The sequence below is a fragment of the Trichechus manatus genome, unplaced genomic scaffold (genome assembly GCF_000243295.1).
Source record: "Trichechus manatus latirostris isolate Lorelei unplaced genomic scaffold, TriManLat1.0 scaffold00033, whole genome shotgun sequence".
In the NCBI taxonomy this organism is placed as follows: Eukaryota; Metazoa; Chordata; class Mammalia; order Sirenia; family Trichechidae; genus Trichechus; species Trichechus manatus.
This window is the reverse complement of record NW_004443969.1, coordinates 1,242,204-1,312,355: the sequence shown is the minus strand read 5'-3', so window position 1 is coordinate 1,312,355 and position 70,152 is coordinate 1,242,204. Positions and strand designations below refer to the sequence as shown.

Below are 70,152 nucleotides of genomic sequence, written 5' to 3'. Positions count from 1 at the left end.
GCCTGAATGTCTTCTTGGGTGAAGTGCCTGTTCATATCCTTTGCCCATTTTTTAATTAGGTTATTTGTCTTTATGTTGTTGAGGTTTTGCAGTATCTTGTAGATTTTAGAGATTAGACGCTGATCGGATTTGTCATAGCCAAAAATTTTTTCCCAGTCTGTAGGTTGTCTTTTTACTCTTTTGGTGAAGTCTTCTGATGAGCATGTCTTTGATTTTTAGGAGCTTCCAGTTATCTAGTTTCTCTTCTGGTGTTTATGCTTTGTTACATACGGTTTGTATTGTGTTTATGCCATGTATTAGGGCTCCTAGTGTTGTCCCTATTTTTTCTTCCATGATCTTTATCGTTTTCAATTTTATATTTAGGTCCTTGGTCCATTTGAGTTAGTTTTTGTGCATGGTGTGAGGTATGGGTCTAGTTTCAGTTTTTTGCAGATGGATATCCAGTTATGCAAGCACCATTTGTTAAAGAGATTGTCTTTTCCTCAATTAATGGACTTTGGGCCTTTGTCAAACATCAGCTGCTCATAGGTGGATGAATTTATGTCTGGATTATCAATTCTGTTCCATTGGTCTATGTATCTGTTCTTGTATCAGTACCAGGCTGTTTTAACTACCATGGTGGTATAATAGGTTCTAAAATCAGGAAGTGTGAGGCCTCCCACTTTGTTCTTCTTCTTGAGTAATGCTTTACTTATCCGGGGCCTCTTCCCTTTCTTTATGAAGTTGATGATTTGTTTCTCCATCTCATTAGAAAAGGCCAGTGAAATTTGGATCGGGATTACATTGTATCTGTAGATTGCTTTGGGAAGAAATGACATTTTCACAATGGTGAGTCTTCCTATCCATGAGCAAGGTATGTTTTTCCACTAATACAGGTCTCTTTTGGTTTCTTGCAGTAGTGTCTTGTAGTTTTCATTGTATATATCTTTTACATCTCTGGTTAGATTTATTCCTTAGTATTTTATCTTCTTGGGGGCAATTGTAAATGGTATTGATTTGGTGATTTCCTCTTCGAGGTTCTCTTTGTTTGTGTAAAGGAATCCAACTGATATTTGTATGTTTAACTTGTATCCTGAAAATTTGCTGAAATCTTCTTTTAGTTCCAGTAGTTTTCTTGTGGATTCTTTAGGGTTTTCTATGTATAAGATCATATCATCTGCAAATAGAGATAATTTGACTTCTTACCTACCGATTTATTTCTTTTTCTAGCCTAATTGCTCTGCCTAGGACCTCCAGCACCATGCTGAGTAAGAGTGGTGATAGAGGGCATCCTTGTCTGGTTCCTGTTCTCAAGGGGAATGCTTTCAAAGTCTCTCCATTTAGGACGATGTTGGCTGTTGGCTTTGTATGTTATATTGAGGAATTAATTATATTGAGGAATTTCCCTTCTATTCCTATTTTGTTGAGAGTTTTCATCATGAATAGGTGTTGGACTTTGTCAAATGCCTTTTCTGCATTGATTGATAAGATCATGTGGTTCTTGTCTCTTGTTTTACTTACGTAATACATTACATTGATTGTTTTTCTAATGTTGACCCATCCCTGCATGTCTGGTATAAATCCCACTTGATTTGTTTTCTTGATATGTTGCTAAATTCTATTGGCTAGAATTTTGATGATGATTTCTTCGTCAATGTTCATTAAGGATATTCGTCTGTAATTTTCTTTTTTTGTGGTGTCTTTACCTGGTTTTGGTATCAGAATTATGCTGGCTTCATAGAATGAGTTTGGGAGTATTCCGTCTTTTTTCTATGCTCTGAAATACCTTTAGTAGTAGTGGTGTTAACTCTTCTCTGAAAGTTTGGTAGAATTCTCCATTGAAGCCATCCGGGCCAGAGCTTCTTTTTGTTAGGAGTTTTTTAATTATCTTTTCAATCTCTTCTTTTGTTATGGGCTTATTTAGTTGTTCTACCTCTGTTTGTGTTAATTTAGCTAGGTAGTGAGTTTCTAGAAATTTGTCCATTTCCTCTAGGTTTTCAAATTTGTTAGAGTACAAGTTTTCATAGTATTCTGTTATGATTCTTTTAATTTCAGTTGGTTCTGTTGTGGTATCATCCATCTCATTTCTTATACGGGTTAACTGCTTCTCTCCTATTTTTCTTTTGTCAATTTGGCCAATGATTTATCAATTTTGTTGATCTTTCAAAGAACCAGCTTTTGGTCTTATTACCTCTTTCAATTGTTTTTCTATTCTCTATTTCATTTAATTCTTCTCTAATTCTTATTATTTCCTTTCTTCTGGCATCCGAGGTCTTCTTTTGCTGCTCTCTTTCTACTTGTTTAAGTTGTAAGGTTAATGCTTTGATTATGGCCCTTTCTTCTTTTTGGATGTGTGCATTTATTGCTATAAACTGACCTCTGAGTGCTGCTTTTGCTGTGTCCCAAAGGTTCTGGTAGGATGTGTTTTCATTGTCATTTGATTCTATGAATTTCTTTATTCTATCCTTAATTTTTTATATAACCCAGTAGTTTTTGAGCAAGGTGTTGTTCAGTTTCCAGCTGTTTGATTTTTTTTCCTTGCAAAAAAGGCCTTTACGTTCAAAAAGATGCTTTGTAATATTTTGATGCTTTGGATTTTGTTAAGGCTTGCTTTGCGGTGTAATATGTGGTCTATTCTGGAGAATGTTCCATGTGCACTGGAGAAGAAAGTACCCTTGGCTGCTGTTGGGTGGAGTGTTTGGTATATGTCTATGAGATCAAGTTGGTTGATTGTAACATTTAGATCTTCTGTATCTTTGTTGAGCTTCTTTCTGGATGTTGTGTCCTTCACTGAGAGTGGTGTATTGAAGTCTCAAACTAGTATTGTGGAGCAGACTCTTTTTCAGTGCTGTTAGAGTTTGTTTTATGTTTTAGAGCCCTGTCATTGGGTGCATAAGTATTTATTATAGTTATGTCCTCCTGGTGTATGACCCTTTAATTGTTATATAGTGTCCTTACTTATCTTTTGTGGTGGACTTTACTTTAAAGTCTATTTTGTCAGATATTAATATTGCCACTCCTGCTCTTTTTTGAGTGTTGTTTGCTTACATTTTTTTCCACCCTTTGAGTTTTAGATTGTTTGTGTCTTTAAGTCTAAGGTGTGTCTCTTGTAGGCAGCATATAGAAAGACTGTGTTTTTTAATCCCATCTGCCACTCTTTGTCTCTTTATTGGTGCATTTAGTCCATTTACATTCAGCATAACTATTGATAGGTATGAGTTTAGTGCTGTCATTTTGATGTCTTCTTTTGTGTTATTCACAGTTTTTTGTTCCACTTAATTTTCTGTGCTGAGTCAGTTCTCTTTATGTGTTTTCTTGTCATCTTTTTCATTGTTGTTGATTTTGTATTTGCTGAGTCTTTATATTTTTCTCATTTTTTATTTTGACTTGCAGGATTGTTAGCTTCCTTCGTGGTTACCTGAATGTTTACCCCTATTTTTCAAAGTTTTTACCAGTCTTTTATTTCTTTATATCTCCTTAACTTCCTCTCCATATGAAAAATCTATGTCTACATTTTTTAGTCTCTCTTTTTTGTTTTAATATAGTTATTTTTTACATATTGACATCTGTTTCCCTATTGTTGGTGTTTTAAGTTTGGTTTATTTTTGTGGCTTCCCTATCTGGGTTGGTATCTGGTTGCTCTGTCCTGTGTTTTAGTCTTAGATTGTTATCTGATGTTATTGATTTTCTAACTGGAGGACTCCCTTTAGTATTTCTTGTAATTTTGTTTTGGGTTTTGCAAATTCCCTAAACTTGTGTTTATCTGGAAATGCACTAATTTCACCATCATATTTGAGAAACAGTTTTGCTGGATATATAATTCTTGGCAGGCATTTTTTTTCCCCTTCAAGGTCTTATATATTTTATCTCATTGCCTTCTTTCCTACATGGTTTCTGCTGAGTAGTCTGAGCTTATTCTTATTGATTCTCCTTTGTAGATGACTTTTCTTTTATCCCTAGCCTCTTTAAAATTCTCTTTATCTTTGGTTTTGGCAAGTTTGATTATAATATGTCTTGGGGACTTTCTTTTGGGATCTACCTTATGTAGGGTTCGATGAGCATCTTTGATAGGTATCTTCTCATCTTTCATGATATCAGGAAAGTTTTCTGTAAACAAATCTTCAACATTTCTCTCTGTATTTTCTGTTATCCCCCTTGTTCTGGTATTCCAATCACTCATAGGTTATTCCTCTTGATAGAATCGCACATAATTCTTAAGGTTTCTTCATTTGTTTTAATCCTGTTATCTGATTTTTCCTCAAATAAGTTGGTGTCAAGTACTTTATCTTCAATCTCACTAATTCTGACTTCCATTGTCTCAGTTCTGCTCCTATGACTTTCTATTGAGTTGTCTAATTCTGACCTTTTATTGTTAATCTTCTGGATTTGATTGCTGTCTCTCTATGGATTCTTGCAGCCTGTTAAATTTGTCATTATGCTTTTCTCTAATCTTTTTTTAATTTCCTCTCTTGAGTGTTCCACATTTTGCTTAATTTCCTTCCTAATATCTTGAAGAGTTCTGTATATTAATCTTTTGTATTCTGCTTCTGGTAATTCCAAGTAATTTTCCTCCTCTGGAAAATTTCTTGATTCTTTATTTTGTGAGCTTCCTGAAGCCATCATGGACTGCCTTTTTATGTGATCTGATATTGACTGTTGCCTCTGAGCCATCAATAAGTTATCGTATTTATTTATTTTATGTTTGCTTACTATGTCCTAGCTTCTTGTTTAGTTTTGACTTGCCCAAGTAGGCTGCTCATGTGAGCTAGTTTGATTATTGTCACCTTTGAAGCTCTAATGTCTTGTCACCAAGTGGTTAGATCTGTTACTAGGTACGTGAATTCAGGAGTCCACCCACTCTTCCTGAATGGATTCAGCTCAGGTGCCCAGGTAGATAGCCACCAAGTGTGTGGTGTAGGCTCTCATCTACAGTCATAAACAGACATGGATGATTGCTGTAGGCACAGGCATCTGGCTGCAGCAGGGGGACACACTGTGAGCAAGGCAGGGGCTGACGGCTGCCCCCTAGTGTCCAGGAGGAAGGCGTGTCCCTGTTTCCTAGAGTGCATAGGTGGGTGCGTTTTGCAGCTGGACTATGAGCACCTAATGCTGTTAGCTGTGGTGACTGGGGGCACCTCTTATTCATGGGTCCCTCACAGGTGGCTAGGTGGTGTGGGTAGAGCCACCAGTCCTCAGGCCCCTCATATGGGTAGGTGAAGACCCTGCTTAATGGGCTGAGCAGAGTCAAATGTCATGAACCCCCCACTTCACAGCTGAAACAGTTGAAGTTAAACTTCAGGTATATACCTTGTTGCACTGTGGTAGTGAGGGCCTACACTGTTGAAATGTGCCGACACAAGTCTATGCAGGGGGAAAGGCACTCAAAGTCCATGGATTCCTTATGCCTGTGTCTAGGCAAAGGATCTGTGCCTATCCTGAGTTCCTGGCTTAGGGTATCTGGCAGTTTATTTTTCCCCTTGTTTGTTAATTTGTTCACTCTCTAAGGCTGGGAGAATGGTTCAGGGCCTGTGATGAATCCTACTTCTGGCCCACAAGGCTCGGCAATTGCTGAAGCTGATCCAGGACCCTGTGCAGAGCAGGGAATGGGGAGGTGAATGGGCTAGAGGTTTCCCCCTAAGTGGGGTGTTCTTGATCTTCTCAGTAGGCTGGATGCAAATACTTATCTTTCGGCCCTTGAGGGCTTCTTCTTACTGGTTCTGGGTGGCTGAGCAGACTTTTAGCAGCTGGGTCTCTCCCTGTGCGGAATACACCTCACAAGCACCAATGCTTGCCTGCCTCACTGCTCATCCCTGAGCTGATCAGGCCTGAAGGGCTCTGGCTCTCACCAAGTCAGGTCTGGCACCTCCTCGCGTCTTCGGAACCGTCTCTCCCTTCCCCTGCCACTCAACCTGGTTCCTGAACTTTGTCTTTAATGTTCAGATCTCTTAGATTGTCATATATAATCAAATCACTTGTTTTTTCAGGTCTTTGTTGTAAGAAGGTCCACTGGACGCATCTGACTACTCTGCCATCTTGGCCCACCCTTTAGCTCACTGTGGCACAAGAGGAAAGAATGTAGGTGCCAGAGTTGCCTGGGACAGATTCCAGGCCTGCACTTTCCAGATAGGCCAGGTCTACATTTTTTCCAATCCAGAATCTGAGAAAACAGCTCCAAATTTCCCCCAAATGCATTATCTTTTATCTTCTTGACTTTGTTTTTGGTGTCCTTGGGCCTGATATGTCCTTCCCATCAGTCCATATTATAAATCTTCAAGATGAATTTAAAAGTCATTTCCTCATTGGATATCTTCAGAATCTCTCCAAGTAATTTTTTTTTGCTGCATTCCTATACTATTTTATACCACCCCCCTATTATATCATTGACACCCAATTAGCAGGGATACTGGTATGATATTACACTTTGAACCTAAAACTAGTTAAAAACCAGTTGCTGTGGAGTCAATTTCAATTCATGGTGACCCCATGTCTGTCAGAGTAGAAGTACGTCGATTTTTCAGAAGTAGATTTCCAGGCCTTTCTTCCAAGGTACCTCTGGGTGGACTAGAACCTCTAGTCTTTCAGTTAGCAGTAACCATTTTTACCACCCAGGAACTGCCCCATAGGGCTTCCAAGGAGTGGCTGGGGGATTCAAGCTGACAAGCTTTCAGTTTACAGCCCAGCTCTTAACCATACCTTGAACCTACCTTCCTGAAATGTGTGATTATTTTCAGCAATTTCTCCTACTGTTTTCCCTCCCTGTCTCCCACCCCATGCCCATCTTCTAGTCTGAAGTATAATTTCTGTTTTTGCTTTTATACTTTTGATCTTTAATAAGTGAAAATAAAAAAAAAAATTAGTGACTCGCTGATGTATTTTCTGTGTACCTTTGCCTTCTGCTATCAGTATTTCCCTCTAACACTTATCAAGTACAAAGCTCTGGCACTGCACCAGGTACCATAGGGAGCTGCCTATGTCCTTTCTCTGTGGTTTGCAAAAGAGAAGAAAACAGTATCCTAGCTAGATGTTGGCAACAATAGAAACCTAGGAGGGGGAGGGGCTTTTTCCAAACTGAAGGGAAGTTAGGCAGCAGGAACATTTTGTTTTCTAACTTTCAGGATACAGCTACAAAACTGTGGGAGTTAAGAAAATGAGACAAAATTGCACTCAACTAGGGTTTATGCAAATAACTTTAAAGAGATTCAGTGTATTCAGTTAAAAGCTTTTAGGCTTCAACTGCATTCAAAAGCGTTGGCCTGTGAAGATGGTAGACAAGTCAATGTGTGTTCAGATAAGCTGATTTAGGTGCACACAATCCATTAGCAGAACCTGAATAAACTCACTAGTTAAATGTGCTATTTTCTTCAAACAACTTTGGTATTTGTTTTGTCTCCACTTCCAATTTTGCCCGTAAAAATTATTTCAGGTCATCACCGAGATTGGTATTGTGTCATTTTTGGTAATAGCCACTCACATATTGTGACATTCTTCAAATTCCATTTTTAATGATGTGTTATGGAGTTCACATGCAAGAATTTTAGTGTATGAACAGCTTATGTGTGGAAATTACCATCACCATTTTTGTAAATAACTGTTTTAGTCATCTAGCGCTGCTACAACAGATATACCACAAGTGGATAGTTTTAATGAAGAGAAGTTTATTTCCTTATAGTCAAAGTAAGCTAAAAGTCCAAATTCAGGGCATCAGCTCCAGGGGAAGGCTTTCTCTCTCTCGGCCTTCTCATCATTGTTCCCCCGGACTAGGAGCTTCTCTGCACGGGGACCCCGGTCCAAAGGATGCACTCTGCTCCCGGCTCCCCTTTCTTGATGGCATGAGGTCCCCCTGTCTCACTGCTCACTTCTGTCTTTCATATCTCAAGAGATTGCCTCAGGACACAGTCCAGTCCTGTAGATCAGGTCCTGCCTTACTAACAAACTGCCACCCATCCTCCCTCATTAACATCATAGAGTCAGGTTTACAACATACAGGAAAATCACACAGTACCAGGAATCGTGGCCTAGCCAAATTGATGCACACATCTTTTGGGGGACATAATTCAAACCATGACAATAACCAAAATTAAAATTCTCTGGAGTTTTTCCCCACCCTCTCTGTTTCCAAGGGGAAATGACTTCAAGTGCTATTAGTGATGACATTAACTTCACATGAAATAATCCTTAATGAAAAACACTCACATGTTTATAGAAGCATATCTGGAGCATTTTTCAGTGCTAAATCTTGACTGCTTAAGGTGACATATTTATGCAACCCCTTTAGAATCTTCAGGGATTTGTATTATTAGCTTGTCTCCAATAAGTCTATTTGCAAATAGTATACTGTAACTTTTCTGTGACTCTCTTTTTTTCGTTAAATTCTAAGTAATCTAAGGATTAAGGGGATATTTATCTCAAGCTCCTCTCTTGCAGAGCACCATACTGTATGCAGAGTTTGAGCTCAAAATTTATTACTATTGAAAAAAAAGTAAATAATTATTATCCAGTTTAATAAATTCTATAGTGATAGGTACGCAAAATGGAAGAAATGTAAAAAAAAGGAGTGACTGAGTAGACAGGTAAAATGAGTTAAAAGAGGAAATCTTATTTAGTAGTTGTAAAAATGGCATGGGGGTGCTGTCTGACCTCCTCTAACTTCACAAGGGAGAAGGAGAATCAAGGCCAGCAGCCCAAGGCTGATTCCTATGAGGCAGAGGTCAAACACACCCCCTCTCTCTGCCATCTTTACTAATTCTGACACCAGCTGTCCTTCCCACGGCACTCTCTACTTCTCTGCTGGGTTCAGTAATTCATTGCAATGGCCACACAGAACTCATAGACCATACTCATGATTATGGGGTATATTAGGGGAGTTTAACACTCAGGTTACAATTCAGGCTCAGGAACACTCAAGGGTACAATTCTTCCATCACGACAGTCTCTTCTCAGCTTTGCTCAAAGGCATGCCTCTCTCTGGCCCTAGGCCTATGCCCAAAGGCACTTAGCTTTCTCTCTCTGTGGGGCATGAAGCCCACCGCTCCATTTCCTGATGCTGGGTCTCTTCTGCCAGATCTCTGCCGCCAAGTCTCTGCTGCAACTTCTCTCTCGTTGCCTTTAGAGTTATAGCTGTCTCTCTTAGTCTCCTGCTTCCATTAGTTTCTCAGTGCAGGGATCCTGGGTCCAAAGGACATGCTGGCTCCTGGCTGTTCTTCCTTGATGGCAGTGGGACTCTTCTCCTTCCCACTTCTAGGTGGCTCATTTCAAGCACAGCAGGATGGCAAAACTGATCAATCACTTTGGTGGGCTACAATTAACATATCGGCATAGTCTTGCCCAACCACTTGGGTAGGAGTTATAAGACCATGGGTGGAAAGGCCACACAAAAGTGATCCATCACACCGCAGTAGAATACTGAAAGAAAGAACAGAATTTTTCAGGCTTTAATGAAGAAAGAAGAAAATTCTTAGATGCACAAATAACATCCATAAAGGCTTGAAGATTTAAAATGATTTTGTAAGTTGAGGATCCAAAATTAATGAACAGTTGGGGAGTAATAGATCAGTAGAAATATAGGTTTAGGTCGAATTGTGGAGCATCTTTCAATGGCAAAGAAGTTTGTTATTCTTCTGCAGACAAGGAAAGCCTCATAGAAGAATTCTAATCAGAAGAGTTTCCATAATCAGTGTCTGGCTTGCCTTAAATAGTACCTATAGCTCACTTTATAATAAGACATGGCAAAGAAATTGAAGTTGTTAAGGATATCGTTCTTCTCTGATCAACAATCAATGTTCAAGGAAGCCAGCAGCCAAGAAATCAAACAAAGTATTGCTTCGGGCAAATTTGCTGCAAAAGACCTCTTTAAAGTGCTGAAAAGCAAAGATGTCACTTTGAGGACTAAGGTGCACCTGATCCAAGCTATGGTATTTTCAATCACCTTGTATGCATGAGAAAGCTGGACGATGAAAAAGGAAGACTGAGGAAGAATTGATATATTCAAATTGTGGTGTTGGTGAAGACTATTCAGGGACAGGTTAATCAATAAGCAGGTATGCACTGGGCTTACAGTAAGCAAGGTAGGCACGGGCTTAGTTGTGTTTACTTACTAATCTATAGAGCCCAATGTCACATAGGTTTCACCATATCTTTGATGTGAGTAACTTTTTTACTGTAAGCCCAGTGCATACCTTGCCTGTTGGGTAATCTGTCCCTGAGAATATTAAATATACCATGGACTGCCAGAAGAACAAACAAATCAGTCTTGAAGAAACTACAGCCAGAATGCTCCTTAGAAACGAGGATGTCAAGACTTTGTCTTGTGTATTTTGGACATATCATCAGGAGGGACCCGTCAATGAAAAGGACATAGTGAGAAATTGGAAACAAAAAATGAAATGACCCTTGACCACATAGGGTTTAGTGTGTTTAGTCTTGTCTTCCCAAATACATTGTAAGTTATTCTATATCTTCTACAAAGTTTAGTACAAACTACTCTTGTAGAAGGTACCCCAAATGCTTCTTGAATTTTAATGAATGATGATTTACTGTTTTCCCATTTCTGGAAATAGTTGAATTTTAACTGAGGACATTAGGATCATGATGTCTTTTCAATCAAATAAGTTACTTGTGATAGTGGATGTTTCTGATATTGTGGTTAAACTGGTTGGGATATATTTTGCAGCAGTACAGGCTTCTGAATGTCCTTTAAATGATTATAGTCTCTTCCCTTACCCAGCTGACCTACTTCTAGCAGTCCTCCCAGGCCCAGGTCCACTCTCTCACTTGCCTGTGAGAAGCTGTGCCAATCACATCAGTGGCACTCTCAGGCCCTAGCTTACTCCCTCACACGCATACAGTGACTGTGTGATTATGAAGGTTCTAGACAGTCCTGCATTTGGCTCTGCCTACTAACACTCCCCTCCCCTCTATCACTTCTGTGTATTGGAGGTTGGAAGATACTTATCAAGCACTAAAAATTAGGTTGTTGAAACTGCACCTTTTGATGAACAAATATGCTGTGTTCTTCACCACAGAAATTTGCTCAGAACTAGTTTAAGATAACATTGTCATGAAAATCCAAGGCCGAGTCTTCACGAATCAACATTGTGGTTTACCAAGTCAGGCATAGTAATTGGCCTCCATAATTGTGACCTGATAGATATATGTTCTGGTTAGTTACCTTTGTCAGCAAATACGGAAAAGATTAATACTATGGAATATTTTGAGAAACCAAAAGAAAAGAAGAACTTATTATGTTAAATTTTCTTTTTTCTTTGTCTGTTTTTGGGGGAGGGAATAGAGAGGTAAAAGGAGCACTCGTGGCACAGTGGTTAAGCTCTTGGCTGCTAATCAAAAGGTTGGCAGTTCGAATTCACCCACCACTCCATAAAGATTACATCCTTAGAAACCCTATGAGGCAGTTCTCCTCTGTCCTATAGGGTCACTATGGGTCAGAATCGACTCGACAGCAACAGGTTATAGAGAAGTAAAGGAAGTTCTTCATGGTTAGAATGCTGTCAGCAAATACAGAAAGGTGGGGAAAGTGGAAGAATTATTTGAGGGATTCCACAAAAATAAGTGTAGCTGAAGCAGGATTTTTATAAACTGCTTAAGAAACGTGCTATAAAACAATTCTAAAAATATAGGTCCTCTAAGAGTTCAATGGAGACCTGGGTGCACAGTGGTTAAGAGCTATGGCTGCTAACCAAAAGATCAGCAGTTCAAATCCACCAGCTCCTCCTTGGAAACCCTCTGGGACAGTTCTACTCTGCCCTATATGGTCACTATAAGTTGGAATGGACTTGATGGCAACATTTTTTTTTTTGAGAGTTCTTAAGGAGCACTGGTTAGCTCAGTTGTCAACCAAAAGATTGATGGTTCAAACCTAACCAGTGACTCTGAGGAAGAAAACACCTGGTGATCTGCTTCCATAAAGATTACTGCCCTATGGGGCAATTCTACTCTGTTACATGGGGTCACGGAGTCTGAATCTACTCCAGGACTCCAACAACAACAACAAGAGTTGTTGTTCATGAGTGGCACAAATGGTTAAGTGCTTGACTACTAACTGAAAGGTTGGAGGTGAGAGAGAAACATGCATTAAAATATTGAAATGAAATACAAAAGAATATATACCTCTGTCTACCCAGAGTTGCCTTTGAAGAAGACTTGGTGCTCTACTTCCAAAGTTCACAGCCTTGGATACCCTATGGAGCAGTTCTACTCTGACACACATGGCGTCGCCATGAGTTGGAAATGACTCCACTCAACTAGTTCTTATTCTGGTTAAGAATCCTATAAAATACGCATATATGATTGCATATGTATGTTTCTGTATTTAAATAAACTCTTTTAAATAAACATGCTTGTTAGAGAAAATGTGGAGGGTATAGGAAATTTAGGAATGAAGCACCCATCATCCCACCACCCAAAGACAGTGTTTTTTAAATATTCCACTGTATTCCCTTCCAATATTTCAATGCAAGTTTCATATGTATAATTTTTGTAGGTTTATAGTGTGCTAGTAGTAAAGCAATCAAAACAACAGAGAGCTCATAAAAAAAAATTAAAAAAAAAAGATCAAAAATATACAAGCATCATGCAAGAGTGAGTTAAAATTTTTAATTCTATATATACTACCATGGAAACCCTGGTGGCGTAGTGGTTAATAGCTGCAATCAAAAGGTCGGCAGTTCGAATCTACCAGGCACTCCTTGGAAACCCTATGGACCAGTTCTACTATGTCCTATAGGGTTGCTAAGAGTTAGAATGGACTCAATGGCAGTGGGTTTGGCTTGGTTTTTTTCATATGCTACCATACCTTACCCCACTTTCAACAGCATCTTGCAGATAGAATTTTTGATTGGAGGACAATTGTCTCCTATAAATTTTACCAGTATGTGACAATTACCGAGGTTCCTGGGCTGAGGAGCAGCCCTGCTGAGAAAATATATAGTGCTCAGTAGTCCTCAAAATTTCTCATTTGTTATCCAGGGTGAGAAGGAGAGGTAGCCTTGGAGAGTGTGTAGGGTGTGGTGACTGAGTACAGAAAGGATAGCAGGAGGATTTTGCATACCAATTTGAAGCTTGCAACACAGAGGGGCATCTGTTTAAGCTTTTGTTAAGGATGAACCGTCACTGGAATGTGTTTTGTTGCAAAGCAGCTATACTGTGTCCCTTTACTTTGGGATCTGTTACAATTGCTTCCTTGATTGTCAAATGAAGATAATGATACCTGCTTTCCTAATTCACAGGGCTTTTGTGTAGATTTTTAAAGAGCTGAAAAATTTTAAAGTATTAAACATATTGATCTATTTGTGTCATTTATAGAACAGTCAGTAAACTTTCTGTAAAGGGTCAGAGAGTAAACATTATAGGCTCCAAGGTCCATACTGAGGAGTCCTGGTGGCGTAGTAGTTAAGTGCTCAGCTGCTAACTGAAAGGTCAGTGGTTCCAACCCACCAGCTGCTCCCTGGGAAAAAGATTTGGCAATCTACTCTAGTAAAAATTTACAGCTTTGGAAACCCTATGAGGCAGTTTTACTCTGTCCTATAGGATTGCTACGAATCGGAATAGACTTGACAATGGGTTTGGTTTGGTTTCAGTGGACCGTACTGTTTCTTTACCAACTATTCACTCTACCACTGTGATGTGAGAACAGCCAATACCAATTGCCATTGAGTTGATTAAGACTCATGGTGACTCTATGTGAGTCCAAGTAGAGCTGTGTTCCATAGGGATTTTTAACAGCTGATTTTTGAAAGTAGGTTGCTAGGCCTTTCTTCTGAGGCACCTTTGGGTGGACTTGAACCTTTAACCTTTAGTAGCTGAGATCCTTAACTGTTTGCACTATCCAGGGACCCAAAAACTGACATATCAGTAGGTAAATAAATGAGTATGACTGAGTTCCAACAAAATGTTATTTATGGACATTGAACTTTGAATTTCATTTTCATATTTATTTTACATATCATCATTTGCTTACCATATCTTATCTCCTCAATCATAATTTTAAGCTGCAGAAGGGCAGCCCAGATTTTATGCTTTTGTGTTAGGCAGCTGCTGAATAGATACTGAACAACAGATCGAAAGCACCATGCCGTGTTTTGGCTAAAGAACCATAGAAAAGAGAAGTATCGGCTTGAAGTCTTGATTCTTTGTATATGTAAGAAATTCACACTAAGTCCTTACGGCAGGTCTTCAGATGTCAATATCCACCTCTGCACTTTTTTTCAACACAGAAGCAATCCCTCTTAAGCTCACAGTGATAACCAGTACACTTTGGAGAGCCAAAATGACCAGAAGAAATGACTTAGATCCCTGGGATTGCAAGCGATCAATTTTAAGAAAAATGAATTCATTACAGAGATGGAGCTGTTGAGAAGTTTCAATTCCTTGGTGACCACTGAGGCCAGACACAGGGGCTCAGGGATTGGCAAGTTCATGTTGATCTGCACCTTGAACTTTTAACCTTTCCTCAGATGAAGAGTAACAAACCTCCTCAGAGAATGAAGGAGGGCAGAAAACCCTTATTTAAGGAGAATCTTGAAATTATCTCTTCTCCCAAGAGCTGAGCACTGAGACACTTACTTAACTAAAATATGTGAGCAAATAAAAGTAATGTGTTAATGGTGTCATTGTTTACTGCCTAGACATCCAGTAAATAGGCATGGCCGATGCCTTAACCATTGGGCCTGACATAACAGCTGATCTTCAGCTGTATCTTCTGTCTTGTCAGGAACATAGCAGGCCAAAGGGTTGACTATCAGGCCAGTGGAAGCAGCTGGGACTTTCACAGTCTAGCTTTCTTTTATTCCATATGCAGAGGAAAGAAGATTCATTTTTTTGGTGATATTGTGAACTGCAACTCTCCCTCTAACCCTCCTCCCAGGGATGTTCAGAATCAGAGATGTTCACGAATTTTGTGCCTTAGAAATTCTCAGGAAACCATGCACTGTCATTGCAAATCTCTGCCTATGTGTAGGTGAAGAGGTAGGAAACACTACTCTTGCTCCCATAAACTTATCCTCTTTTAAGGATATTCTTGATAATCTGACCCTAAGGAATTCCAGCTGAAGGGTAGAAGAGATACACAGAAAATTAAGTCAAATATCTAAAATAGCCTGTATGACAAAAAATTTAGAGCATAACTGTTTTATTCCAACTAAAATGCCTATGGCTTTACAAGTATTTGCTTAGAGATCTAAGCCTAAATCTCAAAAGACTCTTTGCCAGATACTTCCCAATTTATTCCTTGCTCTCAGTTTCCTGGATACTAACCCCTGAGATTCTAAGCTATAGCTACACTACACTTAACATGATTTATTCAGGCATGAAATTCTAGTATCATGTTCATGTTGTGTCTACTTTGTTCCAATAGTCATAGCATCCCAATGACCATGATCTTCAGTGATTCTTTTGAATAAAATCTAAACCCTCACTACATATCTGAATGCACTTGAAACAAAGGAGCTATCTCCTGAAAATGTGTCAGCTTCTATTTAATTTACTTATCTCAGAGGATACATATAAAATTCTAGTGACCCCAGCAAAATGGAATTATCTGAACTCCACTTCTCATAGCAGGTTCTTCCAATCCTCTCTTACCCTTATATCCAAGAGGTCCTCAAGACATATCTCTCAAAGTATTATATGTGCAAAATTGATATTCTACTGTCTACTGTATGAGACTCATAACATCTTCATTCTCATTGGTTAGTTATCAGGACTTTAATCTGAGGCCACCTAAGTCAACATGGGTTTTCTAATTGGTCCAGAAAATGCATGCACAGAAAGATGAGACTGTAAACCAGTAAATATCTTCCCTCTCTTCAGGAAATTCCAACGAATGAGTTTAGCCAAATAATTTACTCTTTTGAATAAACCCATCTTGTATTAGAGCAGTAGATTTTCATCTGCTTGCTCATCAAACAGCAGTTAACTTATCAAGACTGGTGTCAAGACCCTCCCTCACTATGTCTATCCATTCTAAAGTATTATATCATAAACTTCATATGCTGACAATCAGTTTCTTACCTGGACAAACTCACTTTAAACCATTTGGACCAGAGTTGCTAGTCCTACAACCATCCTCTCCTAACCTCCCCTTTTGAGATTCTTCTAGAATCTGCCCGGGTTGATTTCTCCCTTTTTGCAGTAGTTGTTGTTAGGTGCTGTCGAGTTGGTTCCGACTCATAGCAACCCTATGTATAACAGAAAGAAATTCTGCCCTGTCCTCCACCATCCTCACAATTGTTACTATGTTTGTGTCCCTTATTGCAGCCACTGTGTGACAATCCATCTATTTGAGGATCTTCGTCTTTTTCACTGACCCTCTACTTTACCAAGCATGATGTCCTTCTCCAGGGACTGGTCCCTCTTGACAACGTTGCCAAAGTACTCGAGATGAAGTCTCTGCATTCTCCCTTCTAAGGAACATTTTGGCTGTACTTATTCTAAGACAGATTTGTTTGTGCTTCTGGCAGTCCACAGTGTATTCAATATTCTTCGCCAACACTGTAATTCAAAGGCATCAATTCTTCTCCAGTCTTCCTTATTCATTGTCCAGTTTTTGCGTGCATATAAGGTGATTGAGGAGTCCTGGTGGCACAGTGGTTAAGTGTTTGGCTGCAAAGCAAAAGGTTGGCAGTTTGAATCCACCAGCCACTCCTTGGAAACCCTATCGGGCAGTTCTACTCTGTCCTATAGGGTCACTATGAGTTGGAATCAACTTGAGGGCAATGGGTTTTTTTTAAGACAATTGAAAATACCATGACTTGGGTCAGGCACACCTTAGTCCTCAAAGTGACTTCTCTGCTTTTTAACACTTTAAAGAGGTGTTTTGTAGCAGATTTGCCCAATGAAATACACTGTTTGATTTCTTGACTGCTGCTTCTACGGGCATTGATTGTGGATCCAAGTAAAATGTAATCGTAGACAACTTCAATCTTTTCTCCATTTATCATGATGTTGCTTATTGGTCAAGTTGTGAGGATTTTTGTGTTCTTTCTGTTGAAGTGTAATCCATATTGAAGTCTGTAGTCTTTGACTTTCATCGGTAAGCGCTTCAAGTCCTCTTCACTTTCAGCAAGCAAGGTTGTGTCATCTGTATATCACAAGTCGTTCATCCAATCCTGATGCTGCATTCTTCTTCATATAGTCCAGCTTCTTGGATTATTTGCTCAGCATACAGATTGAAAAAGTATGGTGAAAGGATACAACCCTGATGCACACCTTTCCTAACTTTAAACTGCATAGTATTCCCTTGTTCTATTCAAATCACTGCCTCTTGATCTATATACAGGTTCCTCATGAGCACAATTCAGTGTTCTGAAATTCCCATTCTTCACAATGTTATCCATCATTTGTTATGATCCACACAGTCAACTGCCTTTGCATAGTCAATAAAACACAGGTGAACGTATTTCTGGTATTCTCCGCTTTCAGCCAAGATCCATCTGCCGGCAGTAATGATATCCCTCATTCCACCTCCTCTTCTGAATTTTGCTTGAATTTCTGGCATTTCCCTGTCAATGTACAGCAGCAACCACTTTTGAATGATCTTCAGCACAATTTCATTGTATGTGATATTCATGGTATTGTTTAATAATTTCTGCATTCTGTTGGATCACTTTTCTTTTGAATGGGCATAAATATGGATCTCCAATCAGTTGGCCAGGTAGCAGTCTTCCAAATTTCTTGGAACAGACAAGTGAACACCTCCTTTCCTGCATTATTGTTGTTGTTAGGTGCCATTGAGTCGGTTCTGACTCACAGTGACCCTATATAGAACAGAACCAAAACACTGCCTTGTCTGCGCCATCCTCAGAATCATTTTTATGCTTGAGCACATTGTTGCAGTCACTGTGTCAGTCTATTTTGTTGAGGGTCTTCCTCTTTTTTGCTGACCCTCTACTTTACCAAGCATGATGTCCTTCTCCAGGAACTGATCCTCCTGATAACATGTCCAAAGTGTGTGAGACATAGTCTCCTCATCTTTGCTTCTAAGGAGTATTCTGGCTGCACCTCTTCCAAGACAGATTTGTTTGTTCTTTTGGCAGTTCATGTATGTTCAATATTTTTCTCCAACACCATAATTGAAAGGCATCATTTCTTCTTCAGTCTTTCTTATTCATTATTCAGCTTTTGCATACATATGAAGTGATTGAAAACACCATGACTGGGGTCAGGAACACCTTAATCTTCAAGGTGACTTTACTTTTTAACACTTTAAAGAGGTCTTTTGCAGCAGATTTGCCCAATGCAATGCATCTTTTGATTTCTTGACTGCTGCTCCCATGGGTGTTGATTGTGAATCCAAGTAAAATGAAATCCTGACAACTTCAATCTTTTCTCCATTTATCATGATGCTGCTTATTGGTCCAGTTGTGAGGATCTTTATTTTCTTTACACAGCACTGTATACTTTTGTTGAAACATCTCAGTCGATATTCTGTCAATTTCTGGAGCCTTGTTTTTCGCCAATGCCTTCAGTGCAGCTTGAAATTCTTCCTTTAGTACCAGAGATTCTTGAACATATGCTACCTCTTGAAATGGTTTAAAGTCCAATTCTTTTTGGTATAATAACTGTGTATTCCTTCCATCTTCTTTTGGTGCTTCCTGTATCATTCAGTATTTTCCCCACTGAATCTTTCAGCATTACAGCTGGAGGCTTGAATTTTTTCTTCATTTCTTTCAGCTTCTGAAATGCTGAACATGTTCTTCCTTTTTGGTTTTCTAACTCCAGGTCTTTGCACATTTTGTTATAATACTTTACTTTGTCTTTTCAAGCTGTCCTTTGAAATCTTCAATTCAGCTCTTTTACTTCATCATTTCTTCCATTCTCTTTAGCTATTCTGTGTTTAGGAGCACGTTTCAGAGTCTCTTCTGACATCCATTTTGATCTTTTCTTTCTTTCCTGCCTTTTTAATGACCTTTTGCTTTCTTCATGTTTGATGTCATTCCACAAGTCATCTGATCTTTGGTCACTAATGTTTTATGCATCAATTCTATTCTTGAGATGGTCTCTAAATTCAGTTGGGATATACTCAAGGTTGTATGTTGGTTCTCGTGAACTCACTCTAATTTTCTTCGCTTCACCTTTAAGTTACATATGAGCTATGGATGGTCTATTCCACAGTCGGCCCCTGGTCTTGGTCTGACTGATGATATTGAGCTTCTCAATCATCTTTTTCTACTGATGTAGTCTATTTGATTCCTGTGTATTTCATCTGGTGAGGTTCATGTGTAAAGTCACCATTTATGTTGTTGAAAAGAGGTATTTGCAAAGAATAAGTCATTGGTCTTGCAAAATTCTGTCTTGCTATCTCCGATGTTGTTTCTATCACCAAGGCCACATTTTCCAACTACTGATCCTTCTTTGTTTCCAACTTTTGCATTCTTTTCCATTTTTGCAGTAATTTCAATAAATTTAACTTTATTGATCAACAGATAATTCTGGTGGTCTTTTAGGGAGTCAGCGTTTGAAAAAATGTGAAGTCCTATTCACCCTTCATTTTCTTTTCCTTACTCCACCTTAAATGTGGACTTCATTCTGCCTGAGCCTAAACCTAAGCCAAAGTCTAAACCTAAAATAGTAATAATAATAGCTAATACCTATTAACTGTTTAATATGGGCCAGACAAATAGTATTAAATCTGTGTCTAATTAATCTATGAGATAGAGACTACCATTATTCTTATTTTACAGATGAGGAAATAAGAGCATGGTCAATTTTAGTAAATTGTTTAAGGTCACGTAGCTAAGAGTTGATATGACTGGCAGTGTGGGTCCAGAGTTTGCTTTCTAAGTCATGTCCCTATCCTATCTTTTTTTTTTTTAATCCCTGAAGTCTTTTAATTTCTATACCTATTATGCCATGAATTCGTAGGGAATAGGTTCCAGCAGCTCAGGCTCATCCATTGGGTCTCACAAATGTTGTTTTCTGAATGGAGCAAGCTGGTGCTTCAATTGAACCCAGGTACATTTCTTTTTGGTTTCCTTCTTTTTCTGTTCATTTTCCTTCACACATATCAGGAGACTATCTTGGCTTTAGAGTGCTTAATATGTGCAATATGTACATTAATTCTCTTGGCAAGAGTCTTACTCTTGACTTGTTTGTTTACAGCAATGCCAACAACATGACGGGTAACACTGTAGACTTTTTCAGTTTTGCCATGGCATTCTTTTTTGAATAGTGCCCATACCCTTGATATCTATAATATCACTTTTCTTGTGGATTCACATGTATGTGACCAAAGGAACAACTCTTTGCTTTCTAAAAAGCCTAGAGAACATGTATATGTAGCAGATCCTCTCCTCTTTCTGTTTTCCTTGATTTGACAAATTACTGCAAGATGGCAATTCCGGCCAAAAGGCCCACTTTCAGAAAGTTTTGTGGTTCCTGAGTGTGACACTTTGAGACTCCGCTGATTTTTTTCTCATCAGCTGTACTCAGACCTTTATCTGAAATCCATCTGCCCTGAAACTCCAGCTAAAAATTTATCTAGGGCCTCAATCCCCTCCAAACTCTGAGTTAAATCACAAGTACTTCAAGATGCGTTTAACCTACAATGATTGAAATGCCTTTTCTAATTACTCTGTGAGTTTAATTTTACTTTTTTAAATCTCCAGACTATTACAAATGACGTAATCACACCTCTGTCTTTATCAATTCATGATTGATTTAAACCTCATCATTTAGCCATTAAAGACCTATGGGTGCATTGATCTTATTGATTAATATTAAAGTGAGTTTCTGGTTCCAAATTAGATAGAAAATAAAATTCACTGTGATACATTATACACAGACACAGACACAATCCCCCATATCTCTTTGCTTTTCTTGCAGCAAATTTATGCTTAGGCAGACTACCTGAAGGCTTCCATATTTTAGCTATAGCAAAATTTTCCTAAATGTCAACTGTGTTACCTGCATTAATTAAAGTATCACTAGCATGAATAACCCAAAACAGTAGATAATTTTAAAATCTTTGTATTTGGCTTTGGAAGGTAGTGTCCCACTTAGATATAGTCTCACCTTTCTAATACTGTATGTTTCAGACAAAGGCACAGCCACTGATCATGGATACGTAGACATTGAGATGGGAAATTAACTCTTACTGCAAGAAAAGAAAAATCTCCAAAGTGGACCAATCTTAGGCAGAATACAGGAAAAAAAAAAAAAAAAAAAAAAAACACTGGGAAGGATGAGTTTTGTCTCACAAATAGCTTATTTTTCAGATCTGAGGCTATAGAATTAACTGCTTAGCAGTTTGATGAACATTTTAGCTGGTTTGATTATGAAAAAATTCATTCACATGGTTTTTTGCTGAAAGAGATTTTGTTGGAATATTTTGTATGCTAAAAAAAAATCTATGAGAAAAAGACTTTATGTGCCAATGAATTTGCTGAAATCAGTGTAGGCTGGACAAGGGAACACTCTCAAATGGCAATATTAAATTCAACTCCAGATACTCTGAGGGTTTTCCTTGTTTTATTGATCCCAGCAAGACAGAAGGTTATTGAGGTTGAGATGAGGTTCATAGCATATTATCTTTTCCAACAAGTCTCCAGAGAGCAGTGGAATTCTTGGCTGTGAGTTTTTCCCCCCTCCTTCTATTCTCTAGTAGTATTTCTTGGGTAATGGGTAGTCAAGACCCTTATGGAAACTTGGACAACATTTGTTGTCATGAAATACTGCAAAACAGTGTCTAAAACCATACTTGACATTTTTAAATTTTGTTTTAAAAAGGCTTTTCTTGGACAGAAATGAAAGCTTTAAAAAAAATACTGTAAAAAAACTTTAATCAGTAAATTTTGGTTAAAAACAGTTTTGAAAATGAAGGTTGCTAGAGGCTACATCAAATTTTAAGGACAGTGACTGGTATTTAAATTCTCTAGAGCAGCTAGCAGCCAGTTAACAGCAGATGTTTCCTAATATTTCTGGAATTTGAAAGAGCTGAATTTCATTTCAAAAAGGAAAAAAAATGATTTGCTTCTTAAGTCATGGGAGTTCATATTTCAATGGGGACCATCATGTATCTTAGTTCTTCTCTGCCTCCACTACTGGTTTGTTTTCTTATGTCTGCCCTGTAGTGGTTGTCCGTCATTCATGTTTTTCTTTTCTTCTCATTTTATACGCTCCTTCCAAGTCAAGATGTCCAGCCTTTTCCTAATAGGAATCGGGGAAGACTTCACAACAGAAGTGACACCAAACTCCAGACACATGTAACCCCCTGCTTACAGTCATTTCCCTCCTGTCAGATGAATGCAGGTCCAGCATCTCATACTCAACATGCCCAAGCTAGTGGTTATGCACTCCCCTCGTTCCCAAACTATCCCTAAATTCTCTTTCAGCTAACAGCACCACAAAGCATCCAATTGTTCTAGTTCAATATCCCATGTCGTTATTGACTTCAACCCATGCATTCAATTATTTGTTTATACTACATACCAAACATGTCTCAAGTCTGTGCATTGTTCCCATATTCATTTTAATCTCCTTTACTCTGGTCCCTTTATGCTCCCTCTTCACTATTGTAATGCTTTCTAACAGGTACTCCTGCCTGCAGAATGTCTCATATAATCTAGCTGCCAAATTACCAATTGATCTATCTTTCCAAACAAGAAGTTGATTACCTTATTCCTATACTTCACAACCTTCAAAGGCTAAATATGGCCTGAAAGACTGAGTCTAAATGATATGCATGGCATGTGAGGTCTTTTGGTTCTGACACTAGCATGTCTTTAGTCTAAGAGCAACCCTATCTGAAAACTTCACCTTACTTCGCACCTTTGTTTTGCTATTTTTTTTTCTTGATGTCATGAGTAACTGCACTTATCACACTTGATGTAATATTTTCATGTATGTGAGTTCCACCTGACCATAAACTTCTCAAGGACAGGGAACGTCTTAGTTGTTTTTACATTTCCAGTACCCAGCAAAAAATGTACTTAGTAAGTATACAATGCTGATTGTTCCCCCCATATCCTCTTATTATTTGAAAACAAACAAGCTTGTTAAAGACACACAGTGTGAAAAGTATATGAGTAGGTATTTTGATTAACAAGAAAAGCTTGGAGAGAAAGAAGAGGAATAATACTCATAATCAGTACTGTGGATTATACTAGGCCTTTTACACATATTAAGGCGCACTGGTGGTACAGCGATAAAGAGCACAGCTGCTAACCAAAAGATTGGCAGTATGAATCCACCAGCCATTCCTTGGAAACCCTATAGGGCAGTTCTACTCTGTCCTATGGGATCCCTGTGAGTCAGAATCAATTTTATGGCAATGGGATTTGGGTTTTTACACATATTATTATAATATTACTAATTACAGCTCTGTCAGAAGAGTGTTTATATCCATTGTATTTTTCTTGACTTTTTAAATCTAATTTATGTTTATTCATTCTTTAATTAAAGCAAAACTACAAAAATGATACAAAATTCCACCGAGATAGCCCCTGAGAGCGCGCACACACACACACACACACCATGCAATTAGCCATTTCTTTAACCCAATTTATCTCCATAAGTAACCACAGATGATACTTTCTTTTGCTTCTTTCCTGAAATAGTTTGATGTTTTTACTAGCATATATGTACATATATATGTATGTGTGGAAAAAAAGTATGTATTTTTTTCCATATGTTATGCAGATGACACAACCTTGCTTGCTGAAAGCGAAGAGGACTTGAAGCACTTACTGATGAAGACCAAAGACCACAGCCTTCAGTGAGGATTACACTTCAACATAAAATAAAAATCCTCACAACTAGACCAATAAGCAACTTCATGATAAATGGAGAAAAGATTGAAGTTGTCAAGGATTTCATTTTACTTGGATCCACAATCAATACCCAAGTAAGCAGAAATCAAAAAATAAAAGAATACATTGCACTGGGTGAATCTGCTGCAAAAGATCTCTTTAAAGTGTTAAAAGCAAAGATGTCACCTTGAAGACTAACATGAGCCTGACCCAAGTCGTGGTGTTTTCAATCACCTCATATGCATGTGAAAGCTGAACGACGAATAAGGAAGACCGAAGAATTGACACCTTTCAACTGCGGTGTTGGCAAAGAATATTGAATATACCACGGGCTGCCAAAAGAAAGAACAAATCTGTCTTGGAAGAAGTACAACCAGAATGCTCCTTAGCAGCAAAGATGGTGAGACTACATCTCACATACTTCGGATGTGTTATCAGATGGGACCAGTCCCTGGAGAAGGACATCATACTTGGTAAAGTGGAGGGTCAGTGAAAAAGAGGAAGATCCTCAATGAGATGGATTGACACAGTGTTTGCAACAATGGGCTCAAGCGTAACAACGATTGTAAAGATGGCGCAGGACTGGGCAGTGTTTCATTCTGTTGTACATAGGGTCACTATGAGTCAGAACCAACTCGATGGCACCTAACAACAACATTATATGTTTTTTCCATAAAATCAATCATCCTATACACAATGTTCTACCTAGGACTTTTGACATTTAATAATAGAATTTCAAACAGTTATATCTTATTCTTTGAATGGTTACATATTATTTTACTATGTCTATGCACCACGCCTTATTTAATTGATCCTCTACCAATGAATTCATCACTTGTTTCCAATGTTTTGCTACTACCAAAAATGCTGCACTGAGCATTCTGGTATATAGGTGTTTGTGTTGTTGTTGTTGTGTCGTCCAGTCAATTCCACCTCATAGCGACCCTGTAGAACAGAGTAGAACTGACCTATAGGATTTCCAAGGCTGTAATCTTTACGGAAGTAGCTTGCTGTATCTTTCTCTTGCAAAGCAACTGGTAGGTTCAAACTGCCGACCTTTGGGTTAGCAGCCAAGTGCTTAACTACCACTATGCCATCAGGGCTCCTTATAGACCTTTGTAAACCTTTGTAAATATATCTGAAGGGATATTTTATTGTACTGGTAAACCTTGATTTACAACGGTTTTTCATTCAAATGATTCCATCATAAGTCAGTTCTTTCATAAGTCGAATACCTCATTTTTTTTTAGTTTTCATTATTATCGCCTTTTATTATCAGTAGCTTTATAAATCATAACTTTGAACATCTGTGAGTGAACAGCTGAGAATGATAACATCAGCAAATCACAAGCCGCAACACTATATATAGTACATATTACTAATGATCAGTTGTACAAAAAAAAAAAAAAAACAACAAAAACAAAAAATGGAGGGCTATGTGATTCATCTTTACTCGAATACGTGGTAAGTCAGGGACTACCTGTAGTGAGACTGCTAAATCAAAGGATGCATGCTTCTTAAAATTTGATACAATTTGACAAATTGCATTTTAAAACACTTTGTACAGATGCACACTTCCCACTGAGAGTGCCCACTTCTCATTCTCACCAGCAATGTTAAGGACATAGGTTCTGAGACATTAAGTATATAAAGAAGCTAGAATTTGAACTCAGTCCTGCTTAGTTTCTAAAGTTGTCCTATATCTATTATACAACACAGTCTCCATAATCCAAGCATCATGATTAAAAGAAAGCCTGGATGATGCTTCCATTTTTTAGGCATTTATAGCCTATTGAACACTATCACATCTGTGATCTCATTTTATTTCCACAATCTCTTTAAAAGATTCGAAGTGATTAATTGACTTGCTTAAGGTCATGTAAAGAGCCCTGGTGGCACAGTGGTTAAAGCACTCGACTGCTAACAAAAAAGTTCAGCAATTCAAACTCACCAGTGGCTGCACAGGAGAAAGATGTGGTAGTCTACTTCCATAAAGATTACAGCCTTGGAAACCCCCTAGGGCAGTTCTATTCTGTCCCATAGGGCCGTTATGAGTCGGAATCATCTGGAAGGCACACAACAACAAGGACGAGGTTATGTAACTATTCATTACCCGGAGCTCTACCAAAACCAAACGCATTGCCGTCAAGCCAGTTCGACTCTATAGGACAGAGTAGAACTGCCAGTGAGTGGCTGGTAGATTCGTACCACCGACCTTTTGATTAGTATCTGAAAGCTTAACTGCTACAAGGGCTCCAACCTGAGCTCTGCTACTTCCTTATTCAGAACTCTTCCTCTGACAACCCACACAATGTCAGACACTTAACTTTCTTGACCAAAGCTTCTGATTTGTAAAATGAAGAGGAAAAACAAAGGGATAGAATTAGATGGTAGGTATGGTAATTTGTGGTTTCATGATGTCTTGATTCTATTCCCCTAAAGCAGGGGTTTAAAAAGTGGAATCCTATCTGCTTCTTAGGTACTAAGAGTAAAGAGTATCATTTGGCTGTGAAGCATGTGTGCAGGTGGGGGAGGGGAATGGGAAGAAAGAGTTAATGCCCTTATAAGTGGTTTGAAACAATTGTAACTAGCCAGGTGTTATTTTTGGTTGCAATACTAGAAGCTTCTAACTAACACTTTGTTGGCCTTATGAATTTCTGTTAATTACAGCCTTCTTAAAGGTTTTTGAGTTTGAATATCCAGCCACAGTTTTAAAGAGCTCTCTTATTAACCCATGGGTTTTCTTCATTGATGTAGAAGCAAATGAGATTCCTATTTAAACCACAAATTGATTAGATAGAAAGCATTAAAAATCGCAGTGCTAAATAATAGTAAGAGTTACTAAATAGTACCCAGATATTTTATTTCCTGGAAATTTACTCTTCATGCTTACATCTTTAGTTTGACTGTTGCTTAAGTTAGGTAATTTTATGTTTTTCTATGTTCTTTTATGTTTGAAAAAAGAAAGTGAGGCCACAAAGACATCGGACCACTACTTCACTGGGTGATTAAAGGCTAGTCACTTAAATATTTCAGTCACCGGATCCAAAATCTGATTAAGATGGCAATTGTAAATACCACATTTATTGTGTCCTCTGTGACAAAGTAAGGAAAGAGTTTAGTGCTAAACATATTACTCTTGTTACTCATTGCTGTCTGCCATGTCATTTAGTCCTTATAGAATTAACCAGGTATTATATTCAGAATAGATTTGACGCATTGAACTAATGACCAAAGATCAGAAGAGTTGTGGAATAACATCAAGGACATCACACATGAAGAAAGCAAAAGGTCATTAATAAGACAGGAAAGACAGAAAAGGACAAGATGGATATCAGAATAGACTCTGAAACTTGCTCTTGAATGTAGACTACCTAAAACGAATAGAAGAAATGATGAAGTAAAAGAGCTGAACAGAGGATTTCACACGGCAGCTCTAGAAAATAAAGTATTATAATGAAATGTGCATTTCATTGGAGTTAGAAAACCAAAAGGGAAGAACACACTCTGCATTTCTCGAGCTGAAAGAAATTAAGAAAAAATTCAAGGCTCGAGTTGCAATATTGAAGGATTCTCTGGACAAAATATTGAATGACATCATGATTAATGGAGAAAATATTGAAGTTGTCAAGATTTCATTTTACTTGGATCCACAATCAACACCGATAGAAGCAGCAGTCAAGAAATCAAAAGACGCATTGCATTGGGCAAATCTGCTGCAAAAGACCTCTTTAAAGTGTTAAAAAGCAAAGATGTCACTTTGAGAACTAAGGTGTACCTGACCCAAGACATGGTATTTTCAATTGCCTCATATGCATATGAAAGCTGGACAACGAATAAACTTAAGGAAAGAGGTCTCTAGAATACAAAGGCTGAGCAATCAGTGTTGGTAACATCAGGTAATATCTGATTAATAGATTATTTTGAATAGAAAATAAATGGATTGTGTTGACATCCTGTTTTGTCTCATGTCTTATCTTGGAGTTCTGAGACTTTCACTGGTTGCTTTATCAAACAAACAAACACTTATCAATTAGGTTGGAGCCTAAGAAGGGAGTAGAAGTTCTCTCTTAACTTGATGAAATTTTTTCTCAAAGAGTTTGCTCTAAAAAAAGTTTGTGGGGGAGGGTGAGGGAAGAGATTTCAACCAAAGAGAAGAGATGTAATGGCAGACACATAGTTCATGTCGAGAAAACAGTAAGCATAGACATAATCCAGTTTCTCTAATATCAGGTCCTCAGACATCGGTGTACATAACAAACACTAGGTGTCTTACTAAAAATGGAAATTTCTGGACCCCGTTCATAAGCTTCTAAATAGCGGGTCTGGGTAGACACCAGGAAACTGCTTTTAACAATTACTTCCTGAAAGTCTTGAAGCATTTTGAGAATGACAACAACTTTAATTTTACATTTTACTGTAGGGTTTTTTTAAAATACCAATTTTTGTTATGCAGAGAACAATCTAGTGTGTTTAAGATAGTAGCCACAATCTCACATGTATATGTGTGTCTGACAGGTAATGTACACATGTGAAGAAGCATGCTGGGTGTAGGGCAATAGGGTGTGGTGGAGACAGATAAAAGCTGGAAGCTTCCAGTTCTTGTTAAGCAAGTAGCTGTAACAGAGTACCTGCCAATTGTTGATATTGTTATGGTTAAGTTCTTTATTTAAAAGATTATATAAAAAGCCTGAACAGATGTATTTGTTGGCTGGAGATGGTCCATGGAGGGCCTGTTTTCATCCTCTATCTAGAGATTAGGGATATATGGAGAAGAGAAAGGAAATGAGGCTGCAGCAATTGATTGCAGACCTCAACGTAGTGCCTTAATTTATAGGCAGTGGGGAGCCATTGAAGATGGGTGAGCTGAAGAATGATACACACAGGAGTTGTTTCTCACTTGGCAATTTGTTTACAGTTAAGGAGACAGTTTGTTGTAATGGAACGAGCATCGGATTTGGTGACAAAACCTTCCATTTATGTCCTAGTTGTACCAGTTATTTCCTGGATTAGTGAAGGAAAGTCACTTAACCTTTGTGAGCTTTACTTCCCTTCTATGTAAAATGTGCATAATAAGTTTATCATGAGGGGCAAAAAAATGTACGAAAGGGAACTATGGCTTATAAAGTGATGTTAACTATATTTTTAAAATTGGGCTTTAAATCAAAGAGTAGAAAGAATGGAATCTCGGAAATGCATTGAGAGCCTACTGTAGTGGTTCAAGGAAGAGAGGTTGGAACTAATATTTGCATAATTGTCAGACTGATGGCATAATTTGGGAGGCTAAGCAGGATGAGCTAACTCTTCTGGGAACCCCTCTGCTAGGCCCTATGTGGGGACAGAGAAGAATACACAGAGAATAAATTAGAACAGATGAACATCTGTTGTGCCATCTGGGAGGTGCTTTGGTAGGTTCAGTGGGGGAACCAACATTGTTTGGGAGAATGAGTACAAAATCACTACTGCTCACATTCAGGCTACAAAGTCTTTTTAGCAAACAAAGCCTTCCGTGATGCTATTGCTCAGAAATTTACATCTTGGCCTGCGGATTTAGGTAGACCTGGATTAGTATACTGGCTCCGCCACTTAGTAGCTTGAACAAATTACTTAAAGTCTCTAATATTGCATCTGCAAAATGGGAAGAGTCACAAAACCTGCCTTTCATCAATGTTACGAAACTATGCACAAAAAGCATTTAGCAAAATGCCTTCCAGGTAAAGTACTAACAAAATAGTAGTTGTTATTTCTTACTGATCAAATTTTTCGCTTGTGCTCTCTTACGTATATTTTGAAGACCAAAATTTGCAAACACACACATACCCACACACACAAGAGCCCCATAATGCTAGTTTGGAGTATTAAGAAATAAGGAAATCGAATTGGTTCATTTATAAGTTTGAAGCTCACCACACATGCAATTAAATATAAACTATCGAGCACACTTTTTTTTTTTTTAAATCTTCGCTCCTCCTAGAAACCTCTAAAATATGAATACGGGGATTTTTTTTTTTTAATTGTTGTACTTTAAGTGAAAGTTTACAATGCAAGTTAGTCTCTCATACAAAAATTTATACATACACTGTTATGTGACCAAATTTTTCTCCCTATACTGTGACAGCACACTCCTCCTTTCCACCCCTGATTTCCCCTGTCCATTCAACCCACTCCTGACCCTCTCTGCCTTCTCATCTCACCTCCGGACAGGAGCTTCCCATTTAGTCTCATGTATCTACTTGAGCTAAGAAGCACACTCTTCATGAGTACCATTTTATGTCCCATAGTGCAGTCTAATCTTTGTATGAAGAGTTAGCCTCGGGAATGGTTTTAGTGCTGGGTTGACAGACAGTCCGGGGGCCATGCGCTCTGGAGTTCCTCCAGTCTCAGTCTGACCATTAAGTCTGGTCTTTTTACTAGAATTTGAGTTATACACCCCACTTTTCTCATGCTACATCAGGGACTCTCTTTTGTGTTCCCTGTCAGGGCGGTCATTGGTGGTAGTTGGGCGCCATCTAGTTCTTCTGGTCTCAGGCTAATGCAGAGTACTGGGATTTCTTGAAAAACGTAAACCCATGTGGATAAAGAAAATAAAAGAAGAAGCAGTAACAAAGTAGTGGAAACCAGAAAGCAAATGAATAAGTAGTAACTGGCTCAACAGACAAACAACAACAAAACAAAAAACAAAAATGATTCCAGCAATAGTGAGGTTGGGATAACCCAAACATAATCAAGTTGATTTTCATACCGTAATTCCATAAGTGATCAAGGATGAGCATCCCCAGCACTTCTCAACATGAGCATGCTGCTGGGGCTTGTAACAAGAGATTTGGTAGCCAGTCTCTAGAAGTTCAAATTCCTTTCTCCACCCTATGCTTCTGGATCATTGCTCTTTCCTCAACTGAACAAAATATTTGAGGTTTTTTGCTAGAGATGTTCAATCAGAAACTCTACTCCCGACATCAGGTACTATTGTGAGTGGAGGCACCTTTCTGAAAATGGTGGTTTGAACTAAAGTCTACAAATTAAATGAGGACACCCACATTGTCCTTCCTCTAGCTTACTCCCATATTGGCAGATCAAACACGTTATTTCAGGTAAAACTGACAAGTTCAAGTGAACGTAACTACTAGTGTTGACACTTGGGGGAACCCTTAAAATTGGTCAACCAGATCAACTCTATCAATGCTTACCTGTTGAGGCACCTCACCCACCCACACATACAATGCTTCCAGTTAGCATTTTAGTGAGCTCCTCTTAACTATGAGTAAAGTCTGAGATCAATAGATATCTGGAGAAAGTCTCTAATGTAAAAAACATGACCTCAAAGTAACAAGGTCAAAAAAAAAAAACAAAAAAAACAAAAGGACCATAGAGGAAGCAAAATAGTTCAAAATTTAATTAGTATCCTTAGATGAGAGAAATGCCTGTTTCTGTGAATTCTGTGAAATGAAGGCAGAGAGAGAGAATGGTTTATAGAATCATTATCATTTCAATTATCCACAATCCAGGACCAAGACAATACCTAAGATTATGGAGTGTTTTTTTTTTCTTTTTATGAATTGTGGTAAATATAGATGTAACAAAACATTTGACATTTCAACCATCTTCACATGTACAGTTCAGTAACATGTTCATCGTGTTGTTCACCCATAATTTTTATCCATTCCCAAATTATACCAACACCCTTAACAGAAACTCAGTATCCCCTATTGTGCCAAGATGTGAGTGGATGCTATAATTACAGTACTGCTTTCCCTAGAAGATGGCTGCTTAGAGAGTATTGGAAGGGAGTCCTGGAAAATGTGGGAAAGGCTGGATGCTCTGCCTCCGAGGATACAGGTCATCATCCCCCCGGTAAGTCAGGGGGAGTCATATATGATGACCAGACCAGAAATTTTCATGTACCAGTCAAAGGTGTTCACTAGTTAGTGGTTTTTCCCTCCATTAATGAGGATAAGATCTGTGTGAAGTTGAAAAAGGCAAACATCTGCAATTGCCCTTTGTGGTGGCAAGAAAAATCTAAACAGGATCTGTAGGTTTTCTACAAAGCCTTCTTCCATGCCTGCAGTATTCTGAAGAGAAAGGCCATTCTGCTAGCCTTGTTTGGTCTCGGTGCTTAGAATTCATTGCTGACATCCAAACTAATTGTCAGATATTGAGCACTATAACTCGATGGAGTGTAGTAGGTATATGGAGGCACTGAGAGTATCGTAATATCACTAGGAGATGTCAGAATAGCTACCAGCTCTCTCTCTCTCCTGCTATATCAGATACAGGATGAAATATCCAGCATTGTTTCAGAATATCAAAAGAGGCAGCTGTCAATGTAAGAGTCACCAATAAATTGGGAACAGCCTAGGAGACTATTCTCTTTAAGGGACTCAGGTAAAACAATCATCATGTATATTAGTCTTCTAGTACTGCTATAACGGACATACCACAAATGGGTGGCTTTAGCAAAGAGAAATTTACTCTCTCGCAGTCTAGTAAGCTAGAAGTCCGAATTCAGTATGCCAGCTCCAAGGGAAGGCTTTATCTCTCTGTTGGCTCTGCAGGAAGGTCCTTGTCATCGGTCTTCCCCTGGTCTAGGAAACTTTCAGACAGGGACCCCAGGTCCAAAGGATATACTTTGTTCCTGGCACTACTTTCTTGGTGGTATGAGGTCCCTGTCTCTCTGCTTGCTTCTTTCATTTATATCTCAAAAGAGAGTAACTCAAGACACAACCTAATATTATAGATTGAGCCCTGCCTCATTAACAGAACTGTCTCTAATCCTGCCTTATTAACATCATAGAGGTCGGATTTACAACACATAGGAAAATTATCTCAGATGACAAAATGGTGGACAGTCACACAATACTGGGAATCATGGCCTAGCCAAGTTGACACACATTTTTGGGGGACACAATTCAATCCATAACATTATGCATTGCCACCACCACCTCTCAAGGTTTCAGGTATTTCAGCCCATATAGGCAAGGGGTGTCTTCTTCCCATTGCCACCACCCCTTCTCTCCTTTCTGTCCTGTGGTGGTCAGAGTACACTCATTTACACCCACACTGTGGAGTTGAATTTGGCTAGTCCAGTGCCCACTGGGAAGAGGTCTGGACCAGGAGCACAATATAGTAGGAAGTAGGGTAAAGGTAGTAGATATGTTCCTTGAGTGACCCATTAATCACCAGTGAGAATATAACAGTGATTTCAGGTAATGTCCACTCACATCCTGGCACAGGATGCAGTCTGGATTTCTAACAGCTTGAAAGTGACTGGTAAGAAATAGAAGTGAGCTCTGTGAAGGCGTATCCATGTTGTACTGCTCCAGACACCTTCCCACGGCCTGACTCTTAGGTTGCTAGCAGAGACCTGAGAACATATGGATCCCTGCAGGGGGTGGCTGTATTCAGGCATCCAGCTACTTGCTAGTGAGTGGCTAGAACCTGGTTAGAACAATTTGTTATTGTTTTAGACATTTCAGCATTCTATTGTCCCCATTTTCCACAGATGATATAAAAAACAAGGCATAGACAGTAGATGATTCTGGGTGACCTAGAATTTTGAGGTCATGGATTGAAGGGGTTCCATTTTCAGATCAGATGATGTTTGGATAATAATAAAAGGAATTCTCTCTCAAATCCAAGAATTACGAAGGGTAAGGGGGTATCTACAGTTGAATAGTCAATGCTTCCCTATCAGTGTTAGGGTTATCAGATGACTCTGATATCCCAGGGGCAAGATGGCTAGTGTCAATCTGGGTCCACCCATTCGGACTGAATTTTATACTATCCTAATCTTAGAAGCTCTTTACACATTTTATTATAATACTTTACTTTGTCTTCTCAAACTATCCTTTGAAATCTTCCGCTCAGCTCTCTTAGTTCATCATTTCTTCCATTCGCTTTAGTTACTCTATGTTCAAGAGCAAGTTTGAGAGTCTCTTATGACATTCATTTTGGTCTTTTATTTCTTTCCTGACTTTTTGATGAACTTTTGCTTTCTTCATGCATGACGACCTTAATATCATCCCACAACTCATCTAGTCTTCAGTCATTAGTGTTCAATGCATCAAGTCTTTTGTGGAGATGGTCTCTAAATTTAGGTAGGATATACTCAAGGCCATATTATAATGAAAGGTACAAAGATCTGGAATTAGAAAACCAAAAGGGAAGACTACGTCTGGCATTTCTCAAGCTGAAAGAACTGAAGAAACAATTCAAGCATCGAGTTGCAATTTTGAAAGATTCTATGGGAAAAATATTGAATGAAGCAGGAAACATCAAAAGTAGATGGAAGGAATACACAGAATCACTGTACCAAAAATAATTTTGGTCAATGTTCAACTATTTCAAGAGATAGCATATGATCAAGAGCCGATGGCACTGAAGGAAGAAGTCCAAGCTGCAGTAAAGGTATTGGAGAAAACAAGACTCCAGGAACTGACAGAATAACAATTGAGGTGTTTTAACAAGCAGATGCAAAGCTAGAAGCACTCACTTATCTATGCAAAGAAATTTGGAAGACAGCTACCTGATCAAATAACTGGAAGAGATCCATATTTATGCCCATTCCAAAGAAAGGTGATCCAACAGAATTAGAAAACTACGGCACAATATCATTAATATCACATGCAAGTAAAATTTTTCTCAAGATCATTCAAAAACGATTGCAGCAGTATATTGTCAGGGAACTGCCAGAAGTTCAAGCCGGATTCAGAAGAGGACATGGAATGAGGGATATCGTTGCTGATGTCAAATGGATTTTGGCTAAAAACAGAGAATACCAGAAAGATGTTTATCTGTATTTTATTGACTATGCAAATGTGTTCCACTGTGTGGATCATTACAAATTATGGATAACATTGTGAAGAATGGGAACACCAGAACACTTAATGGTGCTCATAAGGAACCTGTACTTAGAACTAAAGGCAGTTATTCGAACAGAGCAAGGGGATACTGCATGATTTAAAATCAGGAAAGGTGTGCATAAAGGTTGCATCTTTTCACCACACTTATTCAATCTGTATGCCGAGCAACTAATCCAAGACCCTGGATTATATGAAGAAAAAGACAGCATAAGGATTGGAGGAAGACTCATCAACAGCCTGCTATACGCAGATGACAAAACCTTGCTTGATGAAAGGAAGAGGACTTGAAGCACTTATTGATTAAGATAAAACACTACAGCCTTCAGTATGGATTACACTTTAACATAAAGAAAACAAAAATACTCACGACTGGATCAATTAGCAACATCATGATAAATGGAGAAAATATTGAAGTAGTCAAGAATACTTGGATCCACAATCAATGCCCATGGAAACAGCAGTCAAGAAATCAAACGATGTATTGCATTGGGCAAACCTGTTGCAAAAGACTTTTTTTCAAGTGTTAAAAAGCCAAGATGTCACTTTGAGGACTAAGGTGGGCCTGACCCAAGCCATGGTGTTTTCAATCACCTCACATGCATTTGAAGGCTAAGCAATGAATAAGAAAAACTGAAGAAGAATTGATGCCTTTGAATTTTGATGTTGGCAAAGAATATTGAATATGCCATGGACTTCTAGAAGAATGAACAAATCTGTGTTGGAAGAAGTACAGCCAGAATGCTCCTTAGCAGGGAAGATGGTGAGATTTCGTCTCACATACTTTGGAAATGTTATCAGTAGGGACAAATCCCAAGAGAAGGACATCATGCTGGGTAAAATAGAGGGTCAGTGAAAAGGAGAAATCCCCTTAACAAAAAGGATTGACACAGTGGCTGCAACAATGGGCTCAAGCAAAACAACGACGGTGAGTATGGAGCAGAAGCGGGCAGTGTTTCTTTCTGTTGTACAGAGGGTCTCTATGAACCAACTTGATAGCACCTAACAACAAATACAACAACTTATTCAGACACTGAGAAGTTGAATTTGGAATAGTATCTATTACTTTCTTAGACCCAAACAAGATAAATAAATACCATTTTTACTAATTCTTGTTTTAATTGTTCTTATTTTTACTAAATAACAGATAGTTATTGAATGCCTGTATTCTACAAGACACTGTGCTGAATGCTAAGAGATTATATTTGTTGTTTGCTGCCATTGAGTCGACCCCTGACTCATGGCGACCTTGTGTTTATAGAGTAGAACTTCTCTATAGGTTTTTCTTGGCTCTAATTTTTATGGAAGTAGTTTGCCAGGCCTTTCTTCCACAGAGCTTCTGGGTGAGTTCAAATCTCCAACTTTTAGTTTAGCAACCAATTGAAAATCACATATGCCACCCTTGCTCATTATCTACTGTGTTTTTATAACTACAGTCTAACTCTCCATCCCCTCCTTGTCCTTTTGTTTCTTTTAACTTATTTGAATGACTTTTCTGAAGGCTGGTTCCTTTCCAACCTAGTATGTCTTATTTGGGCCTTCATCATATTATACACATCTTAGACTGCCTCTTCCTTCAATACAGCTAAAATTAATTTTCACAAATATGCATTTGATTATGTCATTGTTTCCATAAATGCTTTTATCTGTTTTCTACAGTATAAACACAGTCTTGATTGTGGCTATCAAATTCTTTATAATCTTTATACCAAAATTGACTTGCGATAATTTTTTTCAAAGTTGATTCTTAGAAGTCAAAATAATCAGTAAATTCCTTGATATCATTTTCTTTATTATAGAGGAGTCACTAGACTTTACACACACACACACACACACACACAAATTCGTCGGCAAAGATACAACTTCCTTTTGAGTTAAGACTTATGCCCAATTTCTTCCTTTGGGAAGCTCTACCCCTTTGCAAAGTGAATTCTAGGCCAGCAAGTGAAGATGGTTTAACTTACATGGCTTCAGTGCATCCCTTCCAAATATCTGTCCTACGTGACCAAGAAGGAGTTGTTCTCTTTGCAAAATGGAATGATCGTGTTACACCCATTCATTAAAGGGTCTTACTCTAATAGGCTTGACAAGACATGGAGGCCTGCCTAGCCTAGATGTTAAAATACTGTTCATTTCTTCAACAAATAGCTATCATTTCAAAAGGAATTCATAGTTTTAAATAATGAGGTAACTCTTGGTGAGACTCATAAAAGCAATTCTTGCCAGCTGGCATTTGTCAGTGACTAATATATTACCAAAGGATTGAATGTTCTTGATGGGTAAAGCTAATGCATCATCCAAATGAAATGCTGTGGTGATATATTGAAGACCAGGATGTCCGGGAAAGGGATTGGGTCTTTTCCTGTTTCAGATGGAGGAAAGGGAAAACCCTTTTAATTTAAAAGAGTAACATAGTACCTTGAGGATCTTTATCTTACAGCTGTGTCATTGATGAAGTGCAGTAAGGATGGTCAAAGAGGGGAGGTTATTTGTCTTTAAAAAAGAATAGAAGAAGTATCTTTCTAATTGTAAAGCATTATGCAGTGGATTTTCTTATTAAACCAGCTGTACATTAAGCTCGATGTCCCACAAAGTTACCAAACAATGCAGAGCCTTTCCTTGATATTATTAAGCAAATAAAACTGTGGAGACAAAGCTTCACAAATAAGGTACTCTTTTACAGCAGGCTGAGTCCTTTCACCTCTGGCGGGGACGGATGGAGTGGGGCACATTCGTGGACCAAGTGTGATTCTAACTTAATAATAGATGAGGTCTCTAGTTGCCATGGCAATGGTCAGAGTATAATTTTCCCTCATATAGAATATAATAAAACTAACTTTTGCCTGAAGAACAGCATTTCAGGATAACATGAAAATTGGCTACTTGAAAAAAGCATTTTATTTGGTTTCCAAAACGTCAGATCTTTACCAACTGCGAGTATACGTTTTTTTCTGTCACGTGCACACATATAAACAGAGCCACTCTGAACTACTTAAATTTGAAAGGGTATGGGGCTCTTGAGAGCCTCCCAGCACTTCTTCACTAATACACAGCCTAGATTGTAAGTTCCTCATGCAATCACACTATTCTTAAAAACAGGTGTTACAACTGTCAACGACCTAAGACAGCTATCAGCTGAGAGGACCCCAGGTAGAATAATGAATCACAATTCCCATGAGCGCTTTTAGATTTTCAGTGCTCTTATGTTGCAGACTTTATATCTGATTATTAACAAGTTTAGAGGTAGCATATGATAGGAAAAGAAAAAAGCAACTTGTCATAACAACAGATAACTATGTTCTCAGATGTTAAATGAATTTGGATATTATCTTGAGGCATTTGAACTCCAGAAAGGTAGGAAAATTAGTGCAAGGAAGTGACCAGGCCCTGGAGAGACAGCCAGGAACATTTTGGAGAGTGTCAAAGACATGCAATTATTTTCATAAGATCAAAAAGGAATTTAGTATAAACAGAAATTTTCAAAATAATACGTTTACCTTTACAGTGTCTTTCTATTTTGTTGAAAGCTAAATAGAAAATTAATATTTATGAAAATATTTATTGATAATTATTTCTTGTCTGGCACTATACTTGATGAATAATAAGACACAGGCCTTTCCATCAGGTTCTTTACAATAGATTGGAAAGCGGGTGTTGTGAGCAGAAAAGAGAAATACAAACGAGCCCAAAGCAGAGAGAGCGAGGCAAAGAAAGTGGTTTCAGAGTAGGTGCAGCAAAAGTTTCATGAGAAAGGTGATTAAAAACATGTTCCTTAAAAGCCAGATTATTGTCTTATACATGTCTGTAATACTGCTACATTCAACACTCTGCCTTTGTCATACTGTGATGGTTTACATGTTGCTGTGATGCTGAAAGCTATAGCACCAGTATTTCAAATACCAGCAGGGTCATGCATGGTGGACAGGTTTCAGCTGAGCTTCCAGATTAGGGCAGAGTAGGAAGAAAGGCCTGATGATCTACTTTTGAAAATGATTTAATCCATGGTATAGTCAATCACCCATATGCATGGGAAAGCTGGACAGTGAATAAGGAAGACTGAAGAAGAATTGACACCTTTGAATTATGGTGCTCGCAAAACATACTGAATATACCATGCACTGCCAGAAGCATGAGCAAATCTGTCTTGGAAGAAGTACAGCCAGAATGCCCCTTAGAAGTGAAAGTGCAAAACTTCATCTTACATACTTTAGGCAGGTTATCAGGAGGGACCAGTACCTGGAGAAGGATGTCATGTTTGGTAAAGTAGAGGGCCTGTGAAAAAGAGGAAGACCCTGGACTTGATCGATTGACACAGTGCCTGCAATAATGGGCCCAAACATAGTAACAATTGTGAGAATGGTGCAGGACTAGGTAAAATATTCTGTTGTACCTAGGGTCGCTATGAGTTTAACAGACTTGATGGCGCCTGACAACAACAACAATCTTTATGGGAGCAGATTACCAGGTCTTTTCTACCGTGGAGCCGGTGGTGGGTTTGAAATGCTGAACTTTTAGGTAGCAGCCAAGCACTTAACCATTGTGCAACCAGGGCTCTTTTTAATATAGATCCAAACCAAACCACTGCTGTCTGGTCAATTCTGACTCATAGGGACCATATAGGACAGAGTAGAACAGTCGTATAGGTTTCCAAGGCTGTAAATCTTTACAGAAGCAGACTGCCACATCTTTCTCCCATGGAGCTGCTGGTGGTTTTGAACGGCCAGTCTTTTGGTTAGCAGCTGAGCGATTCAACCACTGTGCCACCAGGACTCAAGTTAATATGGATCAGGGGTCAGCAAATCATGGCTTGCAGGGCCAAATCTGGCCCATCACCTATTTTTGTAAATAAAATTTTATTGGAACATAGCCAAACTCGTTTGTTTACCTAAAGTCTATGGTTGCTTTCAGCTACAATGGCAGAGTTGAATAGTTACAACAGAGATCATATGATCCAAAAACAGCCTTAAATACATAGTAACTAGCCATTTACAGAAAAAGTTTGCCAACGTCTGATATAGATCTTCAATGTTTTAGTGCTCTGAACAAGCATGGCAGCCACTTTATAAATCTTAGGTATTTTACTGATACATTCTAGTGTCTTCTTTTCCAATTTATTTCTTGAAACAGTTCTTTTCAGGCATGCCACCTTGTGACTTTCTTCTGCCCTGATGAGCATTGTGACATTTCATTTTCCCTATATAACCATCCCAAGATCCTCTGGCTTTTTCTTATCCTAATGAGCACAGTATAAATCCTAAAAAGAGTCTTGAGTTTATTTAAGTATAAAATAAGGCCTATAATTCTGATTTGTTAAGAAATTGAAGTGTTCCTGAATACAACCAAACCCTTCAAGGGACAGGGTAGCAGGGGCAGAGGTCTGGGGACCATGGTTTCTGGGGACATCTAGGTCAACTGGCATAACAAAGTTTATTAAGAAAACATTCTGCATCCTACTTTGGTCAGTGGCGTCTGGGGTCTTAAAAGCTACTGAATGGCCATTTAAGACCCAACAATTGGTCCCAACCCACCTGGAGTAAAGGAGAATGAAGAACACCAAAGTCACAAGGAAAGCATTAGCCCAAGAAACAGAAAGGGCCACATAAACCAGAGACTGCAGCAGCCTGAGACCAGAAGAACTAGAAGGTGCCCGGCTACCACCAATGACCGCCCTGACAGGGAACACAACAGAGTTCCTGTTGGAGCAGGAGAAAAGTGGGGTGCAGAACTCAAATTCTAGTAAAAAGACCAGACTTAATGGTCTAACTGAGACTGGAGGAACCCCAGAGAGCAAGGCCCCTGGACTGTCTGTCAAACCGGCACTAAAACCATTCCGGAGGCCAACTCCTCAGTCAAAGATTACACTGGGCTATAGGACATAAAATGATACTCATGAAGAGTGTGCTTCTTAGCTCAAGTAGATACATGAGACTAAATGGGAAGCTCCTGTTTGGAGGTGAAATGAGAAGGCAGAGAGGGTCGGTCAGGAGCTGGTTGAATGGATGCGGGATATCAGGGGTGGAAAGGAAGAACGTGCTGTCACAGTATAGGGAGAGCAATTAGGGTCAGGTGTATGTATAAATTTTTGTATGAAAGACTAACTTGTATTGTAAACTTTCACTTAAAGTACAATCAAATTAAAAAAAAAAAAGAAATTAAAGTGTGATGATTCCTAGCCCTTAATTGGTGAATATTTTCTTCCTTCCTTCTTTCAATGCGGTTCTTATAACAGCAAAATCTATTTTTAAAATTTTGAATGCATGGCCTTTTTTCCCTACTACAGAACTGGTCCCTCAAACACTATCTCCCTAATGCTATCTCCTATTAAACTTCTCCTTGCTCAATCCACTTCAACCATAATAGTTTCCTTCCTGTTTGTTGAGCTCACCAGACATGCTCCCTTCTCATAATTTTGTCCACACCTTCCATCTGATGTGCTCTTCCTTGGATCCTCCAGGCATACACATGGTTTGCTCCTCAGCTCCTTCAAGTCTTTACTCAAATGTCAACATCTCAAGAAAGGAATCTTTGATCTTACTTAAAACTGCAACTCCCATGTTTGGCATCCCAAACCTACTGTATTTCACATCCTAGAATGTATCATAGTATAAATTATTATATAATTTGCTTAATTGTTTTTGTTTATTAACTGACTTGCCTGCTGGAATATGAGCTACCTAGTGAACTATATCTCTGTATCTAGAACACTGCCAGGTACACCATAGGCACAGATACGTATTGTTCCTTTTAGCAATGACTGATGCCAACAAATTTGTATCTCTTACCACAACCTGTTTCTAAGGCCCAGATCTGTGTTCCAATGTGTACCAGATATTGCTGGTCCATTCTTTAGCCTGCGTTATGGATTGAATTTTGTTCCCCCAAAATATGTGTTGTAAATCCTAATGCCTATACTTGTGGGAGGGAGTCTTGGCAGCACAGTGGTTAAGCAGTTGACTGCTGACTAAAAGGTTGAAAGTTTGAACCCACCAGCCCCTCCACAGGGGATATATGTGGCAGTCTGCTTCTGTAAAGATTACAGCCTTGGAAACCCTATGGGTCAGTTATACTCTGTCCCTATAAGATTGCTATGGTCAGAATTGACTTGACAGCAATGGGTTTATACTTGTGGATGTAATTCCATTTGGAAATAGGATTTCCTTTACTATGTTAATGAAGCCATATCAGTGTAGGGTGTGTCTTTAACTAATCACCTTTGAGATATAAACCAAGCAGATTAGGCATAGAGAAGGAAGCAGACATGGGGGAAGATAGATGCCAGGCCACATGAAGGTCACCAAGGAACCAAGGAACAGAAGCTGAAAAGAGTCAAGGACCTTCCCCTAGATCCAACAGAGAGAGAGCCCTTCTCCTAGAGCCTGTGACCTGAATTCAAACTTCTAGCCTCCTGAACTCTGAGAAAATAAATTTCTGTTTGTTAAAGCCGCACACTTGCGACACTTCTGCTATAGCAGCACTAAATAACTGAGACAGCCTACTTTATTTCCCTTTTTAACACTTCTCACTCTCTGGCTTTATATAACAGATCTATGTTTACTTGTTTATTATCTTTCTTCCACTGTTGCCCCAAGTAGTATGCAGCTCTGTGAGAACTGTCATTTCATCTGTTCTGTTTAACACTCTATTCCCATTAAAAAAAAAAAAAAAATACCTGGCACATAGGAACATGAGTTCCAAAGGTAACTGAACAGAGTGATTTGTTTTTTAGCCACTCCTGTGTGTACCCTGTCATTCTCCTCAAACTAGCTATCATCATTACTCCCTTTATGCACACTTTCCTTCAGACTATGAGACTTTTTTTTTGTTTGACATTTTTAGAGGTGGGAAATCTTTGCCCTATAATATTTAGAATGATGTCTTTATGACAGCAAATATTACTCCGAGATAAATCATTCAATGTGATATTCTTATCAAGCTTGATAAGAGGTTGTTCAAATGTAGGGTATGAGGGCAATGTAATGTCACTGCTTTTCTTGTGTGAATTACAACCAGCTCTAAAAACTGGGGAGAAAGGCAACGAGGCACTCTTTACTGGGTGCCTACTATGCATCAAGCAGAGGGCCAGCCAAAACAAGGGGTATCTTCAGTGAGATGGATTGACCCAACAACCACAGCAGTGGACTCACACATATCAATGATCAGAAAGGTGACACAGGAGCCATGCATTAGCTGGAGTAGCTGTAAGTGAGAAAAGTTGTAGCTCTTGTATTTCAGGTCAGTGTTCCTCAGACTTAAAGTATAAGCCTCTTTTAAAAGGAAAAATAAATAAATCACCCTCTGACTATAGGGTCGCTATGAGTCAGAATCCACTCGATGGCAATTTTTTTTTTTTTTTTTTGGTTTTCTGACTATAGTACTTACTTGAATTGTCTTTGCCACAATATGACCAAAATACATGCAATCAGAAAACTATTCTTAAAGTTTCACGCTTGTTGATCTTACACAGCTATAAAACGAAAAATAATTAAAACTGTTGAACATCACAAAACTATAAAAACGAAATTCAGCATCAACAATGTTAATTTAATGTGGTTTGTGTTTTTTTTTTGCTGAGAATCATAGGAGTATGGTTGTGAACTACAGCGTATAGGATTTTTTTAGAGTTTGTCTTGAATACAGCACTCAACAAAGAAAAAAAAAGAACAGTTGCCATCAAATCAGTTCTGACTCATGGCAATTCTGTGTGTGTGAGAGTAGAACTGTGCTCCATAGGGTGGTTTTAATGGCTAATTTTTCAGAAGTAGATCTCCAGGCCTTTCTACCAAGGCACTTCTGGGTGGCCTGGACCCACCAAACTTTTGGTTAGCAGCCAAGGGCCTTAACTTTGCACCACCCATGGATTCTGTATAGTACTGAAACCAAAACCAAACTCACTGCCATCGAGTCGATTCCTACTCATAGCGACCCTATAGGACACAGTAGAACTGCCCTATAGGGTTTCCAAGGAGTGGCTGGTGGATTCCAACTGTCTACCTTTTGGTTAGCTGCTGAACTCTTAACCGCTACGTCATCAGGATTTCCACAGTATGTACCCTGTGCTATGTAACTGGAGCCCTGGTGGCACAGTGGTTAAGTGTTTGGCTGCAGACAAAAGGGTCAGCAGTTCGAATCCATCAGCTGCTCCTTGGAACCCCTATGGGGCAGTTCTACTGTGTCCTATAGGGTAGCTATGAGTTGGAATCGACTGGATGGCAATGGGTTTGGTTTTGGTGCTACGTAATTACTTAATTCTCCCTCAACTATTCTCTATTGTAACTATTGCATAACTTTTGCATAGCATTTAATTTTCACTGGAGAAAAATGCAACATTTTCCTACCAAGTCCTCTCCAGTTTTTACTGATGTCGTTTGGGAGGGTTTTAGTCTCAGATAATTAAAATAGTCCTGACTGGCACTCATTCTGCCATAAATGCATTTGAAGCACAGGCACTGAATCCACTGGCACTGGGTTACATGGAGCTCACACAGATGATCCTGATCATGCTTACGTTTATTTTAAACAACTAATTCTTATACAATGTAATTGCAAAATTTTAAATTATTGTAGAAAACTAAAATATTCCCAAGAATATGAATGGAGAACCCCCGGCTCCACCCCGGCCACAGCATGTCAAGTCTGTTTACAAAATGCTGCTAAAGGCCATTCATAGCTCAGTGTCCTGTGTACCAAGAGTTCCCATCACGCAAGAGCCCCTGGGTCATTTGATCGGAGAATGAGTTAATCTGAACATAGCTAGAAGAGTTGCTACTTCATTTCAGATGTCATTTGAGCAGTAATGCACCCTAAAATGTGAGCACTGACATTCAAAAAGATGCCTGCAATCCATATTTATGTTTCTGAATTGTCTGGAAAACCATTTCCCAGTAATATTAACAAACATCAATCACATCAATCACAGAATAAAGTGGGGCCTTTTACAGTTGCCTTGACTGGGAAGTATTGATTGCCTGGCCGTAAAGGAGGCTCAGGGACTAGCTGGCTGTACTCACTGAGGTCGCAGGGAAGAAAGTGGTCTTAATGAGGCTGCTTCTCACCTTTTTCACAAAGGATAGTGTTCAAGGGAGTCTATGAGCAGTGGCTTTAAAAACTACATGGCATGACTCCTTAAGGAGCTTCTCAGTAGTGTTTAATGCTAGAAAGATTGGATTCAGATGTTAGTTTTTTCTGCTGCCTATAATGCATACAGACTGAGGAAGGAAGAGAGGATAGAAAGGGTGAGAGGGCAAGAAGAGGAGGGGTGGGAAAAAGGCAGTGAGATGAAATACAACTTTGCTTGTTTCCATAAGTCACCAAGATGAAAGTCTTATTCCTTCAGATACACAATTTATGAAAAGAGGAAGACTAGCTTCGTGGCTGAATTCAAGTGGCAAAGGTAGAGGGAATTGAATTACAATCAATTCAATTCTAGCCATATGACTTTTGGAAAATGTACTTAATCTAAAAAGTGGCAATAAGAACAGCATTTGTCTCATAAGTTGTTTAAAATCTTTTTAATTGTAAAAAATACAGATAATGATATTTTCCCATTCAATATTTTTCATGTTTACAATTCTGGGAGATCAATTACATCAATCATGTTGTGTTACCATCACCAATATACTTTGCCAAATTTTCCATCCCCACCAACCAAAACTCAATGCTTCCAGGTTTTACAAGGCAACTTTCTATTCATTGGTTACTTCTCTGGAAGAAAATAATAGCATCTCTGGCTAAGAACACATCTACTCCTAAGGGATAAAAACCAGCAATAAGAAATAGTTGAGATAGCAACAGTAGAGGGAGTGTTTCTAAAATGATCCCTCTTTCTCTTTCCCTGCCTTTTTGAAGGAATAAAACTCAAAACTGGAGCATATTGTAAGAATATTTCCAGAGACTATGGTCCTACAGGGGATAAGCTACGGGAGTTGGAGGGGAGAGTATGCAGAGTAGAAAGAAAAAAAGGCCGAGAGCGCCAAGAGGAGAGGAATGGAGGAGGGTAAGAATATTGATTCTTCTCCTTAATTCTTTTACATTAGTCACCAGCCACCCTCTCCACTTCTAGTCTTCAATGGTAATCCTTCAAATCTTTATGCAATTTGAGAGAGAAGAGTATGAAAATCCAGGATCCAGAAACACAAGAAGGATATTTTTAGAAGGTGATCAAATGTTTTGTCATAGAGTTAGTGTCTTTGGTTGGTTTCCCCAGAAGCAGGCCCTGGTACAAGGATTCATATGTCAGTAGTTTACAAAAAAAAAAAAAATGAAGACAATTCCAGTAGAAGAGTGTGAAAGTGTGACAGGGAAAGGAAGGAAGGCATTCAGGAAAGGGTGCATTATCAGTGGTGCAAACAGTTAACACACTGGACTGCTAACCAAAATGTTGGAGGGTGAGTCCACCAGAGGCAACTAAGAAGAAAGGTTTGGTGATCTACTTCTGAAAAATCAACCACGGAAAACCCTATGGAGCACACAGTTCTACTCTGACACACATGGGATCACCATGAGTTGGAATCAACTCCAGGCAACTGGTTTGTACCGCTATGGATGACAGGAGCTTCAACCCCTAGGGAAAATCTGACAACCAGTGCTGGACTCTTACATCAGACTTATAGCAACAAAGGCACAAGGGAGCTTGAGATATTTTTATACCAATGTTTGTCTAGTTTGGTGAGGAAAGCTCCTGAGAAGGGAAGTACATTAGTCCATAATGCTTCTGATCTGTTGCACAAGCAAATAATAGGGGCCCGAGTAGGCAAAGACTGCCATTAGAGAAAGAAAGGCAAGTGTTGGCAGTAGAACATTGAGCTAATGTGCAATGAAATTGTAAGAGAAAGGAAACCTGAGTGGACATCAAGAATGTCTACTACAGTATAGTCAGATCCACTTGTACCCATGTTAAATTAAATTTGTCCTGTCCCAATTCCTTAAGGTAGTAACCATTCACAATTTCTTAAAAAAATAAGTAAAATTATAAAACAAATGAAAGTTGGAGGAACAAGCTTTGGTCCCTTTTGCTGAACAGCTGCTATTCATCATCTCCCTCCTCTACCACCCATTCTAGATTCTTCTTACCCTTGTCCAGCATTTCTGCGGGTTGAGGTTGCTTGCCCTGCGGGATAACCCAGCCACGTTGATTCCTGAGATACCACTAGGCATGGAAGCACCAACAGACTTCTTCAGGGAATCTTCTGAGCTCCAGAAATACTCTTCCCTGTTCCCATGATGTATCAGCAACTGTATCTTATCATGATAATCAAGGTCAACTTTCCTTGCCAATATAGAAACCCTTTTCTTGGTATACTGGCCCACTGATATAAGGACCCTGGGCAGCAGTCATAACTTTAGATTTAGTGGAAATATTACTGCATCCTTTGGCAGAAATACTCCTTTTCTTGATGCCTAAGAATCAAGACCTCTCTATTCCAACAAAACCTAAAGTTGTAGGATCAAGGGAGCTCAAAGTCCCACCTGGATCACTAGGAATGGGGGTGAGAAGGACTGTTTCAACACCTTAGTTTGCATACCTATGTCTTCCACTTTTCAGAGGCAGAGCATCATAGAGTGGCCATTGGTTCAAAATATATTCCTCATTTTTAAGGAGAATACCCACCCTGCAGTTACTTCCATCTTCAAACATTAGATGCACCTTTAAGAGGCTATTTCAGCACTCTATTAAGCTAGCAACTTTTGAGTGATGTGATATATTGTAGAACCAATGGATCCCATGACCATTTGCTCATTGCCTCCCTTCTTTTCTATAATGTAGACTACCTGTTATGCAGCAATGCTGTGCAAGATTACATCATGATTTATCAAATCCCCTGTGGGACTTCAGATCAGTCTTTGTGAGAGTGACTCCATACTGTCAGGCCCATGCATAGTCTCCATCTCTGCTGCCATGGCTCTCCTCTGTTTATAATGCTTTTTCATAAGCCCTGGGGTGGTGAAGGACAGAGCGGGTTGTCCTCCACTGGACCAGTCATTCTTTTCCCTGGGCATTCACTGTCTCCACTGCAGTGAATGCTCTCTGATAGGCATTGATGAGAGCACAAATAGTCACACATTTCATGCACATTCCCATAAGTTTATTCATATTCTTCTTCCCCGACATCTTTGTTTTGCTTCTAATCTTCTATTCTTGCCCTTTCCTGGACTCTGACCAATCAGCCAAGGAAGTCTGTGTACATTTTTACCTCAGACTACTTCTCCCTAGACATTAATTTGATAGAGTTCTGCCCAATGGGAGGATTTTACCTCATCACTCTTTTAGGGCCAACCTAGAGTGAGACTGTAAGGTCACAGCGATCCATTTTGATTATACCTATATAGAGAGGTGATTCATTTGTGAACTAAGCCAAATTTATTATTTTCCTTTATTTTCAGCTGGTTACAGGAAACCTTCCATGAGGACACAGGCATTGGCTGAAGGATAAGCATTGGTGTAACAAATACAAAGCCCAGGATCTCAGCTATGTTTTGGCTTAACTTATTTGTGCCCTACAGAACTGCTTGGGCCCTTTCCAAAATGGACACTTTCCATCATATAATAGGCTTCTATTGTGTTCACCTGACTTTATGACATAATGGGAATGACAATTTCCAGCTCTTTTTGGGCAGCTATGGAAAAATAGTCAATTAATGACCTGTGCTTAAATTCTCTACTAGGAACTATCTTTTAAGTGGTGAATAGTTACTTGTGTAGGTAGCAGGCCTTGCTACAAAATGTTAGGGGTATGCACTGCCTCTCTCCTACTGGGACTTGGAAGAGACTCTACATGCTATCTTTATTTACTGTGGATGCTTCTAGTACTATGGGATCTGCTGAGTCATATGGCCCAACTGGCAGAGTTACTTATACCTCAAGCTGACCTTGCTGTAAGTCCTATCCTACTCTGAGCACCACTAAAACAATCAAATAACAACAAAAACTGGCAGTATTTTAGCTCACTAAATAAATGAGTTGGAAAGTATTTTTAACATGTAATATGTGTTATCTCCAAAAGGTGAAGTTGATCAAATGCCATGCCTCTCTTTTAGTGAAAGGGCAGTGACTTGTATGTTACCCTAGAGGTTATAACTTGGAATGCTTCTAAGTTTTCAGGACCACTATACTCTTAAAAATATCACCTTGTATCAGGACCCTGAATCTTTGTGGGGTTTATCTTCCACTCTCATGCATCATCGTCTTCCCAGGATATCCAGATTACTTGCACTTTCTGTTCCCCTGTTTCCATTAACATTGTGTCATCAATATAGTGATATTCTAATGAATGACCAAAAAATTAAATTTTCTTTGGACACAGCCCTGTGACAAAACCATGTGTACTACTTTTCCTTCTGGAGATTAAAAAGAATACGTTGATCAGATCAATGGCCATATCCTAAGTGCCAGGGGATGCATTGATCGATACTAATGAAGATACCATATGAGGCTCAACAGCTATAATTGGGACTCTCATTTATTTAGGTTTCTAGTAGGCTACCGTCATCCATCAGGACCCATCTAGTAATTCAGATGGGGATATGTTGAGTACCATAGCCTTTACATCCTTCAAATCTTTGAGAGCGGTGCTAATCTCTGCTAATTGACCTGGCATATGGTATTTTTGCTCTTGGCTCTTGAGGAAGGTTCAGTTTCAGAAGCTTCAACGTAATCTTTCCTAACTGTTTGACTCTTATTGTATAGATTATGGAATAAGAGTCCAGAGTTTTCAAACTTCCAAGTGTATCCATCCCAATTATGCCCTCAGGACTTGGGAAATGACCAGAGAGTAAGGCCATGGGCCTGTTGAACCATAGTGAGACAGACATGAGTCAGGACAAGTGTCAACTTTCCTCTATGTGTTCTCACTCTAACAGGGGCCATGATGGCATATTGGATACCTATAATTAGTGCTAGATCAGATCTTGTATCCAACAACCTGAAAAGATTTGGCTACTCCAGTTTCTCCAGTGATTAATTATTTAGGTAAATGTCCAAAGCTTCCTTTGGCAATGGAATAGGTAAATCACTACCATGTACATGGGCTATGATGTTGCAAGTCCTTCCTCAAGGAGTACCAGCTTTCTCTTCATTTGATGGAATTTGTGTTGAATTGCCTCAGGTATAGAACCTGGACAATAAGTTGTGGTTTTTCACTGTGTCTTCTGCTCTCGCTTTTGATAATTTTTGTTACAATGGTCAAACAATACTCTTGTTATTTGCCTATGTACCCCTGGGAACAGTATGGTATATTGGCCTTCACTACAAAAATCCTGGCAACTGGACCAATAAGCAACATCATGAAAAATGGATAAAATATTGAAATTGTCAAGGATTTCATTTTACTTGGATACACAATCAACACCCATGGAAGGAGTCAAGAAATCAAATGACATATTGCATTGGACAAATCTGCCACAAAAGACCTCTTTAAAGTGTTAAAAAGCAAAGACGTCACTTTGAGGATGAAGGTGTCCCTGACTAAACCGTGGTATTTTCAATTGCCTCATATGCATGCCAAAGCTAGACAGTGAATAAGGAAGACTGGAGAAGAACTGATACCTTTGAATTGTGGTGTTGCCGAAGAATATTGAATATACCGTGAACTTACAGAAGAACGAAAAAATCTGTCTTGGAAGAAGTAAAGTCAGAATACTCCTTAGAAGCAAGGATGGCAAGACTTTTTCTCAAGTATTTTGTATGTGTTATCAGGTGGGAGCAGTCCTTGAAGAAGGACATAATGCTTGGTAAAGTAGAGGGTCAGTGAAAAAAAGGAAGACCCTCAACAAGATAGACTGACACAGTGGCTGCAACAATGGGCTGAAGCATAGCAACAATTATGAGGATGGTGCAGGACTAGGCAGTGTTTCATTCTGTTGTACATAGGGTCACTATGAGTCAGAACTCACTCGATGGCACCTAACAACAACAACATAGATACTTGTGCGTCAGAGCCCACTAGGTTCCATTACAGTTTTCTTGCCCATTACAGTAATTATATCACCTTATCTCTGATGATTTTATGTTGTCAACACAAGTTTTCTATTTAAGAATCCCATCATCTTCCTTGATACTTAGGGGCCAATTCCATAGTAGCCTCTCACACTATGAACCCTGGACTACAAAGGACAGTCACCACTTAGCTTCTCCATATGCTTCTGCCTTCCCTCACTAGTGCATGTCTTATTGTAGTGGTGAAGGGAATGTTCTATGAACGCTACCAAGAAATATAGCCATTTGATGGGATTTCAGCTCTCATACAATAAATCCATTCTAGCATATTCACCTTTTTTAAGGTTTTTGTCTCCTCTTCTCAATAATTTGCCATAGATGGATACTCCATTTCATTTACTTTAACCCATCATCATTTATCCAGCTTTAAGACATTATTTTGACAGTGTACTAGATCCAGCTCAAAGTGACCTTGACAGGACATCAAATACCGAATAATGAGTGAGTGCCCTCATATCAATAAACTCTCCCTATCCAGTCTTATATTCTACTACCCTTGGTTCAAAGACCAGAAATTTCATGCTCAAAATGGTAGTCATTTAGGGCATTCGGTATATTTATTTTAATTTTAGTTTAAAAAGTACATAATTTTCCAATAAGTTTATCTTGATATGCTTGCTTTCTAGTTGGTTAGAGATAACTTTGTATTTCTAGCCCTTTCAGAATGTATTGCCTTTTATTTATTTCAATGCCCCTGAAAGATTACCAGCGTTTACCTGAAATTTACTAACTTCGGAAAAATAGAAACCTATTTCAAAAATAGTTTTCAAATATAGCCTGTGACATGTTTGCAGAATCTAGTGCTTGCTTTTGTAAAATATTTAATGAATTTAAAAGTCAGACTCCTAATTTGAAAAGTTCATCAGACAAATATTAAAAATGAAGTAACTGCATTTGCATTATTTTAAAAGTGCTGTAAGAAATCCTATTTTTAAATACGTGGCTAGGGTTTCATTTGTTGGTATGAGGAAGAGACAAAAAACAAATGACAAAGAGAAGAGAATATAATTAAAGATGGAGATGGCCATTGAATATTGCCTTTCTCTTAACACACTGAAAAAAATTTTATATATAATTTTATTTATTTTGTTGTTGTTAAGAATATGCACAGTAAAACATACACCAATTAAACAGTTTCCAAATGTACCATTTAGTGACATTGATTACAGTTCTTTGAGTTGTGTAACCATTCTCAACCTCCTTTTCTGAGTTTTCCTCCTCTGTTAACATAAACGCACTGCCCCCTTAGGTTTCTATCTAATCTTTTGAGTTGTTGTTGTCAATTTGATCCCACATAAATAGTTCTTAAAAGAGTGTGATGCTCAAGGCAGACATTTTTCACTAGTTAAGTTAGTTAGACTACTGTTTGGTTTTAAGAAGACTTTAGGTTTAAGGTATAAAGATTGCCTCAGGGCAATAATTTCAGGGGTTCATCCAATCTTCATGGCCCCAGGAAGTCTGGAGTCCTTGAGAATTTGAAATTTTGTTCTGCATTTCTTACCTTTTGTTTGGGATTCTTCTATGAAAGCTTTGATCAAAATATTCAGTAATGGTAGCTGGGCACCTTCCAGTTCTTCTGGTCTCATGGCAAAGGAGGCAGTTGTTCATGGAGGCAATTAGCTACACATTCCATATCCTCCCTCTATTCCTGATCCTCCTTCTTCCTCTGTTGTTTCAGGTGAATAGAGATCAATTGTTGTACTTTGGATGACCGCTTGCAATCTTTTAAGAACCCAGGCACTCCACATTGAACTAGGAGATAGAACAGAGGCATTATACATGCTATTAGGCCAATTGATTAGGATGTCACATTGAAAACTTAATGAATGTAAACATACTTCTTGTTGAGCTTCTAATCTCTATTTGCAAAGTGAAATCACTTCATGAAATCTTTCTTGACTCTTAAGTAGAAGTAACATTTGTACTTTGGAAGGTTCCTACTGTGCCCATAACCTCTTGTGCAACATTTTTCTGTCTGCTTGTAGCAAACCAAGACCTTTTCTTATGTCTGTTTTTCCCAATGCCCTTTATAGGTCTGTTTGCATCATCCCTCATTCAGCCTTCACTATGGATTACACCTCAAGATAAAGAAAACAAAAATTCTCACTGGACCAATAAGCAACATCATGATAAACTGAGAAAATATTGAAGTTGTCAAGGATTTCATTTTACTCGACTCCCCAGTCGACACTCATGGAAGCAGCAATCAAGAAATCAAAAGACACATTGCATTGGGCAAATCTGCTGCAAAAGACCTCTTTAAAGTGTTAAAAAGCAAAGATGTCACCTTGAAGACTAAACTGCATCTGACCCAAGCCATGGTGTTTTCAATCACCTCATATGCATGCGAAAGCTGGGTGATGAATAAGGAAGACCAAAGAAGAACTGAAGCCTTTGAATTATGGTGTTGGTGAAGAATATTGAATACACCATGGACTGCCAGAGGGACAAACAAATCTGTCTTGGAAGAAGTACAACAAGAATGCTCCTTAACAAGGGAGAATGAAGAAAACAAGATACAAGGGAAAGATTAGTCCAAAGGACTAATGGACCACAACTACCATGGCATCCACCAGAATGCGTCCAGTACAACTAGATGGTGCCCAGCTACCACCACTGACTACTTTGACAGAGATCACAAAAGAGGGTTGTGAACAAAACTGGAGAAAAATGTAGAACAAAATTCTAACTCACAAAAAAAGACCAGACTTACTGGCCTGACAGAGACTGGAGAAACCCCGAGAGTATGGCCCCTGGACACCCTTTCGGCTCAGTAATGAAGTCACTCCCAAGGTTCACCGTTCAGCCAAAGATTAGACAGCCCCATAAAACAAAATGAGACTAATGGGGCACAACAGTCCAGAGGCAATGAGTAGAAGGCAGGAGGGGACAGGAAAGCTGGTATTAGGGAACCCAAGGTTGAGAAGGGACAGTGTCGACTTGTCATGGGGTTGTTAACCATTGTCATGAAACAATATGTCTACTAACTGTTTAATGAGAATCTATTTGTTCTGTAAACCTTCATCTAAAGTACAGTAAAAATAAATAAATAAAGGAAGCTCCTTAAGATGCAAGGATAGCAAGACTATGTCTCACATACTTCGGACATGTTATCAGGAGGGATCAGGCCCTGGAGAAGGACATCATGCTTGGTAAAGTGGAGGGTCAGTGAAAAAGAGGAAGACCCTCATGGAGATGGATTGATTGACACAGTGGCTGCAACAATGGGCTTAAGCATAACAATGATTCCAAGAATGGAGCAGGACCAGGTGGTGTTTCGTTCTGTTGTTCCTGGGGTCCCTAAGAGTTGGAGCCAACTCGAGGGCACTTAACAACAACAACTCATTCAGATACTCCAAAATCCTAGCTGTACTCACCAAATTAACTTACTTAGTAAGGTAATTGCTGAGCAGGAAATTTAATTGCTTTGCAAAACTGTAACGCAAATGATTCAACAGGGACCCTTTCTAATTACAGTTTGGCAATTTGTGTTTTCCAATATTCAACAATTCACATAACCAGTATTGCACTGCTACATTATACACACATAATTATTAGCTACCATTTACCATTATGTAATTTAGTCTCTTACGAATTTTATGAAGACGTGACATTAAAACAGGTAACAGTCTCTTTTGTTAACACCTTGACAATTAGTTTTTACCTTATTTCGTCTAATCTGAGACCCATTAATTTTAAGAGTAACCACTATTTTATGTACTACTAATTAAGACAAAATATACATAAAATTGACATTCTTCTATAACACTATGTATCCCAGTATCAGAGACTGCTAAAATATGAAAAATGTGCATTTTAGTATCCATGAAATATGGTAAATAAAATACTTTCTCCATCCATTAAAAATGCAGCTCAGTATTCAACAATGCATCTGTCTGACATTCTCTGGAATGTATCCCTAATGAATGTGATGCAAAACTGCAGTAGAAAGCATTTCAATGTTCATTAAAAAATAATAATATATCGAGGACTTATTCTAATTTAGCAAGAGTGAAAACAACAGAAGAAATGTTTCAAGTCTTCTTTTGCCTCTTTTTTTTTTTTTCTCCAGTGAAATCACAGACATAAACCCTAGCCCAGGTAAACCCTGCGCAGAATCTACCAGGCTTTCTAAAATGGTACCGTCAGGTCATTAGGCAATTCTTCCAAAACGGATTACTAGCCTTGTGTTTACCAAAGAGAATAGGTATTTGTAACGAGCAGTATTACAAGGTCTGCCTAATTTCTTTGGGATGTCTTGACGAATAACAACAAAAAATAAATTACCAGTAGGGTACCAAGTTTTGTCTTGAATTCTGTAATCAACCATGACAATCTCTGGACCATGATAAAATCTTTGTTCTAACAGGATTTAATAAAGAATGGCACCAGAGCACACTGTGTACACAGTATCACAAATAGAATCTTGATTGAGTTTTATACAGCATAGAAGAATAATGCTTTATCCTAAATAATTCAAAATAAATATTTGACAAGTATTTCTGCACTTATCAGCTACTGAACATCTAGTTGTTTTTCATGCAATCCTTGTTTCTGAGCCTTAGGAAGTGTTAACTAAAGATAAAACAAATGAAAAAGATGAATCCCAACTATGTTGAAGCTGACCCAAAAAATTAATTAAGCAAAAGCCTTGTTAGAAAGAACTCCATGGATGCTATACTGTATAATTACACTGTTAAAATCAGTAAACTACAGTTTTCTGTAGTTTGAATTTTTAAAGTGCATGCTTTAGTAAAACTATAGCTCTATCTTTAAAAAAAATCCTCATTATAGAATTTACATGATGTCGTGTAATTGTTAGTTGTGGATGTGTTTATGTGTTCTGCAAAATTGAGAAGTTTTTTTGGAAGGTATTATTTTCTTTTTCTGTTATGTAATATTTTGTACATATAAAGGACTATGTGTAATGGATGTGTAATTTGTCATAACTAAATATTATAGACTGAATTGTGTTCCCCCAAAATATGTGTTGTAAATCCTAACCTCTATGCCTGTGGTTATAATCCCATTTGGAAATAGGCTGTCTTTTTTATGTTAATAAGGCAGTGTTAGTGTAGGATGTATCTTGAGTCAATCTCCTTTGAGATATAAAAGAGATTAAACAAAAAAGCAGATTAACAAGCAGAGATGGGGTAAGATAGAAGCCAGGACACACAGAGATCTCCAAAGAACCAGGAGGCAGAAGCTTCCTCCAGAGTGACAGAGACAGAAAGCTTTCCTCTAGAGCTGGTGCTCTGATTTCTAACTTTAAACTGTGAGAAAATAAATTTCTTTGGTATTTCTGTTATATCAGCACTAAGATTCTATAAAATAAAATAAACAGTTTTGTATACACCACTCAATTTAAGAATGCTTGATACTCCATGGACTCTCTGTGACTTCACATTTCTTTCAATACTAGTGGTAACAACTATTCTCAGTGATGGTTTTCATGCTTTTTCTATCTGGTATTATAGTGTTATTCCTGCACATGTTTGTTGTCATGATGTTTATCTCTTCATCAAAATTTGAGTAACTTTTTTTTTCCCTAACATCTGTGTTGTTGCATGTATCTGTGGTTCCTTCATTTTCCCTACTCTATAAATCAAAACCACATCCGTTGCCCAGTCGATTCTGACTCATAGCAACCCTATAGGACAGAGTAGAACTGCCCCATAGGGTTTCCAAGGAGCTCCTGGTGGATTTGAACTGCTGACTTTTGGTTAGCCAAACTCTTAACCAGGTTTTCCCCCTGCTTTATAACAGCCCATTATTTAAATCTCCCACAATTTAATTATCTATTTCTCCTGAAGGGGATGTGGTTTGTGTTCAGTTTTTTTTTTTTTTTTCTTGCTATTGTGAACATGATTCTCCGTACATACATTCATGTACATGTTTCCTGGAAACTCCATAAGAGTTTCTGTAGTGAACATAAACACATATACACATTCACACACACACACTCTACACACACAGAAATGGAATGGTTGTGTGTATGTCCAATGCTAGGAGTTAATGCTTGCTATAGATGAATCGTTTACATACCTACCGAAAATATAAAAGTTCTTCCATTGCTCCATATTTTTACCAACATTCAGTATAATCCGTATTCTTGATTTTTATTGTGTTTTGTTTCTTAACCACCCTGAAGGTATAAAACGTTATCCTATTATAGTCTCAAATTCCGTTTACCTGATTACTAATATGATCATGCACATTTTTTCTTAAGTTTATTCATTTATTTCTCTTTTGTAAAATATGCCTTCATTTATTTTGCTTACTACCAGGGTTGAATCATTCAGTGTGCACTTTTTTGTGCATAGTTTCTTTCACTCAGCATACTTTTTAAAGCTTCATCCATTTCATGAACATCAGGAATTTACTCCATTTTATTATTGCATAACACTCAGTTGTATACATACAAGACTATTTATTTATCCAGTCATCTGCTGACAGTTTTTGGCTATTATGAATCAAGTTGCAATAAACCTTTGAGCACAGTCTTGCCTGAACATAGATTTTGTTTTTAATTTCCTTTAAGCCCCAGTGGCACAGTGGTTAAAGAGCTTAGCTGCTAACCGAAAAGTTGGCAGTTCGAACCCACCAACTGCTCTGTGGGAGAAAAATGAGGCAATCTGCTTCAGTAAAAGATTTATAGCCTTGGAAATCATAAACAGTTTTACTCTGTCCTATAAGGGTCGCCATGAGTCAGAATCAACTAGACAGAAATGGGTTTGATTTTTTTTTTTTTGGTTTCGGGTAAATAGCTAGGAGTGACTTTGAAGGCTTGTAAGGTAAGCGTATATTTAATATTTTAAGAAGTTTTCAACAGTTTCCTAAAATGGTTATGCAATGCTACATTTCCACCAACACTGTATAAGTGTTACAGTTGTACCACATTTTACTAACATCTGATATTGTCAGTCTTTTTTATTGTAACAATTCTGGTAGTGGTGTAGTGGTATCTCATTTTGGTTTTAGGCTGCATTTCAGGGCGATTAATAATGTTGAACATCTTTTCATGTGAAATAAATTATTTAAGATTATTTTTATATCTTCTGGGTGAAGTGTTCAAAATTGTTGCCAATATTTCAGTGCCATTAAAATTTTTATCATTGTATTGTAAATTCTTTATATATCCTAAAAAAAAAAACTAACAACAAAAAAACCCTTTTCAGATATGCATCACAAATGTTTTCTTTCAAAAATGCGTTTACATTTTTGAACAATATTTCTTGGACAGCACAAGATTTTGATTTTGATGAAATATACTGTATCTTTTCTTTTTATGGTTCATGTTTTTTGGGGTCTTACCTAAGAAATTGCTTACCCCAAATTTGCAAAGATTTTTCTTCTGTATTTTTTTCAAGAAATGTTATAATTTTAGCTTTTAGATTTACATCTATGAGCCACATCTTAAGTTAACATTGTTATATGGTGTGGGGTAAGGGTCAGACAAAGTTCATGTTTTCCAAACAATGTACTGTTGTTGTTTTTGTTTTTCCCCACACTTTTCATTGACTAGGCTATATATTTCCCTTCCCCCATTGAAATATCTTGACACTTTTAATGAAAATCAATTGACCACATATGTATGGGCCAATTTCTAAACTTCCTTCTGTTTCATTGATCTATGCCTCTTTCCTTATAGTAAGTCTTGAAATCATGGAGTGTAAGTCTTCCAATTTTTTAATTCTTTATAAAAATCCATTGACTTTTTTGTGGACATACGTTTTAATTTCTCTAGGAGTGTAATTGCGAGATTACATAGTAAATAAACGTTTAACTTTCTAAGAAACTGTCAAGTTAGTTGTCAAAACACCTCATCGTTTTATGTTGCCAAAAGCAGACTGGGAGGATTCCAGTTTCTCCACACCTGTCAAACTTTGGCATTTTCTCTCTCTCTCTTTTTTTTTTTTTACAGCTATTCTAGTGTATATGAAGCAGTATCTCTTTGTGGTTTTAATTTGAATTCCCCTATCAACTAATAGAGTAGATCATCTTTTCATTTAAGTAGCAGTTTGTATATCTTTGAGTAATTATCTATTCAAATCTTTTGCTTATTTTTAATTGGTTTTATTGTTTCATTATTAATGAGTTTTAAGGGTTCTTTATATACTCAAGATAAATGTCCTTTATCACATATTTGGAAAGCTTTTCTCCCAGTCTGTAGATTGTATTTTCTTTTTCTGAATGATAACTTTTGAAGCTTTTCCTTTATAGATTGTACTTTTGTTATATCTAGGGAGTCTTTGCCTAACCTGTAATCTTGACAATTTTTTTTTATATTTTCTTATCAATTGTTCATAGTTTTAGCTCTTACATTTAAATCTATGATCCATTTTGAGTTACTTTTTGTTTATGGTGTCTACCTGGATAATGTTTCATGCAGGTTTGAAAAATTGTGCTCTGATATTTTTAGGTGGTGTGTTCTATAAATTTGAAGTAGGTCAGGTTGGTTGACAGTCTTGCTCAAGTCTTCTGTATTCTTGCTGATTTTCTGTCTAATTGTTGTATACATTCTTGAGAGTAGGATATTGAAATCTCTAAACCTTATTTTTGAATTTGCCAGTTTAGCTACCCGCACCCTCCTTTTGGGCATGGCTGCTATGTTATATATTTGTATCTCTAATATGCCCATAGTTATGCCTGAAATAAAGTAGGTGCTCTATAAGAAGTGATGTGCTGGGGCTGACTCATTCCAGTTCATGAAAGCCAGATGTGTACATTCCTTCTGAGCGCCATGTTCAGTGACATCATGTTGGTAGCTTGAATTCACAATTGTAGAATTAGCAAGCACCACCAATCATGTCCTTCCTCCCCTCTGCCCTTTCTCTTTTTCATAGAATTAGTTTACCAGCACAACACTGTGGGATTTATTGCATAAATTCCTGAGGTAAATTTTTTAACTGAATAATGCATTAAACACATTCACACACACCTCAAGAGTAGTATGTATATAAATGTGACTGAGAGTAGTAAATATGAATAAAAAAGCAGCAGAAAATATATGAGAGGATCATGAGGGAGAGTTCATCTAGAATAACTCAATTCATTTTTTAATCTTGTAATTAGAAAGACATAATCTACTTCCTTTTCTGTTTTTAAGCAGGCTTGCAGTTGAGGCATATACAAGGGGATTGTTTTTTCTGTTTAAGGATCTCCACAGAGAATTAATTTATAATCTCTTTTGTTAGTCTGATTCTCTTTTGAAGTTATTTCCAGGAATCTAAGGGCACTCTCCATTCATAACTTCAGTAAATTTTCTTATGTTCTATCTTGTAGAGATAGGAACAACATGTTCATATTCTTTTTTAAATTTTTTTAATTTTATTGCACTTCAAGTGCAAGTTTACAATGAAACCTAGTCTCTCATACAAAAATTTATACATACATTGTTATGTAACACTAATTGCTCTCCCTATACTGTGACAGCACATTCGTCCACTCCACCACTGATATCCTGCAGTCATTCAACCAACTCCTGACTGTCTCTGCCTTTTCATCACACCTCCAGACAGGAGCTGCCCATTTAGTCTAATGTATCTACTTTGAGCGAAGAAGCACACCCTTCATGAGTATCATTTTATGTTCCATAGTCCAGTCTAATCTTTGACTGAAGAGTTGGCCTCGGGAATGGTTTTACTTCTGGGTTGACAGAGAGTCCAGGAGCCACGCTCTCTGAGGTTCCTGCAGTCTCAGTCAGACCATTAAGTCCCGTCTTTTTACTAGAATTTGAGTTCTGCACCCCACATTCCTTCTGCTCCAACAGGGACTCTGTTGTGTTCCCTGTCAGGGTGGTCATTGGTGGTAGCCCAGCCCCCTCTGGTTCTGGTCTCAGGCTGATGCAGTCTCCGGTTTATGTGGCTCTTTTTGTCTCTTGGGCTAATGCTTTCCTTGTGACATTGGTGTTCTTCATACTCCTTTACTCCAGGTGGATTGGGGCCAATTGATGCATCTTAGATGGCTGCTCACTAGCTTTTAAGACCCCAGTGCCACTCACCAAAGTAGGATGCAGAACATTTTCTTAATAAGCTTTGTTAGGCTAATTGGCCTAGATGTCCCAGAAACCATGGTCCCCAGACCTCCACCCCTGCTACTCTGTCCCTTGAAGTGTTTGGTTGTATTCAGGAAACTTCTCAGCTTTGGTTTAGTCCAGTTTTTCTGACTCCTGTAGTGTGTGCTGCCCTTCGATTCACCTAATTCTTTTCTACTAGATAGTGAATAACCCTTTCCCTCCCTCCACACCCTCATAACCATCAAAGAATGTTTTCTCCTGTGTTTAAATCTTTTTTTGATTTCTTATAATAGTGGTCTTATACAATATTTGTCCTTCTGTGACTGACTAAATTCACTTAGCATAATGCCTTCCAGATTCATCCATGTTGTAAGATGTTTTATGGATTCATTGTTGTTCTCTATCGATGAGTACTATTCCATTGTGTGAATATACCATAATTTGCTTATCCTTTTGTCGGTTGATGGGCACCTAGGTTGTTTCCATCTTTTTACTATTGTGAACAGGACTGCAATGAACATGGGTGTGCATTTATCTATTCTCGTGGTGGCTCTTATTTCTCTAGGACATATTCCAAGGAGTGGGATTGTTGGATCCTATGGTACTTCTATTTCTAGCTTTTTAAGGAAGCACCAAATCGACTTCCAAAGTGGTTGTACCAATTTACATTCCCACCAACAGTGTATAAGTGTTCCAGCCTCTCCACAACTTCTTCAACATTTATTATTTAGTGTTTTTTGGATTAATGCTAGCCTTGTTGGGGTAAGATGGTATCTCATTGTAATTTTGGTTTGCATTTCTGTAATGGTTAATGATCATGAGCATTTCTTCAAGTGTGTTAGCCACCTGAACGTCTTCTTTGGAGAATTGCCTGTTCATATCCTTTGCCCATTTTTTAATTGGGTTATATGTCTTTACGTTGTTGAGTTTTGCAGTATCTTGTGGATTTTAGAGATTAGACACTGATCGGATTTGTCATAGCCAAAAATTTTTTCCTAGTCTGTAGGTTGTTTTTCATTCTTTTAATGAAATCTTTTGATGAGCATAAGTGTTTGCTTTTTAGGAGCTGCCAGTTATCTAGTTTTTCTTCTGGTGTTTGTGCATCGTTACTTATGGTTCATATTCTGTTCATGTATAAGGGATCCTAGCATTGTCCGTATTTTTCTTCCATGATCTTTATTGTTTTAGATTTTATATTAAGATCTTTGATTTATTTTGAGTTAGTTTTTGTGCATGGTGTGAGGTATGGGTCTTGCTTCAGTTTTTTGCAAATGGATATCCAGTTATGCCAGCAACATTTGTTAAAGAGACTGTCTTTTCCCCATTTAATGGACTTTGGACCTTTGTCAAATATCAGTTGCTCATAGGTGGATGAATTTACAACTGGATTCTCAATTCTGTTCCATTGGTCTATGTATCTGTTGTTGTACCAGTACCAGGCTGTTTTGACTACCGTGGCGGTATAATAGGTTCTAAAATCAGGTAGTGTGAGGCCTCCCACTTTGTTCTTCTTCTTAAGTAATGCTGTAATTATCCGGGGCCTCTTCCCTTTCCATATGAAGTTAGTGATTTGTTTCTCTATCTCATTAAAAAATGCTGTTGGAATTTGGATCGGGACTGCATTGTATCTGTAGATCACTTTGGGTAGAATTGACATTTTCACACTGTTGAGTCTTCCTATCCATGAGCAAGGTATGTTTTTCCACTTCTGCAGGTCTCTTTTGGTTTCTTGCAGTAGCGCCTTGTAGTTTTCATTGTATAGGTCTTTTACTCCTCTGATTGGATTTATTCCTAAGTATTTTATCTTCTTGGGGTCTATTGTAAATGGTATTGATTTGGTAATTTCCTCTTGAAAGTTCTCTTTGTTGGCGTAGAGGAATGCAACTGATTTATGTATGTTTATCTTGTATCCTGAAACCTTGTTGAAATCTTCTCTTAGTTCCACTAGTTTTTTTATGGAATTATTGGGGTTTGATGTGTATAAGATAATATCATCTGCAAATAGAGATACTTTGACTTCTTCCCTACCAATCTGGATACCCTTATTTCATTTTCTAGCCTAATTTCTCTGGCTAGGACCTCCAGCACAATGTTGAATAAGAGAGGTGATAAAGGACATCCTTGTCTGGCTCCCATTCTCAAGGGGAATGCTTTCAAAGTCTCTCCATTCAGGATAATGTTGGCTGTTGGCTTCGTACAAATGCCCTTAATTATGTTGAGGAATTTCCCTTCTATTCTTATTTTGCTGAAAGGCTTTTTTTTTTTTTTTTTTTTATCATGAATGTGTGTTGGACTTCGTCAAATGCCTTTTCTGCATAGATTGATAAGATCATAAGTTTCTGGTCTTTTGTTTTATGTAAGTGATGAATTACATGGATTGTTTTTCTAATGTTGAACCATCCCTGCATACCTTGTATAAATCCTATTTGATCATGGTGAATTATTTTTTTGGTATGTTGCTGAATTCTATTGGCTAGAATTTTGTTGAAGATTTTTGTGTCAATGTTCATGAGGGATATTGGTCTGTAATTTTCTTCTTTGGGGGTGTGTTTACATGGTTTTGGTGTCAGGGTTATGCTGGCTTCATAGAATGCGTTTGGGAGTATTCCATCCTTTTCTATGCTCTGAAATACCTTTAGCAGTAGTGGTGTTAACTCTTCTCTGAAAGTTTGGTAGAATTCTCCATGAAACTGTTCAGGCCAGGGCTTTTTTTTGTTGGGATTTTTTTAATTATCTTTTCAATCTCTTCTTTGTTGATTTAGTTGTTCTACCTCTGTTTGTGTTAGTTTAGGTAGGTAGTGAGTTTCTAGAAATTTGTCCGTTTCCTCTAGGTTTTCAAATTTTTTAGAGTACAATTTTTCATAGTATTCTGTTATGATTCTTTTAATTTCAGTTGGGTCTGTTGTGATGTCCCCCATCTCATTTCCTATATGGTTTATTTGCTTTATCTCCTGTCTTTCCTTTTTCAGTCTGGCCAGTCGTTTATCAATTTTGTTGATCTCTTCAAAGAATGAGCTTTTGGTCTTGTTAACTCTTTCAATTGTTTTTCTATTCTCTATTTCATTTAATTCTGCTCTAATTCTTATTATTTCCTTTCTTCTGGCACCTGAGGGCTTCTTTTGCTGCTCTCTTTCTACTTGTTTGAGTTGTAGGGTTAATGTTTTGATTTTGGCCCTTTCTTCTTTTTGGATGTGTGCATTTATTGCTATAAACTGACCTCTTAGTACTTCTTTTGCTGTGTCCCAAAGGTTCTGGTAGGATGTGTTTTCATTGTCATTTGATTCTATGAATTTCTTTATTCCATCCTTGATTTCTTCTATAACCCAGTAGATTTTGAGCAAGGTGTTGTTCAGTTTCCATATGTTTGATGATTTTCCCCTTGGTTTTTTTGTTATTGATTTCTACTGTTATGGCTTTATGGTCAGAAAAGACGCTTTGTAATATTTCGATGCTTTGGATTCTGTTAAGTCTTGCTTTATGGCCTAATATGTGGTCTATTCTGGAGAATGTTCCTTGTGGTTTGGAAAAGAAAGTATACTAAGCTGCTGTTGGGTGGAGTGTTTGGTATGTGTCTATGAGCTCAAGTTGGCTGATTGTAGCATTTAGCTCTTCCGTGTGTTTGTTGAGCTTCTTTCTGGACCTTCAGTCCTTCACCAAAAGTGGTGTGTTGAAGTCTCCAATTACTACTGTCGAGCTGTCTGTCTCTCTTTTCAATGCTGTTAGAGTTTGTTTTATGTATTTTGGAGCCCTGTCATTGGGTGCATAAATATTTATTATAGTTATGTCCTCCTGGTGTATTGACCCTTTAATCATTATGTAGTTCCTTCCTCATCCTTTGTGGTAGATTTTACTTTAAAATGTATTTTGTCAGAGATTAATGTTGCCACTCCTGCTCTTTTTTGAGTGTTTGTTTGCTTGATACATTTTTTCCATCCTTTGAGTTTTAGTCTGCTTGTTTCTTTAAGTCTAAGGTGTGTCTCTTGCAGGTAGCATATAGACAGATCATCTTTTATCCACTCTGCCATTCTCTGTCTCTTTATTGGTGCTTTTAGACCATTTACATTCAGCATAATTATTGATAGGTATGAGTTTATTGCTGTCATTTTGATGTCTTTTTTTTGTGTGTTGTTGACAGTTTCATTGTTCCACTTAATTTTCTGCACTGAGTTGTTTTTCTTTATGTATTTTCTTTTCATCTTTTTCATGGTTGCTGATTTTGTATTTGCTGAATCTTTATGTTTTTCTCGTTTTTTGTTTTTATGTGTAAGATTGTTAGTTTCTTTTGTGGTTACCTTAATATTTATCCTTATTTTTCTAGGTTTAAACCAGTCTTTTATTTCTTTATGTCACCATTACTTCCTCTTAATATGAAAAATCTATGTCTACATTTTTTAGTCCCTCTTTTTTGTTTAATGCTGTCATGTTTTACATATTGACATCTTTGTTTTTTTATGACTTCCCTATATGGTTTGATATCTCATTGCTCTGTCCTGTGTTCTAGTCTTGGTTTGTTATCTGATGTTCTTGATTTTCTAACTGGGGAACTTCCTTTAGTATTTCTTGTAATTTAGGTTTCATTTTTGCAAATTCCCTAAACTTCTGTTTATCACGAAATGCCCTAATTTTGCCATCATATTTGAGAAACAGTTTTGCTGGATATATAATTCCTGGCTAGCAAGTTTTTTCCTGCCAGGCTTTATATATCTCATCCCATTGCCTTCTTGCCTGCATGGTTTCTGCTAAGTAGTCTGAGCTTCCTCTTATTGATTCTCCTTTGTAGATTACTTTTCTTTTATCCCTAGCCACACTTAAAAATCTTTCTTTATCTTTGGTTTTGGCAAGTTTGATTATAATACGTCTTGGTGACTTTCCTTTGGGATCCACCATATGTGGGGTTTGATGAACATCTTGGATAGATATCTTCTCCTCTTTCACGATATCAGGGAGGTTTTCTGCCAACAAATCTTCAACAATTCTCTCTGTATTTTCTTTTATCCTCCCCTGTTCTGGTACTCCAATCACTCATTTGTTATTTCTCTTGATAGGGTCCCACATAATTCTTAGGGTTTCTTCATTTTTTAAAAATCTTTTTATCTGATTTTTCATGAAATAAATTGGTGTCCAGTGCTTCAATCTCACTAATGCTGACTTCCATTGCCTCAACTCTTCTCCTATGACTTTCTATTGAGTTGTCTAATTCTGACATTTTATTGTTAATCTTCTGGATTTCTGATTGCTGTCTCTTTACAGATTCTTGCAGCCTGTTAAATTTGTCATTATGCTTTTCTCTAAACTTCTTAAGTTCTTCTATTGAATGTTCTGCATTTTGCCTAATTTTCTTCCTGATCTCTCGAAGAATTCTGTATATTAATCTTTTGCATTCTGCCTCCAGTAATTTCAAAGAAATTTTCTTCCTCCAGAAAATTTATTAATTTTTTATTTTGGGAGCTGGCTGAAGCCATCATGGTCTGCATCTTTATGTGATTTGATATTGACTGTTGTCTCCAATCCATCAATAAGTTATTATATTTATTTATTTTTATGTTTGCTTACTGTGTCCTAGCTTCTTGTTTTGTTTTGTTTTGATATGCTCGAATAGGCTGCTCATGTGAGCTAGCCCAGTCACCAGCACCCTTGAAGCTCCAACGTTCTGCCCGTACGTGGCCAGACTTGCCACTAAGTATTTGAGCCCAGAACTCCACCCACTCCTCCTGTAAAGATTCTTCTCATGGGTCCAGGTACTCGGCTGCCAAGTGTGTGGTGCAGGCTCTCACCTACAGTCCTAGACTGGCAAGGGTGATTGGTGTAGCCACAGGCATCTGGCTGCAGCAGGGGGTCATATGCTGAGCAATGCAGGGGGCTGACAGCAACCCCTGAGTGTCCGGGAGAAAAGCATACCATGTTCCGTAGAGTGCATAGGTTCGTGGGTTTTGCAACTGGACTATGAGCACCCAATGCTTTTGTCTTCAAGGACTCGGGGTGTGGGGGGGAGCACCAATTATTCTTGGGCCCCTATCACAGGTGGCTAGCTGGCACGGGTAGAGCTACCAGTCCTCAGGCCTCTGATGGGGGTAGGTGAAGACCTGCTTAACGGGCAGAACAGTGTCAAATGTCACAAACCTGCCTCTTCACAGCTAAAACAGTGGAAGTTAGACTTCAGGTATATACCCTGTTGTACTGTGGTAATGAGGACCTACACCATTGAAATAGGCCCACAGAAGTCTCTGCAGGGGGAAAGACACTCAAAGTCCGTAGATCCCTTATCCCTGTGCCTAGGCAAAGGAGCTGTGCCTAGCCTGAGTTCCTGGCTTAGAGGAGCTGGCAGATTATTTTTTCCCCTGTTCGTTAACTTGCTCACTCTCCAAGGCCAGGATCATGGCTCAGGGAGCTTGATGGTTCCTACTTTTTGCCCAGGGGACTTGGCAATCGCAGGAGCCATCCCAGACCCAGTGCAGAGAGGCAAGGTAAATGGGAGAGAAGTTTCTCCCAAAGAGGGGTGTTTTTGATCTGCACAGTAGGCCAGACTCAAGTACTTATCTTTCACCAATCGAGGGGTGCTTCTCACTGGTTCTGGATGGCCGAGTAGACTGCTGCTGGTTCTCTCCTGGTGTGGAAAATGCCTCCCAAGCACAGCTGCTTGATGCCTCACCATGCACCATGATCTTTTCTGGCCTGAGTGGCTCAGGCTCTCCCCAGGTCAGGTCTGGCAACTTCTCGCTGCTTCCAAACTCTCTCTCCCTCCCCCTGCCACTCAGTCCAATTCCTTTGACGTTTAGGGCTCCTACATTGTCATACATAATTGATTCACTTGATTTTTCGGGTTTTTGTTGTAAAAAGAACTACTCTGCAATCTTGGCCCCACCTCCCATGTTCATATTCTTTACAAAATAACCCTGTAATATAGTATCAATAGCCATCTAAATTCATGAGGAGAAGAGAGAAACACTATCAGCACACAGCTGAATCCTACGAGCTGGGGGTCAGATATACCTTCGCTTTCTAACTTTTTTTTTTATCATTTCTGAAACCAACCATCCTCTCCACAGCACTCTCTACATCTCTGCTGAATCTGATAATTCATTTCAATGGTCACACAAAACAAACAGGCCATACTCACAATTATGTGGTTTATTGGGGAAGTAACAGGATACAACTCAGAAGACAGGATACTGAAACAAACAAACAAACAGACCACTGCCAACAAGTTGATTCTAACTGATAGCAACCCTGTATGTAGAATAGGGTAGAACTTCCCCATAGGGTTTCCAAGGCTGTAAATCTTTACTGAAGCAGACTGCCACATCTTTCTCTTGCAGAGCGGCTCGTGGGTTCCAACTGCTGACCTTTCATTTAGCAGTTAAGCGCTTAACCATTGTGCGACCAGGGCTCCTTAGGAGACTAGATGAAGTTCTTCAATTAGGACAGCTTAAAACCAAGACAGCTCTCAGCTCTTTGATTGTGCCCACAGGCAGGCAGCCCTTCTCTTGGCCTTTGCCCTGCTCTGGCAAGTGTTACAGGTTTTTAACTTCTCTGACAAGTGCCCAGGGGCACCCTACTCTGCCAGCAAGCCTCCTGTCCAAAGGAGCTCAAGTCTCTCTTGCTCTGCGAGTCAACAAGCCCACTACAGCCTCCTCTCACTGGTCTCCTGGTTCCCACCACTCGTACGGCTGCTGCTATTTGTCTTCCACTGGGCTTTGCTGTGGTTGCTGCCATTTCCAGCTCTCTTCAGTGTTACAACTCTCTCTCTTGTGTCTAGGAAGTTCCCAGTGCTGGGACTACAGGTCCAAATGACGAACTCTGCTCCAGGTTCTTCTTCTCAATTGTACTGAGGTTCCCCTCAATCTCTGTACAATTGACGCTTATGCAAGCTTGCTTCTTGTCAATTTAAAGTCATGGTCCCATGACCAGATCATGAACTGACCAATCCCATTGGTGAGCCACAGCCACTTAATTTGCATAGCAATCAAACTAATTCCCGAAAGGTCACTTAATCTTATTGGGTGGTTTTACACACTCTATTTGCATAGTAGACTAACCAGTCCCTTGTAAGATTGTGGCTCAGACAAGCATATTTGGCAGAAAGGCAATATATAAGAGAAAGTCTCTGCACTGTAAACCCTCTGTCTTCAAAACTTTTTCAGTCATCTCACAACTCTTTCTTCTTCAGGGTAAACACTCTCAGTCTCTCTCCCACTGCTGTCAAGTCAATTCCGACTCATAGTGACCCTATAGGACAAAGTAGAACTGCCCAATAGGTTTCCAAGGAGTCGCTGGTGGATTCGAACTGCTGACCTTTTGGTTAGCAGCTGAGCCCTTAACACTGTGCCACCAGGGCTCCTTAGGAGACAGGATAAAGTTCTTCAGTCAGGACAACTTCCAACTAAGACAGCTCTCAGTAGGGTAAACACTACTCTCTTCTTTATCCTTGTCACAGTGTTTATGGTTTTCATCCCTGAGCAGTTTGAAACTCATTAAAATGTCCTTCAACTTCTCCACACAGCTATCAAAATGAATAGAAGCTTCTAATAAGGAATCATTATATTTGCATTTTTAAACATGGGTGTCAGTAAACTCCCAATAATAATACAAGTATGCAATAATACAAGTATGCAGATATATGAGTTTGAATTTATGCTCATTTTATTTATGAACTTCAGCATAAGTTTTTCCCTGTTGGTATTCATATGTGCATAGTGGGTCATTTGTTATCACACTGAAAATTATTATTTATTTACTTACTAATTACTTTGTATTCAGGGCATTACAAATAGTTGCCTTGAATATATAAGACTCAGATATATCCTTCAAAGAGTTTATATACACTCTCTCTCCAACACAGAATACTGAATTATATCTGTAGTACAGTCAAGGCAAACTTATGCTTTTGAATGATCTAAGCAAAATAAAATACAATCTATTAAGCAATAATAATACAAGAATGAGAACAATATGTGTCTTGGTTATCTAGTGCTGCTATAACAGAAATACCACAAGTGGATGGCTTTAACAAAGTGAAATTTATTCTCTCACAGTCAGGTAGTCCAAATTCAGGACCTCAGCTCCTGTAGAAGGCTTTCTCTGTTGGCTCTGGAAGAAGATCCTTGTCATCAATCTTCCCCTGGACTAGAAGCTTCTCCATGCAGCAACTTTGGGTCCAAAGGATGTGCTCTGTTCCTGGTGAGGCTTTCTTGGTGGTATGAACCCCACCCCCCTGCTCAATTCCCTTTCCTTTTACCTCTTGAGAGATAAAAGGTGGTGCAGGCCACATCCCAGGGAAACTCCCTTTATATTGGATCAGGGATGTGACCTGAGCAAGGGTGTTACAGCCCACCCTAATCCTCTTAAACATAATCTAATCTTGTCTGATTAACCACAGGCAGAGATTAGGATTTAAACACATAGGAAAATCACATCAGATGACAAAATGGTGGACAATCACACAGTACTGGGAATCATGGCCCAGCCAAACTGATACACATATTTTGGGGGGACACAAGTCAATCTATGACAATATGTATTCAAAAAGATCATGTATGAGAAGATAAGAAA

At 38.4% G+C, this 70,152-nt stretch overlaps 1 pseudogene; it reads right to left on the bottom strand.

Annotated features, from left to right (window-relative positions):
* Positions 1-19,835: 19,835 nt before the first annotated feature.
* LOC111820302 (60S ribosomal protein L21 pseudogene) lies at positions 19,836-28,120 on the bottom strand (annotated as a pseudogene).
* Between the last annotated feature and the right edge of the window lie 42,032 nt (positions 28,121-70,152).